Source organism: Amia ocellicauda, chromosome 1, assembly GCF_036373705.1.
Source record: "Amia ocellicauda isolate fAmiCal2 chromosome 1, fAmiCal2.hap1, whole genome shotgun sequence".
In the NCBI taxonomy this organism is placed as follows: Eukaryota; Metazoa; Chordata; class Actinopteri; order Amiiformes; family Amiidae; genus Amia; species Amia ocellicauda.
Window position 1 is genome coordinate 58,900,398 of NC_089850.1, and position 71,283 is coordinate 58,971,680.

At 43.4% G+C, this 71,283-nt stretch overlaps 5 protein-coding genes and 1 non-coding gene across 8 annotated transcripts in view; 5 read left to right on the forward strand and 1 right to left on the reverse strand.

Annotated features, from left to right (window-relative positions):
* Window positions 1-8,326: 8,326 nt before the first annotated feature.
* Window positions 8,327-17,975, forward strand: tmem25 (transmembrane protein 25). The gene is given in 8 exon segments (XM_066714343.1): window positions 8,327-8,399; window positions 9,361-9,714; window positions 11,383-11,673; window positions 11,806-11,937; window positions 13,293-13,341; window positions 13,502-13,602; window positions 13,843-13,944; window positions 14,065-17,975. Coding segments are annotated over 8 exon segments (1,176 nt in total). The 3' UTR covers window positions 14,139-17,975.
* Window positions 17,976-19,621: 1,646 nt separating this feature from the next.
* On the forward strand, window positions 19,622-28,401 carry LOC136754916 (T-cell surface glycoprotein CD3 gamma chain). Of its 2 annotated transcripts, none has more exons than XM_066711181.1 (7): window positions 19,622-19,761; window positions 22,685-22,782; window positions 23,461-23,478; window positions 23,975-24,199; window positions 24,664-24,804; window positions 25,238-25,281; window positions 26,472-28,401. In XM_066711181.1, exons 2-7 carry the CDS (start codon window positions 22,725-22,727, stop codon window positions 26,532-26,534), a joined length of 549 nt encoding a protein of 182 aa, XP_066567278.1. In that variant the 5' UTR covers window positions 19,622-19,761; window positions 22,685-22,724; the 3' UTR covers window positions 26,535-28,401. The 2 variants fall into 2 exon arrangements, with proteins under 2 accessions (XP_066567278.1, XP_066567269.1); XM_066711172.1 differs by having other exon boundaries at window positions 19,631-19,832.
* A 6,316-nt stretch (window positions 28,402-34,717) lies between these two features.
* Window positions 34,718-42,479, reverse strand: LOC136754928 (T-cell surface glycoprotein CD3 epsilon chain). Its single transcript, XM_066711195.1, has 5 exons — window positions 42,084-42,479; window positions 39,866-40,066; window positions 39,199-39,336; window positions 37,145-37,200; window positions 34,718-36,705 (listed from the first exon to the last, which is right to left on the reverse strand). Exons 1-5 carry the CDS (start codon window positions 42,148-42,150, stop codon window positions 36,655-36,657), a joined length of 513 nt encoding a protein of 170 aa, XP_066567292.1. The 5' UTR covers window positions 42,151-42,479; the 3' UTR covers window positions 34,718-36,654.
* Window positions 42,480-49,211: 6,732 nt separating this feature from the next.
* Window positions 49,212-59,777, forward strand: LOC136754944 (myelin protein zero-like protein 2). Its single transcript, XM_066711229.1, has 4 exons — window positions 49,212-49,757; window positions 56,909-57,078; window positions 57,810-58,020; window positions 58,497-59,777. The coding sequence occupies exons 1-4, from the start codon at window positions 49,703-49,705 to the stop codon at window positions 58,649-58,651; spliced, it is 591 nt and encodes a 196-aa protein (XP_066567326.1). The 5' UTR covers window positions 49,212-49,702; the 3' UTR covers window positions 58,652-59,777.
* A 2,714-nt stretch (window positions 59,778-62,491) lies between these two features.
* mpzl3 (myelin protein zero-like 3) overlaps window positions 62,492-71,283 on the forward strand; it is a 12,694-nt gene continuing 3,902 nt past the window's right edge. The window contains exons 1-4 of one of the 2 annotated variants that reach the window (XM_066711216.1): window positions 62,492-62,700; window positions 64,730-64,893; window positions 69,996-70,206; window positions 71,061-71,223. In XM_066711216.1, the coding sequence (XP_066567313.1) occupies window positions 62,646-62,700; window positions 64,730-64,893; window positions 69,996-70,206; window positions 71,061-71,223 (593 nt within the window). In that variant the 5' untranslated portion in view covers window positions 62,492-62,645. Of the gene's footprint in view, window positions 62,701-64,726; window positions 64,894-69,995; window positions 70,207-71,060; window positions 71,224-71,283 lie in introns of both variants that reach the window. The other variant, XM_066711208.1, reaches the window with a different exon arrangement.
* On the forward strand, window positions 67,133-67,250 carry LOC136760100 (U5 spliceosomal RNA). Its single transcript, XR_010820150.1, has one exon. It is a non-coding gene; the product is annotated as a U5 spliceosomal RNA (small nuclear RNA).

Below are 71,283 nucleotides of genomic sequence, written 5' to 3' on the forward strand. Positions count from 1 at the left end.
CAAATTAAGATGTCCATAGGATGAACTGTCTCTTAGTGTCTTATAGACATTACATAAATACAAATTCCATAATTAACACCATGGTTTTACTCACCAACCATGAGAAATAATATGAATTGAAATACTTTAAAGCGTGGCAGAGTAGAGTGTAACTCCCAACCTACCCCAGGCAGTACGACAGCAATTGCATAACATTAGTTCACTAGAGCAGCAGTGATGCCCAGCCCGTGCCATCGATTGGAGCCATGTAGCATTCTGGGAAACATAGTTTTTGCAAGATTCAGCCATTTCTTTATGGGACACAGCCTAGCCTAGCAACATAGCAAAGAATACAAAATTATATAATTTAATGGATACATTCAAAAACAACACCTTTCCCTTCTAGCCTTAAAATATGTAATGAATGGAAATACCAAAATTAGTAATTTTTATGATCTTTTTTACATAAACTGGGTTCGAGGCTGTTTGAATTGATGGAAGATTAAGAATAGGTCATCCTGATCAATAGAAGCATATGCCTGAGGACTACATGTTGTGATGTACAGCAGTGTTGTATTCATGTAAAATGTGAGGCAAAGCAGTGCGATATTAGAGTTTAAACAGATCCAATAAACTTACTGTCCTGGGAAAAATGTAAAACCTTAAGGCTAGTGTTGTTGAAATACACATTTTAGAAGACTAAGACTAAGAACACATACATGACATGCAAGGAGATCTTATGATCTTAAGAAAGGGATCAGGAAAGTAAAGAGGCAAATAGAAACATAGCTCTTGGAGCTAATATAATGCAAAGACCTTTTTTCAATATTACAACAGCAAGAGGTCATTAAAGGAGGAAGTGAAACAGATAAAGCGCAAAAATTGAAGTACACTGCATCCGGAAAGTATTCATAGCGCTTCACTTTTTCCACATTTTGTTATGTTACAGCCTTATTCCAAAATTGATTAAATTCATTATTTTCCTCAAAAACATAATGACAACGTGAAAGAAGTTTGTTTGAAATTTTTGCAAATTTATTAAAAATAAATAAAAAAAGCACATGTACATAAGTATTCACAGCCTTTACTCAATACTTTGTTGAAGCACCTTTGGCACCAATTACAGCGTCAAGTCTTTTTGAGTATGATGCTACAAGCTTGGCACACCTATTGTTGGGCAGTTTCTTCCATTCTTCTTTGAAGGACCTCTCAAGCTGCATCAGGTTGGATGGGGAGCGTCGGTGATCTCTCCAGAGATGTTCAAATCGGGTTCAAGTCTGGGCTCTGGCTGGGCCACTCAAGGACATTCACAGAGTTGTCCTGTAGCCACTCCTTTGTTATCTTGGCTGTGTGCTTAGGGTCGTTGTCCTAAGACTGATCCTCAAATTGGAAGCTGTAGGCATTCAGGGTAGTGTAAGTAGATGGATTATGAACTGGTTGATGTATATGAAACAGAGGGTGTCGATTAGAGGAGTCGCTTCTAACTGCAGTGAGGTTGTTAGTGGAGTTCCACAGGGATCAGTACTAGGGCCTTTGCTGTTTCTAATCTATATTAATGATCTGGACTCTGGGATAGTTAGCAAACTTGACAAATTTGCAGATGATACTAAAATAGGCAGCACAGGCTATTCAAAGGGACTTAGATAATATTCAGTTGTGGGCCGACACCTGGCAGATGAAATTCAATATGGACAAGTGCAAGGTAATACATGCAGATAACAAAAATGTCCACTATAATTACACTGTGGGAGGAATAGAACTTGATGAAGTATCGCATGAGAAAGACCTAGGAGTCAACAAGGACAGTAATGTTCAGACTGTACAATGCACTAGTTAGAGCTCATCTGGATACTGTGGACAGTTCTGGGCTCCACACTTCAAGAAAGATATCGCTGCTCTAGAGGCAGTTCAGAGGAGAGCAACCAGACTTATTCCAGGTCTGAAGGGAAAGTCCTACTGAGAGACTGAGGAACTGAACCTTTTCACCCTGGGACAGAGGAGACTACGTGGGGACTTGATTCTTTCATGAAGAAACCAGGTGTCCATTGATCTTAAAGTGTGTTTTCCTCATTATTTTTTCATCTGCAGAGAAGTCTGCAGTGAGACTCAGTGGAGGGAAAGCATTCTCATTACAACAGGAAGGACTAAGTTGTAAATGGAAAGTGATTAGAAAGACTAATTTTCATATGACTGCTAAACTAAGACATAAAACAGACATAAAAATGTCATGGCTTTTACTATATATTGATTATTTGTTTTAAACCTTTGAAACTAATTGACAATAGATCAGTCTTCACTTTTCTGTTAACCTCGCACAATCTAAGCCACATTCGGGCATCATGCAAGGTACATATGAGTACAGACTCGTGCTAGTGATATTCAAAAATCATCATGTGTGAAAAAGAAAGAAATAAAAACATAATCCTGAAACTAAAAGCTTAAAATCCTTCATTTTATTTCTCCAGAAAACTGTCAATTATATGATGGGAGTCATATACTGAACAAAAATACAAATGCAACATGAAACAATTTAAAATATTTGACTGAGTTACAGCTCATATAAGGAAATCAGTCAATTGAAATAAATTCATTAGGCCCTAATCTATGGATTGAAGTCTCAAGTTTTGAGGTGGTGTGGAATTGGACTGCTGCCTGCTGGACTGTCCACCGGAGCCGCAGTCAGGTCACCCTGGTGAGGAAGACGAGCCACAGATGAGCTCCCCTGAGACGCTTCCTGGCGGTTTGTGCAGAAGTTCTTCAGTTGGGCAAACCCACAGTTTCATCAGCCATCCGGGCGGCCGGTCTCAGACGATCCTGCAGGTGATGAAGCATAAAATGGCGGTTCTGGTCTGACATGATATGCCTAAACTGATGAATTGCCAGAATAAAGGCTTATAACAATACAATACAATACAATACAATACAATCTATCTTTCCCTCCATGTAACTTGTGCCCTGTTTGGGAGTTGTTTTCATCTTAATTGATATGTTCAACCTTTTTAACTTCCTAAGAAAAATATGCACACTTTATTAATTCAGAAAATACTTTCGTACCTCAAACTGAGTTACTTATCAGATACTTCTTTTGTAAGACAATTAAGATCTTGTGGGTTTTTAGATTTCAATACAATTAGCTCTACATATGAAATTAAAGTTTCTGTAATATATGTACATTCAGTGAGGGAAAAAAGTATTTGATCCCCTGCTGATTTTGTATGTTTGCCCACTGACAAAGAAATGATCAGTCTATAATTTTAATGGTAGGTGTATTTTAAAAGTGAGAGACAGAATAACAACAAAAAAATCCAGAAAAACGCATTTCAAAAAAGTTATAAATTGATTTGCATGTTAATGAGGGAAATAAGTATTTGATCCCCTATCAATCAGCAAGATTTCTGGCTCACAGGTGTCTTTTATACAGGTAACGAGCTGAGATTAGGAGCTCTCTCTTAAAGGGAGTGCTCCTAATCTCAGCTTGTTACCTGTATAAAAGACACCCGTCCACAGAAGCAATCAATCAATTAGATTCCAAACTCTCCACCATGGCCAAGACCAAAGAGCTGTCCAAGGATGTCAGGGACAAGATTGTAGACCTACACAAGGCTGGAATGGGCTACAAGACCATCGCCAAGCAGCTTGGTGAGAAGGTGACAACAGTTGGTGCGATTATTCGCAAATGGAAGAAACACAAAATAACTGTCAGTCTCCCTCAGTCTGGGGCTCCATGCAAGATCTCACCTCGTGGAGTTTCAGTGATCATGAGAACGGTGAGGAATCAGCCCAGAACTACACGGGAGGATCTTGTTAATGATCTCAAGGCAGCTGGGACCATAGTCACCAAGAAAACAATTGGTAACGCACTACGCCGTGAAGGACTGAAATCCTGCAGCGCCCGCAAGGCCCCCTGCTCAAGAAAGCACATGTACAGGCCCGGCTGAAGTTTGCCAATGAACATCTGAATGATTCAGAGGAGAACTGGGTGAAAGTGTTGTGGTCAGATGAGACCAAAATCAAGCTCTTTGGCATCAACTCAACTCGCCGTATTTGGAGAAGGAGGAATGACCCCAAGAACACCATCTCCACCGTCAAACATGGAGGTGGAAACATTATGCTTTGGGGGTGTTTTTCTGCTAAGGGGACAGGACAACTGCACCGCATCAAAGGGACGATGGACGGGGCCATGTACCGTCAAATCTTAGGTGAGAACCTCCTTCCCTCAGCCAGGGCATTGAAAATGGGTCGTGGATGGGTATTCCAGCATGACAATGACCCAAAACACACAGCCACGGCAACAAAGGAGTGGCTCAAGAAGAAGCACATTAAGGTCCTGGAATGGCCTAGCCAGTCTCCAGACCTTAATCCCATAGAAAATCTGTGGAGGGAGCTGAAGGTTCGAGTTGCCAAACGTCAGCCTCGAAACCTTAATGACTTGCAGAGGATCTGCAAAGAGGAGTGGGACAAAATCCCTCCTGAGATGTGTGCAAACCTGGTGGCCAACTACAAGAAACGTCTGACCTCTGTGATTGCCAACAAGGGTTTTGCCACCAAGTACTGAGTCGAAGGGATCAAATACTTATTTCCCTCATTAACATGCAAATCAATGTATAACTTTTTTGAAATGCGTTTTTCTGGATTATTTTGTTGTTATTCTGTCTCTCACTGTTAAAATACACCTACCATTAAAATTATAGACTGATCATTTCTTTGTCAGTGGGCAAACGTACAAAATCAGCAGGGGATCAAATACTTTTTTCCCTCACTGTAGATATTTTATTCAGTGTTCGAATTGGGTTAGAGTTTATGGGGGGTCCCCTTATCCTTGGGGGGAGGGGAGGTTTTGCCCAAAAAAAAAAAAAGTTGTATCTTCTTCCTAATGACATTTTCCTTCAAGAAATAACTATGGGCATAGATACATTAATAATTCTCTTATAATCTGTCTTTAAAATAACAACCATTACAATGATAACCATACATCAACAAAACAACCTATGTTTTTGTGTTTAATGTTCCTAGATCTCACAGTGATAAAATAAGGCAGATATGGTTTAGCTGACAATAACAAAAAATAGTTGGTAAAACATTTATTCGCAAACAGATGACATGCAAATAGGCTTTAAATTTGACTTTAAATTAAACATTAGTGTATACGCATCATTTTCTCTTCAATCATAATGAGGAGAAATTAATAACTTAATAATTTCATTCAGAAGTTTGCTCCATGTCATTTTTCAGAGTAACGTTAGCACTGCTACCTACAATTGTCTGATAGATAAGAGTTTAATAATCAGCTAGTGGCTACGTTAAAACGAGCTTCTGTGCAGCAAGAGGGTGATAATGCGACAGTTCTAGTAACTAAAGTGAAATCAATCCTCAATCAGAGAAGAGTCTGATGTTCACACTTACTCAGCTGGTGAAAACCCGAGGATGTCTGAGGCCCGGACCACAGCGACCTCTGAACAGTGCTCCTGACCTCGGAAACTGTATGCCTATGAACACTTCAATACTTTTTGATTTTGTTTTTCTGTTTTTTATTTTTATTTTATAAGACATAACTATATAGGCTACTTAGTGGTTAACATACTTAATCCCTTCGCCGTATTGTACAGAATAATAACAGTAAACACATTATTATTATTATTATTATTATTATTATTATTATTATTATTATTATTATTATTATTATTATAGCAGTAGGGTTAATATTAATTATAATACTAATATTATATGTTTATGGTTATTATGATAGTAGTTTGAATATCAACTACATATTTTACAGTAAACGGATTTTAGATGGTGTGTCCAAGAAAACAAAACATAAAAACTAAAAACTCATCCCAGTTTGCGCTGTGTGATCTGCACCACTCCGTGGACCACAGTGCCGAGGTCCGGACCTCAGACCACAAAATGCTACAACCCCTCCTGCTCCACTGTGTCAGTTATGCTTCATAAAACTGCACGCGGGTCCATGACGGGGACGAATTGACGCGCTCCCCACGTGCGCGTGTTTACAACGTCACTGAAGAAAAAGAAATCGAATCTGTAACACTGACGGAAATTGAAAGAAGCCGACAAAGTCGTCTCGTGTCAGGCATTCATTTCGACAAAAAAAAAAAAAAAAAGTTTTCTTTCTTTTTCTCTTCTGCCTCCTCTGTACTCCCCTTCCTCCAGAGCCGCTCCTTCTCATCTCTGGCCCCTGGTGGAACGGTTTCCCACTGAAGTCAAAACAGTCCTTGACCTCCTTCCGGCGCTTACTCAAGACACATCTTTTCAGACAATACTTGTAATTTTGTCATTTACTCTCCTGTAAGACTGCACTTATACAATGTTGTCATACTCTTGCCTTTGCATTAATAGCACTTGTATTGTGTATTTTGATTTCCCCTATGCTCCCTCTCCCTTAGCTCTTAACTTTCATTTAACATCTTGTCTGCACTCATCAGCTTTTACAATCTAGGATGTAAGACCTCACATATTGTTACTGTATATCTTGTATACACTTGTGTAAATTGGAATTTGTAAAATGGATTTTGCCTTGAATTGCACTGTATTTTTGCACTTTGTATTGCTCTTGTGTTTCGTATGTCGCCCTGGACAAGGGCGTCTGCTAAGAAAGAAATAATAATAATAATAATAATAATCTCTCTCATCACTGAAAAAAATACAACTTTTATTTAAGATCTCATTACCACTATACAGAAGGGGTTGTTTCTGTTCTCTGTGCAGGGTCGTGTATTTCATAGGGACAGTTTGGCACACTGTCTTTAACGTGACTGTTCATGCACCAGCTGAAAGGCAGGGAAATGCCATTCCTTTATGATCACCACTGGAGAAGTGATGTACTGTATTGAGGTACTGTGAAGGTATTGAATGGATGTTGACATGTGACCACATCCAGACTCATACTCTGAGCCCCATAGTCACACACACGACATATGATGACTGCAGGGCTCTGGGATCATCTGCTTTGGTCTGCCAATACTTAGCTGGGCTCACCTGCACTGCAGAGGAAATTCAGGCCAGAGCAGCTGAGTCTAGAATTTGGAAAATAAAGAAAGAAAGAAAGAAACAGGAAAAAGTGGAGGGGGAGTGGAAGCAGGGGAATTCAGGCTCCTGGTTCTTGTAGACTGATAGATCAAAACTCCTCTGTTTCTCTCTCTCGTCTCAGTGCTGAACGGGGCACAGCAGTGTGGAGGGGTGTAGAGGTGGGGACCAGAGAGGGGCAGGGAGAATTTGAGTTCAGATCCCTCTCTCTCTCTCTCTCTCTCTCTCTCTCTCTCTCTCTCTCTCTCTCTCTCTCTCTCTCTTTCACTCTCACACTCCCTCTCTGGTGTCAGTATGCCTGCCTGCGTCAGACACTAAATCTGAGTAGCTGCAGCACCACACTGGGTACAGATCTGTGTGAAAATGCACAGTGCGCAGGAATGCATGCACTGTTACTACCCTCTCCCCCAGGCCTGCAGTACATAGGTAATGTCCTCTTATGTGCAGCATATGCATGTCATTTAAGAGTGCATGTTTGCATCCCAGCTTGGGCTGCAGCCAAGTATGCGTGCTTTGCGTGGAATGTTTTCTGCATGTATGTGTGGAGGTATGGAGGTTTGCACAAGGTGCTGTGTAACAGATACGCTGTTTACCTGGTGGTGTGCATTTCTCCAGTCATTTGTGCACATGTGTGTATGCATACAGGAATGGATGGGAATTATTCAAGCGTAGTTTGCCTGGGATTTGACTGCTTCCGGGAATCGGACCGTCTGTATGTCGGAGTCCCAGGCTGTCCGTGTCTCTGTCTGTCTGTCTGATCCCCAGAATTAAATTGTTTTTCATTTGTAAGAATCAGAGCAGAAGTAGAATTTCAAGGTTAGATCAGATAGATAGAAAGAGAGAGATTGAGATAGATAGATAGATTGTTTATTTTAGTGCTTCTAGTCTTTCCATCTGAATCCCTGTCTGTAAGGGAATTAAATCTCTTTTGTTTTGTGAAAATCAAGGTGGTGTCAGAAAAATGTATAAAGATGGATTGAAACAGAATCTTACTGATCCATCATTTTTTAACCATTGTCATCAGAATCAGTTTAACCCGGTCGCTGTGATGTAGCAGTCAGAGAGACGAATGCAGTTCAGTGTCAGTCTGGCACTCCAGCAGGCTGGTCTCTGCTCCCTGGGGACGTCTCTCACTGGGACTTGCTCTGACCAGGACTGGCTCTGGGACTGGTTATCACTGCTACTGTCTCTCACCAGGACTGTCTCTCACCGGGACTGGCTTTTACTGGGACTGGCTCTCACTGCTCTTGTTATGAACTTTCTGTCTCCTCTAGATCACAGAGACTGGTTGGGTCTGCCTGTCAGCATGCAGTGTGCCAAGTGGAACAGTGGGCAGTGGGCGGTGCTGATGCTGTATGTCTGGGCCTGGATCCAGTCCGGTAAGACACTGTACTTATTATCCTGTAAGATAGTGACTCAGACGGCAAGGTCTTTAGGTATGTTACTGACTTCAGCAGAGATGCTGCACTCTATACACACAGTAGACATGCACTCTATACACACAGTACACACGCACTCTATACACACGGCAGACGCACTCTATACACACGGCAGACACGCACTCTATACACACAGTACACACGCACTCTATACACACAGCAAACACGCACTCTATACACACAGCAGACACAGACTCTATACACACAGTACACACACACTCTATACACACGGCAGACACGCACTCTATACACACAGTACACACGCACTCTATACACACAGCAAACACCCACTCTATACACACAGCAGACACAGACACTATACACACAGTACACACGCACTCTATACACACGGCAGACACGCACTCTATACACACAGTACACACGCACTCTATACACACAGTACACACGCACTCTATACACACGGCAGACACGCACTCTATACACACACTGAGATCTCACACAGTCAGGATCCCCAGCTGTGGCTTTACTAAAGTCTCTAGAAAAACAGGACAGATGTGACCCTTTAAACAGCTTCTTTCGTAGCAGTTTTTCTCAGCCCCATGGGAAACACACACAGATGCATCCATCTAGTTCACAGTGCCGCAGTACCGTACCTCCCACCCCCTCCTCCCTGAGGGACACAGAAACAGGGGATGAGCTGCAAACTTCACCCTGAGCAACGTGCACCCCTTATTCTTGCTTTGAAATAGTCATGTGGGCTCGATCCTAAACCACAGAGGGAGACCATAGTGAAGGTGAAATGGGCTTAAGGGAGAGATACATATAGATACACACCTACTGAGTCTTTACAAAGATCTCACAACTACAGATTGGAAGATGCATTGTAAAGATAGGCAATCACACAAATGACTTGCCTATTCCCTCCTCTCCCGGTTGGCAGGCACAGGGGAGCCAGTGCCCAAGATTGATGGACACCGGCGCTCTGCCGTCACGCTGAAGGAGAACACCACCCACCAGTTCAACTGCCAATCGGAGGGCTGGAACCCGCTGGCCCCGCCTCTGCTGGCCTGGTACCTCAACGGTCAGCTACAGACAGGGCCGGCCAACGGCACAGGGCCGCTGCTGCTGTCCTCGTCCCTGTCCCCGCTGCCAGAGGACATGTTGAACAGGAGCTCCGCCCACAACAGCACGTTCACCCTGAGAGCCAGGAAACTGGACCGGGAGCTCGTGTGCGCGGCGTCCGACCCCCAGAGCGGAGAGAGCTACAACGCCACCGTCACCCTCGACGTGCAGTGTGAGTGACTCCGAGTGGGAGGGATCAGTACTAGGGCCTGTGCTTTTAATAATCTATATTAATGATCTGGACTCTGGGATAGTTAGCAAAAGTTTCAAAATTGCAGATGATACTAGAATAGGCAGCTCAGAAGATACAATCTCGGCAGCACAGGCTATTCAAAGGGACTCAGATAATATTCAGTTTTGGGCCAACACCTGGCAGATGAAATTCAATGTGGACAAGTGCAAGGTATTACATGCAGGTAACAAAAATGTCCACTATAATTACACTATGAGAGGAATAGAACTAGATGAAGTAATGCATGAGAAAGACCTAGGAGTCTATGTGGACTCCTCACTTTCTCCATCCAAACAATGTGGGGAAGCAATAAAAAAGGCAAACAGGATGTTAGGGTATATTGTCAAAAGTGTAGAGTTGAGAACAAGGGCAGTGATGTTCAGATTGTACAATGCACTAGTTAGAGCTCATCTGGATACTGTGGACAGTTCTGGGCTCCACACTTCAAGAAAGATATTGCTGCTCTAGAGGCAGTTCAGAGGAGAGCAACCAGACCAAGTGTTCAAAATCAAGAAGGGCATCGACCACATCAAACCAGAGGAGCTTTTCCAGATCAGCAGGGACACACACACCCGGGGACACAAATGGAAATTGGGCTTCAAGGCATTCAAGTCAGAAAACAGGAGACACTTCTTCACACAGAGAGGCGTCACAATCTGAACAAACTCCCCAGCGATGTGACTGAAGAGACAATTAGGGAACATTCAAAAACAGACTGGATAGGATCCTTGGATCACTCAGTTATTAATGGACACGAAACGAGCACGATGGGGCGAATGGCCTCCTCTGGAAACTGGAAATTGGAAGCTTTCTTATGTTCTTAAGATGAATTGAAGAGCCACAGTAGAGGGTCTTGGGGTTTTCTTTCCAGACCAGCTCTCAGTTACATAATCTACCCAGTTATTGGCTCAACGAGTCAAGATACACGATGTTTAGCCACTGACTGAAGATGCCTATGAATCCTGGTGGTTTGTGGGTCTCTCTAGGACCAGAGCTTGAGATCTCAGCAATAAAGTGACCCTGACACAGGAGAACACCTGTCCGTTTCAGGCTAGTCTTTAAAACCCCTGTGGTCTTCAAGGAATCCCATAAAGGAGTCGTCCACAGCCTCCCTAAGCTATCGAGGGGAGTGTGGGACTGTGAGGGCAGGCAGTGGTTAGAGCCGGTCAGGTCTCTGTCAGTCACTGTGATGGAGTGCTTAACCTCATACAGAGACCAACGCCAAACTGATGGACTGAGCCTTACATTCTCAGCATTAGGTTGAATCCCCTTAACAATCAATCAATCAATCAATCAATCACTTTTTAATTGTATAGCTCCCTTCGCAGGGTAGCCACAGAGCGCTTTACAGATCGATAAACAGACAACAAAATAAAGAAATGAATAAACAAATAAACAAACCATCAACTAATCTAAAATAAACCAAGGAACAATATATATGAAGCCAAACAAATCAGAGAGCAACTCTATTTCAAATGAAGGGTGTAAAAACTACAACGTTATATTGGGACTCTACTGTACACCCTCCATTTCCAGTGTATTTCAGCTTCTTTACCTCTTTCACAGCAGACAACTGTTTCTCCCCCCCCAACCTCTGCTCCCACCTAGTTCAGCCTGAGATCGTCCGAGTGAACGCCCACTACAGCGAGAGTGCCGAGCCAGGCCTCTCCCTCATCCTGTTCGTCTTGGTGCGCTCCAACCCCCCTGCCACCATCACCTGGGTGGACCAGTCCGGCCAGCTCGTCACCAATACCTCGGACTTCCTCATCCTGGACTCGCGCAGCTACCCCTGGCTGACCAATCACACGCTGAGGGTGACCCTGAGCAGCCTGGCGAGCAACGTGTCTGTCAATGCCAACAACAGCCTGGGGGCATCGCACTCCTCCGTCACGCTCACAGGTATATCCCCCGCACCTCTCCTCTTTCCCTCCCTTCCTCTCTCTCTCTCTCTCTCTCTCTTTCATAAGGCACCCTTAAAAAGAGAATCTTCACTCACAATGCCTGCACTCACCTCCTGCCCCTCTTGTCCAGACTTCCTGCAGTCCCGTGTGGAGGTGCCCATGCTGGGGATCCTGGGGGGGGGCACTGTGGCCGTCCTCACCCTCCTCCTCCTCAGCCTGCTGCTGCTATGTGTGCTCTTCAAGAACCGGAGGCGGGAGAAAGGTGGGTGGGACGCTGCAGACAGAGACACACACAGCGCACTGTCGGGCAGAGGGAGATAGGGACCGGACCGGACCGGACAGGACAGGACAGGACAGTACTGCCGTCTTGTCATACAGTGCAGTGTTTTGGCTGCAAAGCAGGGAGAGATGGACTCCATATAGCTGAGTTGCAGATGAGAGAGGGAGCCGTCTGCACTCACACTCACCCAGACCACAGTTGTGGGATTCACTTAGACCCGGACACCACACACAATGGAAGAAGGGTATTCCCAGATCCAAAACAACACGGCCATTCAAGTCATTTTGATCACAGTCCACTGTGATAGTTCAGATTGAAGTCAGCACTGTGGACTATATGGCCCAGACTGGAGTGGCGCAGTGGGGACTATATATTTTTATGTAAACATAATTCCTGCATCTGTTTGTGTTTCACTGTCCTGTTCTCGTTTTTCATGTTCACAGAGAAGCCAGAGGAGAGCTCAGTGGCCAAGAGGTAAGCCCTGATCGAGGGGGGGGTCCTGTGTGTTTATTTCCATTGGACAGAGGTTGTGGCAGATACCCAGCATTGACCTGATACGTGAATGCAGAGGTCCAGTCCGTCCTGTAGGCTGTGAAAAAGATGAGCAGAAATTGTGGATAGAACCGTTGACAGATAAATCTATTTCCTAATGGATTTGACCTGACTGTTTCACTGGTTAGTGTTAAAGGGCTCCTTCTTCCCAGCTGCAGTATTGATGTTGGTGTTTAAACCCGGCAGCATTGATTTACTGGCTCTCAGTTTTGGAGCCCAATCTTTAAAGAGTGAGACACCTGTGAGTCGTGCTGGATCTGCAGAGCTGCTGGAAACTCACATTTCAGGCCTTCTCAAGTGAGATCAGGAGGTACCGTAACTAACCTATCAAAAGCACCCTCAAAAAACACATCGACTGCATTTCATTAAAGGCAAAACAAAGTAAAGCCAATAACATCCTTATAATGACGAACTTCAGCACAACAATTCTGCAGTCAACTTATAGTCCATGTATAGGACATGTTTTTAAACAGTTCACAAGAAGAAGGGGAAGTGTTTATTTTTGTGAAGGGTGCTTTTACACAGCTGGCAACTGTACTGCTGTCGCTGGGAAAACCTTCCAGGCAAGTCTCCGGTCCCTGGAGACCCCTGCTTTAATATCACCCAGGAAATTGAGGTTGATGATGATATTTAAATGCCCATTGGTCAGGAGCTTATTTAGGGTGCTGTTCTCTCTGTGTGCTCGTATCTGTGTAAGATTATTTTTGTTATTATTGAGGGCAACAAAAATCCATACAGTGTATCATTAATTTAAAATATTACAGTTCATAGTCTACATACAATAGATAATCCAATAAAAATAGTATTATTACTATAAAGCATGAATAAAAAAAGGCAATAAGTAAAAAAATGTGTCCGTGTGTGTGTGTGTGTGTGTCCGTGTCCGTGTGTGTGTGTCCTTGTCCGTGTGTGTGTGTGTGTCTGTGTCCGTGTCCGTGTGTGTGTGTGCGTGTGTGTCCGTGTCCGTGTGTGTGTGTGTGTGTTCCCTTCTCAGCGAGTCCTCGTGTGTGCGCTTCGATGCCGTCTACCTCCCCCGAGAGAACATGTCTCTGCCCTGCAACCTGCGGCTCAACGACCTGAGCGCTCTGTGTAAAGGTGAGGCCCCCCCGCCTCTTCACCCACCCTCACTGGCACTGCCAGTGTCTGCATGACCCACTGCCCCCCACCGGGATGCTCTGCCCTGTCGCTCCTTATCTCCTCTGTGCTGATATAATGCTGTAGCAGATTAATGTTAGCTATAAGTGTGTCTGTATCTGTGTGGCCAATCCCTGACCCAATCCTTTCTCTCTCTCTGTCTCTGTCCCCGTCTGTGTGTCTGTCCTGTGGGGGCTGCAGGGCGGGAGGCAAGCAGACACAACCCTTGGGAGACGAATGAGGGCGAGGAGGAGGAGGGGGAGCGGTCGGAACAGGACTTGTCTGCTGCCTACGCTGCCCGAGGTCTCTGTCCCTCTCTGTGCTTCAATATCCTGCGTCTCTCTCGGGGGAAATGTCTGATTAATGACGATCCCATTCAAATACGCTGATCCGTGTGTGTGTGTGTCTCTGTTGCGGCTGCAGGCTTCTCCAAGTTCCCCATGGTGGGCTACATCTACAAGGTCTCCAGCATGAGCAGCGACGAGATCTGGCTCTGACTGCGGCCCGGCCGCCGGGGGGGGGACCTCGTCCACTGGGCTGTCGATTCATCAGTCAGGGGAACGATCCATCGCTTCGATCGGCCGGCGACGTCAGATGGGCTTGTCTGAAACACCCCACCCGACGGACAGAGAGAGAGAGAGGGAGAGAGAGAGAGAGGGGGACAGTGAGGCAGTGATGGTCAGTCCTGGTCCTCGAGACTCGCAGTGCTGTAGATCTGTAGGCGTCTCGATGGCTTTGCAGCTGGACACCGGCGCGGTTGAGTGAGTTCTCTCCACTACTGTAAATCCCTTTCTACAAGCACATCGGACATTTTAATGTTTATCCTATTTAATAGGTAATTATAGGCAGAAGACAGAGATTTTTCAACTTGTTCCCACGTAGTCCCTGTCCGCCCACATCCTCTCCAGCCTGAGACACCCTGAGGGGGTTTGAAGCAGAGCAAGTCCTCGTAGAAGCAATAGAAGTCATTATTACTGCCATTCTCAGTCAGTGCGGGGTGAAGGCAGCTAATACACACACAGACACACGCCTGTCCTCTGACACGCGCTCTGCCGAGGCCGCCCGCTTCTCCACACTGCCAGGCCCACAGCGCATGGAGCAGGGAGCACCGATACGATCCCGCTCTCACTGAGACCTCCGCGGGGTTCATAGGCGTCTGGTTACTACTACTACTACTACTACTACTACTACTACTAATAATAATAATAATAATAATAATAATAATAATAATAATAATCGGAACAGATTACTGAAGCCATGCTTTTCTTAGCATTGGGGTTGTTGTTTCTTTACATAGATAGATCACCAAAATGATGGGGATTTACAGGAGGGAAGAGATCCGGGTTGAAACACGAGAGCGGAAGAATGGAAATTGACCTGGGGGTCTGACTGCTGTCATGAGTCTCGAACCAACAGAAGGTCCTGCATTCACAGTAACAGAGAGAATGAGAAAGAACAGCGTCCGGGTACAACAGCCTGGTGTCCAAGGGGATGTGAGGACAACCTTGACTAGAGGGATGGAGGGAAAGGACTTTTTCTAAACCCTATTTGATTTCGACTCATCACACTATTTTGTGTTGCTCCGGGAAGGTGGCTCTGTCCTCAATTGAAGACAGTTTTCTCCCTTGAAGACCAGCGAACTGACTCCTGTAGAGCGACAATCACACACGGATTCTGGAGTCTCGGTTCACTGACGTTGATCGGATTCTGGGATCTCAAGCCTGACGCGGGCGCTAGTGGACATGCCTTGACCGATCAGTCTTTATCTATCAGAGCCCCCTTCGCATGGGACTGAGCACTGAGGGCTACAGAGAATGTGTGCATGAGGTACAAGTCCATATTGGCACGAGGGGCATCCATTAGCATATGAATGTCACAATTGTAATCGACCCCAGGTCTGTCTGCTGCCACGGAAAGCAGTTCTGTGTGTGTTTTCTTTCTCAATTATATAACCACGTGGATCTCAGTGAAGTACACCAGTAAAGGGACACAAACAACCCTCCCATTGCAGAGCGCGGTTCCAGTTATGCCTGCTGCACTCTCTCACACACCCTGAACTCCCTGCTTCCCCGTATGTCAAGTCTGCGACCTGATGTCTGGGATCTTTGCTCTGTCAGGCCGGATCGCTTCTCTTCGGGGTCTGTTTTGCCTACAGCTTTTCAAGGGGAGGCGACTTTGTTTTCCTGCTCATTTCAATGCTGATCTTTGGAAAAATAATAATAGTATATGGGAATGCTGTGTCTTTTCCACAGACAAGCCTCCAGTTCCGCTTGTTCCGTGAAAAGCCCACAACTTCTCCATGAGATGGTCTGGGACGACCACGACTGCCTTTTTGTTTTGCCGATTATTCTCGTCAGTGTCTTGACCTGATCTGTGGGGGAAAAAAGCCCAAACTGTCTTTTTTGTGTGTGTTATTATGATGTAAATCTATGTCTTTCTATGTTCTTCCTTCCTCTCTTCCTCTCCCTTGCACCTGATGCGCTTCCTCCAGCCTTGTCTATGCATGAAGATTATATAGCAATATGACTGTGTCTTAGTGCTACAGCCGGCCGACAGCCGACCCGCAGATCGCGAAGAACGAATCTGTACCCTTAGCAAAGCTCAATGAATGATTAGGAGCCTCCTTCTACTGTTTATAAACCCCATCGCCATGAATTACAACTTCACAAAGTGCGAGTCGTGGGCGGGTCAAAGTTTAGATAGATCTGTGCCTGGCATTAAAGCCGCTGCCCGTGGAGGCTGGCAGAGCAGTGAAGCACAACCCCCACTGCGCTGTCATGGTGCATTCTGGGAGAAGTATACGGTGAACCCGAATGTGGTGATTGACACTGAAACAGTCCTGTCCACTGATCCACACATACACCTTATAATAAAACAGCCATCGAGGGAAACATAGTAACCTACTGTTGCACTTAATTATATCCAGTGTATTTGATTTGGGTCAGAACGCTAAATTGTTTGGTGTAAATTATAAAAAGTGAAAATACTGGTACCACTTTATCCCCGAGTGTCTGTTGTTCCGGTATAACTATACCATAAGTGTGACGTGACTTCCTGTTGAACGCATACTAAATGCATCTAGAGTAAGCATGTATTCACAACATATTCCACGTGTGTTCATGTCAATTCGTCTGACTACACTGTGAACTGAGATCCTGACATGCTTGGTCTGTTATGATCTTACTTGAATTTTCAAATTGCTTCCTGATATTAGAGGATTTCTTTGTCATTAATAACAATCACTTCATCAGCTCTCTGTCTCTCAGAGGTGAGGCCCGCGGTCCTGGGGGGCCACAGTGCTGTCGGTCCCTCACCCCCCCCCGCCCGCTCCACCTGGAGTCACTGCTTACATGGTTCAGTCGAGCACAATAAGAGTGGGATGGCCAGGGCTCCCCAGCTCTGCAGTAAATAGTGAAATGTAGCAGCCCTAACAGTTGAGATTGAGTCTGCCTGACTGCTGACAGTATTGAATGTAGTTTGGAAGCTTAGTGCTGCAGCACTGTGGGTTGTAAAGGACAAATCTGTACCCTGTGATGGTTTAATCTATCTTCAGTCACTTTCTGCTCCTTTTGAATCAAAAGGCGCTACAGGTTTGTAACTTGCGATTAACAGGTAAGTCAGAGTTGCAGTTTGGTCTCGGTCCTGGTTGTCTCTGATGTATTTGTTTCTTAGCAGGTGAATAAATGACTCTAACAGAGCACTTTAAAGTGAATTGTTGTGCTGGAGCCCAGTCTTTGTAAATAGCTGATTTAGGGGTGATTTTTAAAACTGGATAGAGTGGGGTTGGATCGGATACCCCTAATGTAACACTTTTTAAAATTATATTTTTAAATTGGAAGAAGGAGAATCCTATCAAGACGCATGCCGAACTGTATCAAAATCCCTAGATTCCCAAATTCTGAGTCATTTTTTTAAAATAGGTACAGGACTAACTGTATTGGGAATGTTGTAGTGATTCTTTTGGAGCAAACAAGCTGCCGATATGCCGAGTTGTGTGCAGACAAGAACGATGCTTTCATGTGGAATGTTTTCATTCATTTCCTCAATATTAACAAGAATGCAAATGAAAATGTATGTCTCACATTCAAGTCTATATATGTATATATGCTGTATATCATACCGATAGATACAGATACAACCAGAAGATACTCTAATAAATGTGTCCAAGTGAACGGCGGCCACTGTCTTAGTGTTGCTCTGCTTTTGCTCGTACATTACAGTACACTAGCCAGAGTGCAAGTCTGTTGTGCTCAAGGGTATAAAGATGTTCTTAATTGGAGCCTGAGTTGTGTGTTTGTTTGTGTTTTAACTGTTTGTTTCATCTTATTAAACAATACGAGCCCAAATGGAACAAGAGCTGAACAATGTCGCGTTTTTCCTCATTTGAACTCTTCCAGCAAAATTCCACCAAGGGGCGACAAAAGCACACACTGGTCTACACAATCATTCCCAATTTGCACAAAAAATTAACCTAATACATATACGCATATATTATTATTGTTAATTATAATAGAACAAGTCCTGCTTAAATGTGTGATCGTTTAAACCTGACATTAAAATACATCAATGCAGTAACTTTATGCCAATTTGTAATGCTGTGGTTAGTTATAAAGACTACTACTACTACTAAAAGTTGTACAGGGCTGTAACACAAGTTTTTGTCTACAATATGTAATCCAAGGTGATGTACAGATAAATTAATATACAAATGACCTTTTAAACACAGTCAGGGGTGGACTTGATGGTGGGGTTCACTGAGACAGAACTACAGTCCTCTGTTCGCACCTGCTGAATGGGAGAACAAGGGCGAAGTCAAATACATACATTAATCCATTCATAACAACAACAATAATAATAATAATAATAATAATAATAATAATAATAATAATAATAATAATAATAATAATAATAATTTGCAGGACCAAATTAGTATAGCAAGAGGTGTGTGTGGCAGCGGGGGTGTTTGTGGAACTGTCTCTCACACAGGTGCTGTTTTAGGTCACAGGGTGCCGTTAAGCACGCCGTTGCCTGACAGGAAGTAGCTTGTGGCAGCTTTCGTTGTTTCTCTTTCTCTTCTTTACTTTTTGCTCTTTTTTCTTGGAAGTATTCAAGTGGGGACAGATTGGAAATGTTTCATTGACAAGTAACTCCGAAACACCGGCCCTCCAGTGTATTGTGTGTCTGAGTGTTTGTGTACACACACATGTATATATTTGTGTGCGTGTCAGTTAGTACATACGTGTGTGGGAGTATGTAAATCTGTTTGTGTGTATGTAGTGATGTGTGAGCGTATGCATGTTTGTGTGAGTACATGTGTGGGATTGTCTGTCTGATTATACAAGTGTGTGTGAGGGAGTTAATAGATCTGTGGCTTCATACGCTGTGCAGGGGTGTTTGTGTGTAAGTGTGCACACAATCTGTTCTGTCTCCTTGTCTCCCAGCATTACAGACCTGAAATGAGTCTCAGCTTAAGGTAACTTAGACAGATCTTCCTACTGGGACGTCTCCAAAGGAAAGATTGTCACATGGGCTGACGGGGCTCAAGTGAGTGACTGGGCTTCTCGCTGTTACGGCCCTAAACTCGGGAACACAGTTCCGCTAGAATTCAGGGATTCGGTTACCTTGAGTGCTTTTAACTATCAAGAAAGACATTTTCGTAATTTGTTCCTTCTCTTATATGCACTCTCCTTTATATGTACTGTTAATTGTGTTGTTGTCTTTTTACTTGTGAAGCACTTTGAGATCATTTTGCTTGTAAAGGCGCTATATAAAATGCAATTTATAATTATGAACGCATGACACAGGACTCCTAGTACACCATCATCTCTAAAACACCTCGTATTAAGATGTTAACAATATGGAGTAAGGGCAGGGTAATTCATATTGAAATAGGGTCCCCTCTTGTGAAATGAGAGGCGACACTCACCGTCACAGCACTGATGTCACAGGAAGACAACGTTAGACTTCAACCCAACCCCAACTTCCGCTGCAGAGGGATGGGCTGCCAGGCAGACAGACAGACGGACAGACTGACGCACGGCCCGGAGACGGAGCCCCTGACAGTTGTGAGAGATCAGATCCTTCACCTTGACGCCAAGCAGGGTCCTGGGGCAGAGAGAGGTAAAGGAGCACTATATTCGAGCCTTCTCTGCCACCCCTTCTTTCTGAACGACTGCTAATTGTTTCCACAGGTATGTCTGTTGTTGTGGTTGTAGTTTTTAAATTATACTGGCAGCTGTGTGATCTCTTACGTTGAAACAGTTTTTGCATTTGTAACAGACTGAAATGGGCAGCAAATTTCACAAAAGCCTTATGAATCTGTCATATTGTTATTATTATAATTATTATTAATTATTATTATTATTATTATTATTATTATTATTATTATTATCATTATTATTATTATTATTATTATTATTATTAATACATCAAAAAGGAAAGGGAAGACTTGCACAGTCAAAAAAGGACCCAAACAATTCCAATTAAATTGCAATTTATTCCAGGTTTACTAGTGATTTCTCTTCTGTTCAATTGTATTGGGTATCTTGAGTCTTTTTCACCTATACTGAGGAAATTAAAGACATCTAAAATGTGAGTTCAATTAAGATAGGTTTGTATTAGTTAAAATTGTAGAGAAATCTAATCTAATCTAATTTATTCATTGTGATTGTATATAATAAGGACAGGATTTTTTAAAAAGAACCAAACACATTTTGAAACACACTTAAATAGATTTTTAAAACAACTCAATTTGGCGTTCAAATGTTCAATCGACAGAAAATGTGTGTGGTAAAATCAACAAAAATAACAACACGATCGTGTATTTTGTGAACTGCAAACTGAGCAAGAGAAACAGTTATTGCTGTTGATTTTCACACAAAATTGTGGCGTCTTTTTTAACATCACAACGCTGTGTGGAATATAAACAAAGCTAATAATTAATTGCATAACAAAGGACACAAAACCCTCTCCGTATCAACAGTAATAAGAATAACACGATTATTGAGAGACAGGAGTTGCAGGTCGGGACATAATTTACACAGAATCCAAATATACAGAGATGAATGATAGTGAGAGGAAATGTGCAGCACAGCGAAGGTGCTCTCAAATGGAGACGGAGCCTGAAAATGGCTGCCCCAGTCTGCCGTGCAGCTGCACCCCTCGCACACGGGTCACACAGCACACGCCTGCAGCGCTGCAGCAGGAAAAGACACACGCAACTGAACAACATACACCTTACATGTTAAGTCACAATTGGAAGTTAAAATTGCCTTGCTTAACTCATTAAAGCTCCAGGTGCAGTGCTTATGCAAGATTGTGTGAGTTTTAAAACATACACACACACACACACACACACACAGAGTTTTCTCATTTCTTTGTGTCTCTTTTTAACCCTCATAAGAAAACCCTGCATGGCAAGTTTATGAAATACACGATGGGCTGTGAAAGGACGCTTGGTGGAGGTATATTCAATATGTGTGACAACAGGGAGCCCTGTTTTGTACTCTAGTGTGGCTTAATGTTTGGACCAGTGGTGCAGGGGGGGTGAACGCAGTGGGCCCTTCAAGAAACAATAATGTATGTAGCATTGTATATATATATATATATATATATATATATACTGTATGTTTATAGATTAACCATTCTGCGACAATGCCATGGACTGCCCTATACACACTTGATTATAGTTTAACCGAAAAATAACATAGAAATAAGGACGAGTGCCTATTTATATTTTTCCTAAAAGACCAAGTTCCAGGTGCGTGACTTGTTGCGTACTGTAATAAATGTTGCCTGTTTTATGCGTCTAAAACCAGGATCATAATTGGGCCAGCTGACATTAAAATAATCCAGCTACCTGTGCAAAATATATATATATTGCAAAAGACAGCAAGAGGTGTCAGAGATGCAGTCAAGACCAGGTGTCTCGAGACCGATACCAAGAGCAAGCCTGTCGAGACCGAGACCAAGTCCAATATATTTTTATGCGAACAGCCTTATAAATTAAATAATAATTTAGAATACAAAGTAGTGTTTTCAATGATAATAATGATAAGTTTCCTTTTTAAAACTTTTTTTAAACAAACGCAAAAATCTGAAGAGAAAAATGTGTTTTCAACTGTTGGTGTCTTTAAACAAGACTGTACTGGAGCAGAGGCCAAACGTGTCACTGCGTTGAAATGTGAAGATGGGAGAGTGGTCTGTATCTCACTTATACACCCTAACAACATGCAAACTTGCAGAAAACAGGGATTTCAGGAATGGCGCTAGTTACACTTTAAGTGTCCCTCAACAATATTTGTATTACTGATCTATATAGACAGGTGACAAATTAAAGGAAAAACCCACATAAAGTGTCTCAGTGAGGTGTTGGGCACCACGAGCCACCAGAACAGCTTCAATGCTCTTGGCACAGATCCTAGAGTCTCTGGACTCTACTGGAGGGATGAACACCATTCTTTCAAAAGATATTCCCTCACTTGGGGTTTTGATGATGGTGGTGGAGAGCGCTGTCTAACACGTCGGTCCAAAATCTCCCATAGGTGTTCAATTGGGTTGAGATCTGGTGACTGTGAAGGCCATAGCATATGAGTCACATCATTTTCACACTCATCACACCATTCAGTGACCCTCATGCCCTGTGGATGGGCATTGTCATCCTGGAAGAGACCACTCCAATCAGGAGAGAAATGTGTCACCATAGGATAAAGGTGATCACTCAGAATAACTGTGTAATGGTTTGCAGTGACCCTTCCCTCTAAGGGGAATTAAGTGGACCCAAACCATGCCAGGAAAATGCCCCCCACAGCATAACAGAGCCTCCGGACCCCCTCACTGTAGGGGTCCAGCAGTCAGGTTTGGAGGCATCTGCATTCGTTATGTTCCTCCACTCATTCATTCAGGCTTTTCCTTTAATTTGTCACCCATCTGTACATCCAAATATCCTGAATGTCAAATGTGTGCCCTATGTATGTATTTTTTTGTAACTTTTAGTTCCACTTTGAAGATAAAAGTTGCCTACTTTTTTTTTTATTTGTTTTAGGTGATCAAGAAATACAGAGATCGAGAGCGAAAAAGTGACAATGATGGGAGGTCTGAACTTGCAGATTGTGCTGTTCATAGCTGTTTCCATGCTTGCTGGTACGACCGGGCCCCTCGCCGCTCCTCTGTGCCTTTCAGACGCACACGATTGGCAGAACTGCCTTATTAACACACACGGCAATCAGTCCTGCGCTGTCGGCAACTCAAGTCTATGTAATAGGGTGTGGTTTCCACTGCAGTGAAAGATTGTCTATTCCAGTCCCTCCCAGAGGTGTTATCAGAGGGAGGTCAGGACTCTGAGCCGGGCTGTTCTCCCTGAGCCTGCTGAGCTCCACTCCCAGCTCTGGGACAGGGTGCATTGTGGGTAGATGTACAGGGATCCCTCACTGTAAAACCCCCTCAGTGCTGGCAGGGCCCTGTGGTCCCCAATATCACAACACTGCACTGGCTGGGCTTGGGGCCCTTCACACACGCCAGCCTCTATACAACACTGTCTCTTGTAATATCCTGTAATAGTAGAGGGCAGCCTGTCTTATTATTATGGTAATATCTGTCTGTCTACCTACTTATCTTTATATTTAAGTAAGCTAGTGAAGAGACTGTCCCTTTCTTTCTCTCTCTCTTTCTCTCTTTCCTCCTTCACTCTGATCAGTCTGTGTACCCCGTCTCTATCGTTTTTCTCTCTCTGTCTCTCTCACAGCCCCCGTAAAGCTCCGAACAGGACAATGACAACTGTAGACAATTCATTAATATTTTATTTTACTTTTCTTTTCTCAGGCCTTACGACCAGTCAAGGTATGTGCCTATATTTATGTATCTATGTTTATCTGTGAGTTAATACAGAATAGATTTAATAACAACAATAACAATAATAATGGCATCGTTTTATAAGAATGGCTGTAAACTCAAAACCAATCCTCACAGAATCTCGGCCAGTTCTTCTCTGTTCTTTTTTGGTTCTAATGATGTTGATCTGTTAGTTAATGCCAGCCCCCATGTGCAGAACAACACTGACATAAATAGCCAATTTACACAAAGCTTTTACAGTAATAAAGTGATATCCCCAACTCTGGTAGGACGAGTGAATTCCCAGTGAGCATACCAGTATACTTTTCAAAGTGCCCTTTGTCGGGGGAGACACTCCGTGAAGGGTCCTGAAAAGGAAGGAAATTAGTGAGAGAGAGGGAGAGAGGAAAATAAGAGGTAGAGATGGAAAGAGAAGGTGGACACAGTGAGAGAAAAGAGGAAGAGAAGGAGGGAATGTTGAGGCTCCTGCTCTTCCCTTCCACAGATGAAATAGCGAACCCACTAAACGTGAGCATCACAGTGGAGATGTCAGATGATGAAACGATCTTGAAGTGTCTGGAAAAACAGGATGTTAAATGGAGGAGATATGGAGAAATGCAGTTTCCAAATTACACCAGGGTCAATAAATTGCCATATGTAGATGCAAGCAGTGACACGTATGAGTGCAAGATTAACAATGGATATGGCAGAATTGTGGTGAAAGTGCGCAGTAAGTAAATCATTTATGCATTTGTCTGCTTTGCTCTGCTTTTGATCAAGCTGCCCTGCTGTCACGCATTTGACTAATGGCTTCTGATCTCAAACAGCCGACAGCTGGCGCAGAGCTTTGCAGAAACGGTTGCTTTCACAGCGCAGTGCAGCGTGACGATGCAACAGTGCGCAATGAAATTCAGACAGAGCTAACATAAACATTCGAATGATCACAACAATGATTTGATTTCATTATTTTTAATGTGACTGTCATCTGTTCATAACATGTAATACTGATCCCCCCACCAATCAGACCGAGTAAGCAGTGTTACTTTTCTCTGTGTTATGTTTTTTAATTGCTTTAATGTTATAATATACTATTCGGCCATCACTACTATCCCTACTGCTGCTCCTGTGGCTCTGTGTACCCGTTCGCTGTGCCTTATGTTGTGCCTTGTGCTGATTAAGTGTGTCTGTCCCCAGCGTGTCATAACTGTGTGGAGCTGGACACGGCCACGGTGGTGGGGATTGTGATGGGGGACCTGGTGGCCACGTTCCTGATTGGGGTGGCCGTGTACTGCATCTCCTCCCAGCCCAAGGGAAGGACCTACAGCACCAGTAAAGGTAACGAGGACAGTACAGCTCCTCGGCTCCCTGTGCCGCTGCATCCTCACTGAAGTGTAGCGCTGTGGTAGCAGTGAGGGAAAGCATGGACTGAAAACAATGACTTAGACGCTGACTGGATGACTGACAAGATGGCCGACTGACTGACTGGTTCACTGCCACTCATCCTGGCTTACTGGTTGACTGACACACGGAACAACCGAGGCACTGACTGACTGACTTTCTGACTGTCTGACTGACTGACTGACTGACTGTCTGACAGACTATCTGACTGACTGACCGCCACTCTGGTCAGCTGGCTACTGTGATCTGAGACGAGATGCCAAATTGACTGTCATTATGACCTCAGAGACGCAGAATTCCACAGTGGAGTAAAGCGATGCAGCGTCGGAGTAACAATGTACTGATACTGAAACCCCTCTTGCCTCAACAGCCTCGGACCGGGTGAACCTGATCCCAGGAGACGGCTTGTACCAGGTATGACACTCATCCCTCCTTCATTACAGAACCAAGAATTGTGGAGAAAAGTGAAGCTTCATAAATACATTCCAACTGACAGCATCATTATATATGTAGCAGACCTAGTGATTCATTATAATATTGTTTCACATTATAGTCTTATAGTCAAAGTCATAATCTAAAGATCTAATAATGTGATCAATATATTTATATACTCACACATCTGAGCATTTGAACAAATGAACATATTCATCAATCACTTGTGTTTGCACGCAATCCTAACTAGCATTTTTACTGTTGCTGGACAAAATCCATCAGATATGTTGATACAGGACAGGTTTCATGCCATGCAATTATTATTATTATTATTATTATTATTATTATTATTATTATTATTATTATTATTTCTTGGCAGACGCCCTTATCCAGGGTGACTTACAACATAAGTGCAAAACAAAGTGCAAAAATACAGTTCAGTAGAGGCATCAATCATTACAAATTCAATTTACATAAACATAGCTATTCAAAATATAATACATTTTACAACTTCCAATTTACAATTTACACAGGCAAGTACAGTAAGTGAGGTCCTACACCCTGGACGGTGAAAGCTAAGTGCTGTCAAGATATAGAGTCACAGTCAAGGGCTACGGGAAAGGGAGCAAGTAGGAAAACAAAATCGAAAACACAAGAAGCATAATAAAACTGAGAAGTGCAATCTAACGGGGATAAAAGGACTAATATTATAAGTACTGTCTAGCTTCTGTTTACCTCGTATCATTGCTTTATTGCTTAATTGCTTGGTGCACTTTTTAAACCTAAAAGGTATCACTTAACCAGCTATTCTTTATACAATCACCTCTCACTTTGACAATCAAAACCATCGCAATTTGACCATCGATCAGGCCTTGCAACCAGCTATCAGGATTACCTCGCTGATCGGGGGGAGCTTGTGCAAGTTAATAAGGATTAGAAGCCGTGGAAATAAATTAAAACAACAAGATTAAAAGCACGTCATGCTACTTCACAATCGCCCGTAGCACTGTAGTGCTGCCTCGCGGTGTTGACAGCACCTAATCAGTCAAGGTCTGAGCCTCCCATTAGGTCTCCAGTCTAGGGGCACCCGTCCTGGCTCACAAGGGCGTGCAATGATTTGTACACTGAGACTAGTGGCAGCGACAGTGATCCCTGTTATTCTCTCCTATCAGCCTCTGTCTGCCAACCACGACTCCGAGTACAGTAAACTGGACCGCAGACCCCGCAGGAAATAGGACCGCTGCTCTCCTGCCCCCTCTCACTGCGGACCGCCTGGCAGCCACCGACAACACGCACCCAGACCATGGTCCTCCCTCTGTTACTTGGCATTTGTTTTTTTTTTATTATACCTTTGTGTGTGTGTGTGTGTGTGCGTGCGTGTGTGTGTGTGTGTGTGTTCAGAGTTTTGTTTCCCCTGTTCACCCCTGAGCCACACTGTAACTGACTGTAAATGACTGAGCGGATATATACACTCACCTAAAGGATTATTAGGAACACCTGTTCAATTTCTCATTAATGCAATTATCTAACCAACCAATCACATGGCAGTTGCTTCAATGCATTTAGGGGTGTGGTCCTGGTCAAGACAATCTCCTGAACTCCAAACTGAATGTCTGAATGGGAAAGAAAGGTGATTTAAGCAATTTTGAGCGTGGCATGGTTGTTGGTGCCAGACGGGCCGGTCTGAGTATTTCACAATCTGCTCAGTTACTGGGATTTTACCATTTCTAGGGTTTACAAAGAATGGTGTGAAAAGGGAAAAACATCCAGTATGCGGCAGTCCTGTGGGCGAAAATGCCTTGTTGATGCTAGAGGTCAGAGGAGAATGGGCCGACTGATTCAAGCTGATAGAAGAGCAACTTTGACTGAAATAACCACTCGTTACAACCGAGGTATGCAGCAAAGCATTTGTGAAGCCACAACACGTACAACCTTGAGGCGGATGGGCTACAACAGCAGAAGACCCCACCGGGTACCACTCATCTCCACTACAAATAGGAAAAAGAGGCTACAATTTGCACAAGCTCACCAAAATTGGACAGTTGAAGACTGGAAAAATGTTGCCTGGTCTGATGAGTCTCGATTTCTGTGGAGACATTCAGATGGTAGAGTCAGAATTTGGCGTAAACAGAATGAGAACATGGATCCATCATGCCTTGTTACCACTGTGCAGGCTGGTGGTGGTGGTGTAATGGTGTGGGGGATGTTTTCTTGGCACACTTTAGGCCCCTTAGTGCCAATTGGTCATCGTTTAAATGCCACGGCCTACCTGAGCATTGTTTCTGACCATGTCCATCCCTTTATGACCACCATGTACCCATCCTCTGATGGCTACTTCCAGCAGGATAATGCACCATGTCACAAAGGTCGAATCATTTCAAATTGGTTTCTTGAACATGACAATGAGTTCACTGTACTAAACTGGCCCCCACAGTCACCAGATCTCAACCCAATAGAGCATCTTTGGGATGTGGTGGAACGGGAGCTTCGTGCCCTGGATGTGCATCCCACAAATCTCCATCAACTGCAAGATGCTATCCTATCAATATGGGCCAACATTTCTAAAGAATGCTTTCAGCACCTTGTTGAATCAATGCCACGTAGAATTAAGGCAGTTCTGAAGGCAAAAGGGGGTCAAACACAGTGTTCCTAATAATCCTTTAGGTGAGTGTATATATATATATATATATATATATCATCTTGATTTAATCATGGGCAGTCCAAAAGTGCACCAATCAGGTGGCTTGTGAGTACAATTTTCTGCTTGTACAGGCTGCTGCTGGTGTTCTATAAATATTAGTCACTATATTATTGTACATTAACCAAAATTGGAGGGATAGAATCAGTAAGAACAATTATTTTATATGTATTATATGTTTTTATTTAGTTTTTTTTTAAATATAGTGCATGGACTTGACTGGGCTGTAGAAAGGGGCAGGTGGGGTGGTTTGTTATAATATTATCAGTACTGTTTGATCTAGTATGAGTGAATCCCTCCCCAGTCTACATGCTCCTCGACAGCAAAGTCCCACCTGGCAAGTAAATGCGTTTCCTACTTTGCAAAGATTCTGCCCTAATAAAACTCCAGCTCTTTCAAAAACAGCGATTCCTCTTCAGTTCTTCATTGGAGCCTGTAAACTCCCTCGACACTTCACAGTGCACTGTCTGTTGTTCTGTCTCCTGCTGAAAGCTATTGGTGTCGCCATGATGGGTTGAGACTTTCTATTTAAGACACATAGTTATTAGAAAAGGCCAGGTCATGTTGAGCCGATGTCTCCCCTTTGTGCTGCAACACTGGCGCACAACAGAAACACTCAGCGGACGTGTCTATCCCCAGATTACACTACAGCAAGTGATACACGTACCTCAGCAGAAAGCATCAAGACCAAGGACTGGAGCTTCTCATAACTTTGACCTACCCACGAAACACACATTACAACAGGATACAGACTCATACTTTGCAATTCGCAGATAGGTCAGAGTTTTGATGTGGTCTAGCCCCAAATTCTTTTAAAGTCATGATATGTAGTTAACAGTTAACAGGTGTCAAGACAATTCACTTTCAAAGATTTTGGTTCCATTTATTTCTGCCCTTCTGAAAATATCTATATATATTGAAATGGATCAGGCCTAATAGTAACATTTCATGCTGTTAAGTGTCTGAATGTTTTTTGGGGAAAGTGGGACATTCATTACAACTTATTTATGTATTGGTATACGTAAAAAAGTAGTCTAATTAAGTATACCTCAGACTCGAACGGTCTCAAACTTTCTGTTTGGATTCGCTGACCTATAAGGGGAGTTAATGGACAATGAGAAACAGAATCAGAGCTCCTATTCCTGGCTAATCAAGATGCAGCATTTCTCATAATACTGCATGGTGAAAGAAACACTACATTTAAACTATTGTTTCAGCAAAGGTTCTGTCTTACCACAGTAAATGTTTTTTGTGAAAATAATTCACTGTTGAATTATCCAGTTAATATACTATTACCCAATTTCTTAGCAGACACCCATATCCAGGGTGATTTACAATTGTTACAACATATACATTTTACCCATTTATACAGCAGGGCATTTACTGCAGCAATCCAGGTAAGGTAAGGTTGCTATAAGGGTACAACAGCAGTGCCCCCCACCTGGGGATTGAGCCCACGATATCTCCACTCCAGAGCCCTAACCACTGCTCCACACGGCTGACCGTATATGTTCTATCTGTCACAGAAACCAGAGTAAAAATATGAGCTATGACTGCTGCAAAGACTGCATTGTATGTCAGTTTAAACACAAACGCAGTCCCATGGCACTAATACTGCTGACTGTAGCTTTTAAAACTGCACTTACAGAGCGGTTAACAATGCTGTTTGAATGCTACACATACATGACGAAGTTTTGGAAGACTTTAGGTTCATATTAGGACAAAATGTTCAACTCCAATCCACACATAGTTCATCATTGGAGAGAAGCAATAAAGAAGAGGTTGTAATTCATCTCAACTGAAGCTTTGCAAGCTCTAATGTGGCATTTCATTATTGGCCTTTGATGTATTTCACAAAGAGAAAGGCGTGGGGGAACATGTTTGGCATTGAGGCGGTGTTTCCCATGTGAACTGGCACTTCAATAAACAGTGAGGCATGTACCGGTTGTTTTCATTTTATGAATTACTGAAATTGTTCCATGATTCAAAAATCCCCTGTATTTTTATTATTAATAATAATAATAATGGCATCACTTTATAACACAGAATTGTTCCACTTCCCCTCTGTTCAATCTTGACTCTCATAATGCTGATCTGTTAATTAAAACTCCCCCGTGCGGAGGAATTCGGGGAAAACAGCCCTTTTATATGAATGTTTAATAATAATAATGCGATATTACCGACTCCAGAAGGGACAAAGAGGCAAGAATCAAAGCAACCATTTGACACTAGGGATTTCATTGTGATTCTGTTTCAAGTAAAAAGACAAAGAAAAGAAAAAGGTAAACATTTTAAATGTAGAAAAAACAAAAAACAAGAAAGGGACTGAAATAGCACTGTGGGAGTTTGGTGCAGCCCTGAGAGCCACACAGGAAGTTATTGACATCGCATAGGAAGCTGTTGTTCACCAAAGCAAGAAGGCTGCCCCTCTCTCTGTGTTTTTGATTTCTCTGTCTCCCTCACACACACATCTTCACTACACACTGCAGCATCTACGCAAGCACAGCAGATTGTGAAACATTGCTACCAAAGGCTACCCACAGAGTTAAAACTACAGGCCTGTGTGTATAAGATGTCTCTTGTGCAAGTGTTTCCAGTGCGAGAGAGAGCAGTCCTCCTGTGCCCTTTGACCCCAAGGAACTCCTTTCTGCCTCTGTGGATCACTTGGGTTCACCCAGCCTTAACTGAAGGGACTCAAGGTCTCCCAGAAACGTAGGGCCCTCCTTCCTAACCTTATTTTGGTCTGTGTGGGTATGCACTTAACGCTTAGTTTATTAGCTTTATTTATTAGGCGATTAGTCTTTAAAATAGACTGTAGAGTAACTATTTGGAATTTAAAATAGATGTACTTAAACAGCCATAGCTACACATTCAGGCTGTAGTTCCCCACTGCTTGCTCTTGGAATCTGTTCTAAAGGCTTTTGGAAGGAATCAATAGCTGGCCAGCTCCCAATGAACACACATGCACTACCTGTGTGTGTTAACTAGACTAGCTGGGGCTTCATTACTGACCTACAGAGCTTCCTCTCTCCTTGCTTTCTTGATTGTATTTTTGCAATGGTTTGGTGGTCTGAGCACAAGACAGCATGGCACTCATCTAGAGTTGATCTGCAGGAATCCCCACATCGCATGTTCTACCTTGTTTATTATTGTCACTGAGCCATTTTGCAGATGCATGAATCCCATGAGAGGAAACTAGTTGCAGAACATACTGAGGGGTTGTTCACATCAGCACAATAGACTGGAAAACATACATCCTTGTGGCACTTAGATGACATTTTTATGACGCACTTTCATATCGCGCGGGTTCAGCTTTTGCCGCGTGAAAAACATCAAAAACGTTTTTTCTGGACATGATGATGTCTACACATTCCCCGCCATAGTAAGTAATGTGTTTACCTCATTAAAACAACAATATTGTTGTAGATTGTATTAGGTTTGTGGAAATTTAATTTGAATACATTTATTTTTCAGTGGGTGTTCCCATACCAACATTACATAACAAGCACGTCATAATTATGCCTCTAGTCAGAACTACATTCATAATCTGTTATTTAAAATAAATACAGAATGTTTTTTTTACTAATTTTTACTGTCCCACCACACATATTGTAGCATATTGCCATAGTGCATTCCCACAAATTATTTAGTTGTTATTGAGGAATTGATGACAAAAAACATGAATAACTAATGCCATAGTAAAACGCATATATACACAACAGTTTTGACCATAGCTGCATGTGGTAAATGTTGCTTTATACACTTGTATAGTGTTTATACTGTTCTATTGCACTTTGTATATGTTTACATGCATGAAAATCAAGCATGTCTATATGAATTACTTTACATTTTGGACTCTTATACCTTACTGAAGAATTTAGATCATGTTTTCTTTTATACCGTTAAGCAACTATCCCCGGCCAGAAGGAAAACCTGGGCTATTGAGCTGTGATGGAAAATGTCTTGTATTTTGATGTTTATGAATATTGTCAACATCTTCCCGGTTCAGACTGCAAATGTTATTGCTGTCCCTGTTTTGAGAAACCTGCTGGTTAGCTCAGCACCCACGTTATATACCAACAATCATTTAGACCATAGTTCCCATGATGTGTCAGAGACAGCTTGATACAGTTCAGCGTGGTCTTCCTCTTTCAAAAACAGATGCTTAATGTAAATATGATACAGTATGTCTGGCGTAATTGTGCATGTTTTGTGTAGGTTGTGTAATGTCACGTTATTGAACTCATGTACGATCTCAGTGTTTCTAATCTAAATAACTGTATTTGTGAACCTGATCCTTGCTGCTGCCTCCATGAGTATGTATTGTCACAGACACGGAGGCCATTTTATATGAAGATGAAAATGTGGGCTACCATAAAAAGTGATCCAAAACGAGGGATTGTGCGCCAGAACAATCACATTTCATTAATTCACTGCATCAACTATGTTTAGCTGTTAGCCACTTCCAAGACCCTCCACCGTGCTCTGTGAATGAATTCTTCAGAAGAGCTTCCTTTTAAGTGTGGGACACAGTTCAGAGTTCTGAGGTGACAGAACTTGATTACGACTGCAGCCACCAGTCAGCTTTGCTGTATTATGGCATTCAGTGGCCAGTCTCAATCTTAAAATCTATAACTATCTGATAATTGATAAAAAGGTTGCATGAGTTACAGTGGAGTTGGGCAGCTGTCTTTGTTTCTTGAGCTAGTGTTTTTGTGCGCTGGTGCAGTGTCCCACAGTGGGAAGGTTTTGTCTTTTAACAATCTTAAAACTAGTTCGTTTTGTGGGACCATGATGGAGCAAGGAGCCTAGGTTTTTGTGAGTGATCTGGGCTTTCTGAGGAGGGTCACGTAGATAATGTCACAGCGGGAGGATGAGGAGTCTGGGGGAGTTGTCAACAAGCTTCAGCCATGGCATCAGGGACGGTTCAGCACCTCTAACTGTAAATAAATTACCAGATTGTTCTGTAACTCTCCAAGAAGCAAGAGCGCTTGGGGGTGGTGGGGTGTCCAGGGGACTTGTAAATGTCTGATTGGTCGACTTTGGGACCCAGGCAGAGTTAAGAGTGTATTTTAACATGGTGTTGTATTTCTGTGCTCTTGCTGCCTCTATATGAACTGTAATCAATTCAGATTGTGCCTGAATGTGCCTGAAGACCCTGCTGTCTCTTACACACTGGGATATCAGACTAAGGAGATGGAGGGTGAGGGAGTCGTAACAATAGCTCTGCGGCCCAAAGGCCCCGGCCCCCTTCCCTGGCTGGCTGCTCCCTGCACTGTCGAGGTGTCAGCTCTGCTCTGCGATGCTGTAAAAAAATAAAACAAACAAAACCAAAACCCAAAATTGTGCGGTTGCTGTGTAACGCGAGGAGCTGAGCCCTATGAGCCTTGTGCGCCTACACTGCCTGAGACCTGCGCTGCAAACCACAGCACAGCAGCGTATAGCACCCCCCGCTCGCTACTCACACACACACATACACACACACACACACACACTCACACACAGCTGGAAGGCCTGCACCCTCCCCCACAACCCACCCCCGAGCGGCGCATCTGTGTTCTGTTTAGCTGCAACACTCGAGGACTGCAACCGTTTTCACCTGCTGCCTCCAAAACGTGTGAAAAGCCAGGAGAGAGACACCTGGCTCAGTGTTGCGTCCATTCCTTGATTACGGTGTCCCAAAGGCTGTCCGAGTCTTTCATAATGTCAGTACGTGGTCTTTCCGTGACTGGAGCGTCTTGACATTGCTGCAGAGAGGGCAGTGTGTCGGTGGCCCAGGGGGACTGTACAGGGCCTAGTTGTTGGTGTTACGGGGGTTATTCTGCGTCTCAGTACGTCAGTGTTGAGGGGACATGTCGATATGTCTGTGTCAATAACTGACAATGCCAGTGAGTGCTCGGGGAGGTGTGGGGGTAAGAGTTCCCGAAACTCAGAAAGGGCTATTTCAGATCAGCCTACAGACGCGAGGCTAGAAATCCAAACAGAGCGACTGACTCATCCGAAAGGGTGAAAATACACACGTCATTTTATTAACATTTATTTAGATTTCTTTAAAATAAATTATAATCTTTCCAGAAAAAGCAGCTCTGTTTACAAAGGAGCCCAGTAGGCCAAAGCAGAACAAACCGCCTTGTTTTTCTCACAGTTTCAGTCAGAGACAGACACGCTTGTTTCCATTAAGCCCTGAAAAGGCAAAAACAAAACCGGCGGTGATCTGCGATGAGCCTCGCGGCTGACAATGTTTCCATTCTCCGCAGGTTCACTCAGATCATTCAGCCTGATAAACAGACACTAGCCCTCCGACAGGCGGCTCGTTGCACAACCGGGAGCCACAAGAAGAGACGGTTGCTGGAACAAACGCAAAATTAAACCCGAAGCAGCGGCAGCCGCTCAGAAATCATCACTGACAGATAAGGGGAGCCTAATAGCAGTCTATTTTGAAACCAGAAAGCTTCCATGATGTATTTTCTAATTATAATCTAAATATATCCAGCTATACAATTCAGTATTTATTGATAACTATTTCCATTTGATGTGCTCAAGCAATTGTTTTATACCAAGTATTCAAAGTGCGTATTTTGTGTATTGCATGTGCCAATTAAAAACAATTAAATCATATATGTTTACTTTGACTTATCCCTGAGTGCCCCTGTAGTAAAACAATTAGAAAGCAAATATTAATGTTTTCTATGGACACCCTCATGAGCCGATACCAAAATGTTCCTTCTCCTGTTTTTATTTGGTCACTAAAACATTTCTGAGGCGTATTTTGGTACCTTTTCATCAATTGAATACATGCATCTACTAAACAAGTGTCCAAAACCAAAGAAAATGAAAGATTTGTTCACAAAACCAGAACCGGAACACTTCAATAAGAACAAGCGGAGAGCGTTTTGCCAAGCAACAATCACTTGAACAGTTTAATCACAGTATTACAAATTTCAGACATATTATTTGCAAGTTCAGGTTAGCATTAAATGGCTCTCAACAAAAGAACTACAGGTATAAATTAAAAAGTGGCTAAAAATCGTAATTGTACATTTATTTCTGTATAAACCTTTTCCCATTTCTTCTGTGCCGGTGTAGCTCTTCTCATCACTCAGTAAATCCCTAAGACTGACACAGACACTATATGGGAAGTGTTTCACTGAGTGGAACGAAGGAGCCACAATCAAATCACATAAATAGTTCAATCCAGTTGAGGAACAAGCATCAATGAGAGAGAAATGTTCTGAGAGGCACAAACAGTAGAAACGCTCCACCGCTTCTTCCAAATTATTGTCCCCGATTCACCACCTGTCTGTCTCTTGTGTAAATTACAGACGCATAGTTGGGCCGATTGTTTTTTACATCAATCTGAAATATACCATTATTGTATCTCCTGTCTGAGCAACACACCGTCATGTGACAGCCATGGCCGCCGTTACTACCCTGGCCGGATAACATCACTGGCATTCTACAAACAGCTCGGTTGTGTGACCAGAAATTAGAAAATAAATTGTGCTAAACAGCGTGATTTCAGGCCAATGCTTACAATAAAAATACCCTTTTCATCACTGAGGCTTTTTAATCTATGCAAAAAGGACTTGGTTTGAAAATACTTTTTATAAAAATATGTACAATTTCTACTTTTCTCCCAAAAATATATATAATACAAATATCATCACTTGCAGCCCTGGTGGGTGCTGAATATATTTCTTCCACCCATTGGGTTTGCTGTAAATGATGCCTGATTATTAAAAACACATCAGATTTAAATCTATTTCAATTTTGAGAAGAAAAAGAGGATCACAATGGTATCTGTTTTTTCGGTGTCAAAGATGTTGTAGTACTCGGCTATATAGGGTGTATCAAACCTTGCCTGTAAAAATTAAACTAATCATACTAGTTTTCTAAATCATTATCAATCAATTAGTATACTCCGACGAAGTCTAAAAATGAAAATATTTTTTACAATATACAAAAAAAACTGTACATAAAAAGTCTTGTACTTTACAGATCTACTCGTATCAGATTGTGAAAACTAGCGCCGCTGTCTAGCGAATAAGAGCTCTTGAAAAACAAGCGCAGATTAATTTATCTTCAGAACGGCTGACCCTTCCATTCCGAGAGAATCCCGCCGAGTTCCGGAATATAATCGTAAAGTTTACAGAAAAGGCCGGCGACGTGACTGCGCAGTCTTACACATATTGACAAAGTGATGAGTGGAAAAAACACAGACACACACACTGATGATGTTTCACTGAGATAATTTTACACTGACACGGTTGGCGACATTAGTCAGCTTTACTTTTTAACACAATACTGTTGACGTGGGCTTTCATTTACCGTAGACAATCCAGGTGTTTACAAAACATGTTGCACTATTTACAGGCTTCCCACGCGATCAGCTATGGGACAATTAAATGAGTTGTCCTTTTAATGAATTAAGCAAGGAAACGATTCAGTGGACTTGGATAGACTATGGAGTGCAGAGAGAACTGGCATCCCCCAAAGTAGGGAGTTCGGCTTCTATTATATACCTGTAACTGATCACATAACTAGATTAATGAAGTAATTTGAGCATTTTTTTGTGCTTGAGGAAGAGGAGGAAGGTAGGAGCCCAACAGACTGGGAGAACTGGGTTGGAAACAGACTGGAAAGGCCAAGGACAGATCCTAGTTCTTATGGAGTCCGCTGTACAGGTCATGGGTCCCAGTGCGAAGGGGCTGCGATAGAGGAGAGGAAAGGACGGGGTTAGTCAGATCGATCAGTTCTTTCAGGAGTCGGCCAGGCTGATTCTAGAGCAGCCAGTTCTCCAGCCACTTGTTTCTGGACATTAAATCCTCATCCCCATGATGCCTCCCTCAATTCAAAACAGACTTAAGCTTAAAATCAATGTAAAAATGGCGGGGTCATAGGAGGAAGACTAGGAGATTTGCATATTTAAAAAAAACAATAAGGGGGTTAAAGGTTAGCACTTAATTCGGAGTCCTAACGTGGGGCAAGGTTTCATAATTAGGACTTAGAAATCAGATATTATGATTAGATATTACATTATGTGTAATATCTACAAGAATATCTACTAATTGATTGACGAGAATGGGGAATATACAGGGCAGATCTCACGGGTGGGAGACCCTAAGTGTGACTGACAGACAGAGGTACCTCGTAGTCAGGGTTGGGCACCGGGGGGGCGCGGTCATTGCGTCCAGGACGGGAGGCTGAGGGGAAAGAGAGAAACGCACCCGTTACACAGATCTGAAAGACCTCAGATCTCCTGTCAATTTTACACCTGACGTCTGACACACAAAAACACATTTGGAAGAGCAAGGCATTTTTTGGGTGGAATTCTAATTATAGATTTATAATTCTCCCCAACATAATGGGATGGTTGGTACAGTACTTTACTCTTTGCTGTCATCGGTTGCCGATTTTCCTCCACAAACATTCCGTTGGTTCAGGTTCTGGTTGAATTACTTTCCAAATTGGTTCAACCTTTCCCACCAAAAAAGAAGTTTGAGAAACACTAGAATAAAACATCTATTATAGTTGCTTAGCATTACTTTTACGTACTAACGTTTAATACTTTTACATATTAATATAATACTTATTAAGCATGAATGATAACTCTAAATAATTGGCTATTTAGCCTATTTTATTACATTGTTAATGCTAATACAACCACGTAATCACAGATATTAGACAGTAAAACTGGGAGTGAGAGACGCATCTTCTTTACTAGGTTTTCTGTGTTTTCATTCGTTTTATTACATTTGGGACCTCAGCACATAACGGCCTATCAATGCGTTTCCCTTTGCCGACACGCACACCAGGCTTGGAGTCAGAATCAGTGTTTGCATTTCCATTTTAATTAATTTGAATGCTTCAAAAATATCTAAAATGCATTTGAAAAGTTTGTGTGTCACCTATTCTTCAAGATGACTACTATTCTTGTAATTGAAATGCATTTAACTCAGGGGTGGGCAACCTAAATTAATCAGTGGGCTGCAAGTCTGGGTGTCAAATAAGTGCCTGGGCCGGAAGACCCAATTTACCACCATTACAAGCCACAAAGCTACATTTTAATGTAAAAATATCAGCAATGTAATGGAGGAGTAACACATTGATACAAAATAAGCAGTTGTCATAACTATACTACTTTATTGTTATTTTTGATAATATTTTGGGGGGTGGGGGCAGTGGTCGTGGGCCACTGGTAGCGCACCCCTGGTTTAACTCAATCAAGTGAACTTATTTCTCAATCTGAACCCGTCTAAAGTATTAAGGTAGGACAGAGTTGGGCAAGTAATTTAATCGTTGCATGATCCGCTCTGCCAATTTAATGATCATAAAACAAATACTGTGCGAATCGATGTCTGTTGCCTAGAAAATACTTTGCAAATGTTATATATAAATATTTAAAAAAAGAATTGCAGAAATATTGTATGTATATGTGTATATATATATATATATATATATATATATATATATATATATATATATATTTTTTTTTTATTATTATTATTATTATTTTTTATTATTATTTTTTTTTTTTTTCTGCAAAAATACAGGGAATCCAGGTCATAGTGTTTCTTTGGGCCGCCCACTATCAATTAAATATGAAAACATTCAAATAATTTGCCACTTATGTTTTCTGCTATTTTAAATGGTGTGAATCCTAAAATCAACACATAGTCCCATTTGCTGATAGTGGAACTTTTCATGTTGTGTTAGTGTAGTACAAATCACTATTATTATTATTTATTTCTTAGCAGACATTTTCTTATCCAGGGCGAGTTACGAAATGTAACAAAGTGGGAAATTATCTCTAAATCTGACCTGACATTATTTTAAAACCTGTCTGTATGCGTGAAATGATAGAACCTATGCATATTTAATTGAGCGCTTCTGGTTGTAGTACACTTTGGTAATATAATCTATTACTATCATACACTTAATTAGTGCAAATACAAGCTGCTTTTATTAACTCAGTCAGTCTACAATCTGCACCCTGTAAATCACAGCTTTCTATAGACTGGAATCCCCAAATAATGGTTTATCTATTAAGCTGCGGCACTGAATCACTTTTCCAATCAGGGGAACCCTGACCCTTGTGGAGCAAAGGGACTTCAGGTGATCCGTAAACACTGACAAGTCTCCAGGATGTGCTGGAGGAAGTCAATGGGCGTCTGTCGGTGAGGGGCGGCCCTTTTCCTTACCTGGGGCAAGAGGCGAGGCGCCACCCTTCTTCTGGGAGCAGTAGTAGACCAGGATCACGACCCCCATTGTCACCAGCAGGTCGATCACGATCACACCGGCCAGCATCGGTATCTCCACCTCGTAGCAGTTCTCACACACTGCAAAAGGACCAGGGAAGAGACGGAGACACACACTCGCCACGGTCAACACCTTCTCCCCACATACACTACACTACACTAAACTACACACTGGCTTCATTCTGTTTCACTATAAACTAAGATCTCTGGTAGATCGAAACATTGTTAAAAAACCTGAGAAGCATGGGCTAAATAAATACTTTTTATGATTTATGATTTGGAGCTATAAGTGAGTGTGCAGGTATTCTTTTCTTTGTATTTGATATGATTGTTTTTGATATCCAGCACCTTCTAAGGTATTCAGATGTGTGTGTGTATAATCTATAAACTATTCCCACATTGAAAAATCTCTCTTGTCACAGACACACAGAAGGATTGTTCCTCTGAAGAGCCAGACAGTTCCTCCCTGTGTCATACAGACAGACATGGACGGATCCCATGCCACGAAGGACAGACAGAAATGCACACAGTAAGCCTTCAGTCACAGAATGACAGGTATTTCTCAAAGCCTCGTGCTTATGATGCTTGCAGGTTTTTTTTTTCTACTCACCTTTTCCCTTGAAGTAAAAATAGGTTTTTCTATCTTCATGCTCATAACAATAATACAATACAGATTCGTCGCTGTAATTTGAAATTGATAAGAATTTTGATGTGGTGTGTTTTGGGTCGAACTCCCCTTTTACTTTGCCCCATTGTGGTGTGTCATAGTCACAGTTCAGGGTGACCGTGGTTCCAGAGACTTCGATGGATCCTGGAATACAAGGATGTTTAAACACAGGTTAATGCCGCAGCTCTTTCTCAGTCACAAGTCTCTACAGCAGGGGTGGCCAACCCTAATCCCGGAGAACCACGGGGCCTACAGGGCTTTGATTTATCCACATCGTTAACTGCTTAATTGAACCAGTTGTGGGTGGGTCTTAATTAGGCCAACTGTCCCAAGGTATCCAGTGACTCGTTATTTAGAGAGACCTGTAAAACCTGCAGGATTGCGGCTAAAAACAAAACAAAACGACGGGAACCAATTAACTTATGGATATAGTCATGGAATCCTTTTCTTTTCCGCAATAAAATTGTGCTGCTTATTATTACTACTATTACTATTATTATTACTATTATTATTATTATTATTTGTATTATTGTAGAGTTGCATGGGTTCGTACCATAGTCCAACAGAACAAACTGAGTTAATGTGCCGTCTTCAAAATGACTGCACTGTTAGAAAAACATTAATATGCACTTGCTGATCGAAAGTTTAACATTTTCAACAAGTTTAAGGAGAAACGCTAATCAATGATTGTACAACACTCTGGACTGAACTCACAAACTGTTGTGTTTCACTGGGTTACTTGTCAAGTCATTTTGTGTTCAATCGCTTGGCAGCTATAGAACGAAATGTTTTCTACATGGAACTGTACGCAGTCTTTTTAATGTTAGCCACCTACAGATATGTAATTAATTGTGCTAATGTTGCAGTTATTTCCCTGTAACATTAGGATCATATTTCAATACATAGTTTCAAATAATTGTCCATAACTAGTTATAGCATTGTTATAATAATGTGTGTTGTTTATAGATGTTGTATTAAACCAAATGGTAGGATTAAAGTACACATATTGTATTGATACAGTCTTAATTACCTAGAAAATATACAATTTTTTAATATGTTTAAAATGAATAGAATCTACTCTCTACTCTAATATTACCAGTGTGTACCTAATGTGTATTATTATTATTTCAAAATATGCTTTTAATAGGTTATTATAGATTATTCCACTTATTTATCTAATACTAGTTTGGGCTGAAATACCATGTTTATTTTATTATAATGTGAGAATGTCTGTATTCGCGTATCAGAGTTTGTGAATCCACTGCAGGAGAGAAAAGCATCTTGGCTGCCATTTTGTTTGCTCTTCTGACAGCACTGCTGAGACAGTGAGGCCTGAGATGAATGTTTCTACTCACAGAACTGGAGCTGTTTTATAGAAAGTTATTGATTGTGAAGGGAAAATTCGTATCCGTAAATAAAGTCTGGACAGACATTGTGCTATCCAGAAGGAAGACCGTTCAGGACGAAGAAACAACACAAAACAAAACAGTAGTGCATGAAACCTAGTGAGTTTCACTGTTTCTGCCATTTCTGTTTCACATGCTTGCATTCTCCCAACATACATTTACAACTATTTGTCTATATCTGACTTATGAATTATATAAAATAGTACATTATTACATATAAATCATTATAATAATTATGCAAATTATTAAGTTTCTGATAATGAATTTAACAATATTTGTTAAGCCACATTTAATTGAGCTTGTAAGATAAGAGTAATTATAAGGATTCAGAAAAAGGCATATTTAATATGTCCTTATGATCAGTTTATTATTATCAGTGTTGTTTTTAATATTAATATTTTAAATACTGCAGACATTTGAGTCTTATTAAGAATAACGTTTGAGGAAGGGTGTAGTTCATCAAGTAGCATAATCATAATCAACACGCACTTACATATATATACTGTATATATAATGTAAAAATTATATATTTAATGTACACAATTTAAATGTTTTGTTCCTTATTATGTTACTGATATTTGCACAAAACAAATTAAGCACTCAAGCGAACAATCAAATATATTTTTGCAAAACTTTGAGAACCAGAGATTAGATCACACTTATAACTCTGGATATAATCCTAGAATATATCAAAAGGTTACAATAATTATACAAATAATCATAATATGACTTGTATTAAAACAGTTACATCTTACCCACAGTATCTGAAACACAGTGATCTACAGTTATGGTGAGGAAGAGGCAGAGGATGACTTTGTTCATCTTGGCTCTAGACGTCGCTCACGGCGGCGATCTCCTTACTCTGGCGACGGTTGACTTGGAGGCCTGTGACTGGGTCGGACCCGATCAGAACCTGGCGCCTTACGCGGCTCGCGTTTACTGGAGACAACAGGCAGCGCTTTCCTCAACGCAAGGGAGGACTCTCTCTCCGTGTCTGTCTCTCTGTGTCTCTGTGTGTCTCTGTCTCGGGGCAGGAAGTGCAGTGGTTGGGGGCGAGGGCGTCGCTCAGCGCCAGCCGCAAGATCGCGAACTGGATTGTTCCGCAGACTCGCAACCCCCCCGAGCGGCAGTGACACCCCAGTAGTTATCAGTGGAGGACAATCTCGGCCATCAGACCTTTAGGGTCGCACCCCCCGAGCAGAGGTTGTAACCATCATCAGAGCACCTCCCTGGAGTTGGTGCTGAAACCACCTCAAACATTAAACTGGCGAATGCAAACGTACACACGGTGCAGGAAAGGAAATGTATTTTGTAGACACGAGCTGTAGAGGCCTCTCCTGTAAAGACTCGGCACACAGAGATCTCCGTCTTCCCTACAACTATTCTGCGCCTTAGCGTTGAAAAACTGAATGTTTGAGCCTGCTCTGTTCTGTGCTTGGTGCTGTGTCCCCCTGGCCTGCATTGTTTGTGCGTCTTGACTCTTCCCTTCTTCAGCCTCTATGATGTTTTTCTGGTTTTATCTCTCTGATTTTCACTCAACTGGAACAGAAGACGGCATATGAAAGACCGGCCCCCATGTGATTCACAGATACAGGCCCAACACGGCCTCAATGGTTGTTATGCTGCAATGCTTTAGATCAGGGCTTCTCCCACACTTTGGGCCCACGTACCCCTCAGCTAGTGCAAACATCTCCAATGACACCACCCAACCCCACCCCTGGTGAAAATACGCATTCAAAGTTATTCGTATTATTGGAATATAACCGTTATTGCCATTAGATTTGTTTTTAGTAGGGGGCCATTCAGATCTTATCCCAGCATTCACATCAGCCTGCGGACAACCTGGAGACCCGCGGTGGAGCACTGGTGGTCTGGGGACCTCTGAGGTCTCTCCTCATTCACAGGTTCCAGTTCGTCCCAGAGGTGTTTTATCTACAGGACTAAGGTCAGCTAAGAAAGCCGCTGTATACACGCAACATATGATACAGACAACATACTGTTTCTGAAGACTCTGACTGTGCACTACAGTCAGTCATCGCCCTCTGTTGGCAAAGATCAGCAAGTGTGGGCTGTCAACTGCACAGCTGGGCAATTCCGCACATCTGGTCAGTTAAAGGAACAACCGTCTTCTTCCTATCGTTTAATTTTTACTGTATATACCCTGCTGTGTTGGCATCTTGCATTTTTCTATTCTGAGGCGATAGGAGACTAAAACCTTGTGTTGGATGCGAATAAACCTTCATGAAAACGAGCATCTAATTCAAATAACTACAATTATACCCAATATAAACTAATATAAGAGTGAGTATATCCACCCTTTCCCAAATAATTTGTAACACACTCTTCACTCTCGTGGAATGGTGAGCTGCTTCAGACATCACACCTGGAAAATTAGGTGATTTGGGCTTTTTCACTCAATGCGTTTCCTTCTTATGCAGTTAAACTATTTTATAGCAACCGTACTGCTGTTTTAGGTGTTATATTTTAAGAATGAATGCTGATAAATCTGTATTGATGTGGAACAAAAGTGGGCTTTTAGCTTCATGGATTTGTAGAGAGGAACACCTAACACTGAGTCATCAATCAGATTAGATTGGTGAATGTGATTGATTAGGCACTTCACTTCATATTAGCTGTAGCTTACTCTGAGCTGTAATAAAAGTACAAAAAGTCAAGTCTGGCGGGGCAGGTGGGGTGTTACCTGGTTCAGAGGATGAGTCGAGTGGGAGGGGGTGATCTGTGATGGGTGATAGAAAAACCTTACAAAACTCATCTTTACCTTACATAAAAGTAATTAGAAAAAAGTACTTCTAGAAAATCCTGAGGAAGGATTCAAAACCCAAAGTAATATAACTCCAGCATGCAGGGGAAATGCTCATAATCTCAGCAGCTGGAATAACAAATATTGGGGAAGAAACGGCCTGGGTAATACAAAAGGAAAGGGGACAAACAGAACTAGTCCTATTCATTCTTTAGATGGTGCAGTAACCTGAGTCACCTGTGCCGGCTCTGGGGTTCACATAAGGCTAAATATGATTTAAAGCATTGTACAGTCCATTTAATAACGTGGGAGGGGGTGGTGGGGGGTCAGTCATTGTCGTGCCGGAGGGGGGGGTCTTCTGGTGTATTGGACAGGAAGTTAACACCCCCAGCGGTCACTGATTGTGTACTGTCTCTTTAAACACCTTAGGGATAAAGAAGTGATTTAAAGAATGTGAACCTCTATATGTATTAAATTCTGTGCACCATTGACATTGACAATTTAAGCAATTTGTTTAATCAAAGGTATTCTAATAAAACCCGATTACACACTTCTAAGCAAGGCTAACGGCATCTAGTGTGGTTACATTGGAGTGTGGGTTTGCTTTTGTGTCTTCGTTTTATTTACCTGAACTGACTGGGGACTCAAACCCAAACCTTTTAAACCATTAATAAAAAAAAACGACTTGGAAATATGGATGAACAAAATTCCAAAGGGTCTGGTTGCTTCATACATACACAACTATAGGAAAATAAGTCACTGTTTTCCTGGAAAGTGCAGACAGCTGGTGTAGCTACAACAATGAGCGCCTGAGAGGGGGGAATGGGGACTGATTACTGTAGCAGACTTTGCAGGCAATGTCATTTGGGGGCTGGCAAGGAAAAAGGAAGTGTAATCACAGCCATTACTCTTCCCTCCCTGAAGGTTTCGGGGGCGCAGCGCAGATAAGGTCAGGGAGAGGGAGAGAGAGAGAGAGCAGGAATGGTGAGCCAGACACAACCCGCTGACCCCAGTTCCTCACGGCGCACATGCACCTCGATGTAAATGACGTGAGCTCTCAATAACACGACTGAAACAGTTAAACTTTTCTCTGCATATTCTGTCAAAATGAGCCTGGAGCTGGAGTCCAATTTCCCAGGCGCAGATTTGACCCCTTCACTCTGCTGACTCGGATCGATGCATTTATATGAGTGACAGGAAGTAAGAATCTGAAAGAGATGTAGCCAAACGACTGCTTTGGTTTTAGACGTTGTGAAAGTTGATCACAGGAGACCTCTAGTGTAATTGGAAGAACTCCCAGCCTGACAGTGTGATGAAAGTGCTTTCAAAATCCCTGCAATAGTTCAATCAGATGAATACAATAAAAGTGACAAATCACAACCCGATGAGGCACTGTCACATTGCAGTGCTCTGTGCAAAAAGCATCCATTAGTCACCGACACAACTTAGGAAACAACCTGTTTCATCACATCGTCCTCAGTGATGACACACAAAAGAACTTGTTCCTCTAAACCGGTCCTTCTCAAACTTTTCTGGGTCACAGACCACTCAGCTGATGTGAACTTTTTCCACGAACCACCCAGCCTCTCCTCTGGTGACGAAACACATTCACTTATGTCTAAATGCCACTAATACAGAATTATTCAGATTATGATTTATTAGGATATCAATTATTCATGAAGACAAAAATAAACACAGCTAAACGTTGTTGGGGGATAACTAGACGTGTGTTTAATACAGAGGAGAACACACTGGCTCTGAGATTGTGTAGTAAAAGCATGCACATTGACTGGCGCATTAGGGCACACCGGGCAGAGAGAGACAGAAACACTGGGCATTAAAAGTATGATATGAGCTCGAAGGACAGGTTGTGTTTCTGCAGTGCAGTGTGTGTAGAGTTGCGAGGGAACTATAGGTGTCAATCATCACATCAGCCCCTCACAGAAAGCTCAGTTGTGGTGTAGGTGGGGCTTAATTAAACGCACTCCTTGTGGTCATTAAAGATCTGACTGTAGGGTTGGTGTCTCTGTCAATTTGAGTCCAGCCTATTTAAATGTTCCCCTCCAGTTTAAATTGGATCAATGACTTATCTCTTCTGCACCCCGCGGGCCAGGGATCTCCACCCCCAGCACAGATACAGACAGAAACAGGGTCTGCAGATTTCCCATTCCAACCCAGATCTCCACTATATAAGTGAACCATTTTTTGGGGCTTTAAAAGTAAAGATTAACCTGATCCTGAGGATGTCTATAAACGATGACTGATGGGGGCTGCCCAGGGCCAGATCAGTGTTGTAGACTGTGAAGAGAATTCAGTTTCTGGCACAAAATATGACTTTTGTGTGCTACTTGAGTGGGTGCTATACCGTAGGTTGGGCCATGTAGTCCCCACAGCGCCACTCCAGTCTGGGCCCTACAGTCCCCACAGCTCCAGTCTGGGCCCTATAGTCCCCACGGCGCCGCTCCATTCTAAAAACTACAGACTGGAAGGAATTGTAGTAAAACTGCTGGTCTTACTGATGACTAAATGACTGATGACTTTAGAAAATCTGGATTTAGTGTGTGCGTGTGCGTGTGCGTGTGCGTGTGCGTGTGTGTGTGTTATACAGGTGACCGGTTGATTCTAAATTGGGAGGGTAGAAAGAACAAAAATGTCTCCCATGATCAAGTTTCTCAAAAGTTAGAAAAGCTAGAGGATTAATGAAACGTGAGGAGAGGCCGCCCCACTAGGCGTGGATTTGCGCTTTCTGGCTGCAGCGTTCCTAAATATCACCGTTCAGTGGAACAGCTGGAAGCCGCATCAGAGCAAACAAACAGGCTCTGCAGCCAGAAGGGCTTTGTTCTGAGATTATCTTTGCTCTTTGTTGCCAGATATCTCTCACGCCACTAAATCATTACCTATTGTTCAACTTCCAAATTCAAAACCGCTTCAGTGCTGACGAGACGAGACGTTTTCCGTCAGTCTACAGTGAGGGCACCGTGACTCAGAGCACTACAAGATGGGAATCATAATCAAACATAATAAAATAGTGCATTAACATACAGGACCTTTGCACACATTTACAGAAAACACATATATTAATAATCAAAAGGTGAGCAGCGAGATGGATCCATTTCCATGTTGCCCAGCTGCTTTACCCCAGAGTCTCATCCACACATTACTGCAGGAACCCAGAGAGTCACACAGATACAGGACTGGAGAGCTTGTTCCACACACCCAGCACCCTTTGTGTGAAGAATCCTGCTTTCAGTCTTCATCACCACTGGTCTTTATTTTAGTGAAGTGTGCAGTAGTCAGTGCCATTCCTCCCGGCAGCACAGTTTGTAAAGAAGTTGCCTTCCGGTTCATCCCAGAATTGTTCTTTCCATGGAACTGACATCAGTCCTCTGAGCGGGACGGTCCCGTTCTCGCTGAACCTCCCTGTGCTGCAGCCCCGGCGCGGTGCGGGCGTGTTATGGTGGTAGAAGCGTGTCAGTGCTGGCAGAGCGCTGTGGTCCACGCTGCACTGGCTGGGCACGGGCTCTTCACACACAGCAGCCTCTACACAACACACCGCCTCGAGCCACGAGAGGTGGAGATAGGTCTGTCCCAGTACTATCCATGGTACCTTCACTCTGGAAAACAAAGCAGTTTGCTGTTTAAGGCGATAGCAGACATTTTATCAAGTAAATGTGATAGACAGTATTTTTATCCCCCTTTACTTCCAAATTATAATGTTGGAAAAAAGACCAAGAACATCCAAATCTGGCGGGTAAAAATGACAAAAAACTGAAAAGAAAAACAAGCAAAAGAGAAAGGTATTGCAATATTATTTGGTGATGCTGCGTCTGTAACTAAATTACATTAAATTTGTAGTTAAACCAAATGGCTGTGTTTGTGTTTTTTCTCTTGTTACTTTAACTGGACAGTCAAAACAGCATTTTATTATAGCATTGTGGCTGTGTATTTGCATCTATAGCGAGTTTTACCTTGAATAGGATCTGCAAGAGGATTGTTCAATTTTTTCCAGTAACAATATATGCTATAACACTGTTAACTAGTTCTGCAGCATCAATGATCAAGTTAGCTAATTAGCTATACAGTTAAAATCAGCAAATGGGATTTGGATAGATAGACTTATTTAATCCTGCAAAGTGTATAATAAATATCAGTCAGGACGTGTGTTATTTCACAAAATAATTAATTTAGGCTAACGAACAGGTAGATTAGTATTGTAATAATGTGAGAACTATAGATCACATAGGTGAACAAAATAGTTCTAGTTCACAACATGCTGTGCACATAAAGTTTAATATATTTTAAACTTTTAAACTATTAAGCTTCTAATAGGTTTTTTGATACCTCGTCAGTTCTTACGGTCAGTGTTTGTATTGTGGCTAAATATCATAATGCAATTGTGCTGCTCCATCAGTGTTCCAGACTTTTGCTGATGATGTTGCTGCTAACAGGTCTGTTTTTAGTCTTTACATGTATATTTGTACATTGTATGTTTGTTCATATATATGTATATATATGCTCCCTTTCCAGTAGCCCTTGACTGTGACTCTACATCTTGACAGCACTTAGCTTTTACTGTCCAGGATGTAGGACCTCACTTACTGTACTTGCCTGTGTAAATTTGAAGTTGTAAAATGTATTATATTTTGAATTGCTGTTTAATGTAAATTTGAATTTGTAATGATTGATGCCTTTGCTGAACTGTATTCTTGCACTTATGTTGTAAGTTGCTCTGGATAAGGGCGTCTGCCAAGAATAAATAAATAAATAAATAAATAATGTGTGCTTATACAAACGTTTACAAGACGGTTGGCTTATGTCTATTTTAGTTTGATGTTGTGGCAAGTGGGCTACAGTGAGGGGGCCCCCAAATCAGATTCTGCCTGGGGCCCCCAAAGGGCTACAAGCGGCCCTTATATTATATTTTGAATTGCAGCAGGCAGCGCACACGCTGACCCGGGATCCTGCCTCCAGAGCCGCGCTGAGGGTCTCATTCTGCGCTGGAGCAGCGGCCGTGCTGGCGCCTGGTTATCAGTCTTACTGCCAGGGAGGGACGAACTGATAAGGAAGCGGCTGCACTCCGTCTGCAGCTGGATTTGCGTTGCAGTCGAAAACGACGGAACAAAATCTGAATAAACCAGCCAACCAACCAAACAACAGCCTGGTCTCCGCCCGCAGTGGGAGGCAGCAGCTGGAGGAGTGAGACCTGCGCTGCGCAGAGGTGCGGCTGTGCTGGGCTGAGCTGGACGGAGCTGGACTGCGCTGTGTTGGGCTGAGCTGGACTGAGCTGGACGGAGCTGGACGGAGCTGTGTTGGGTTGGGCTGGACGGAGCTGGACTGCGCTGTGTTGGGCTGAGCTGGACTGAGCTGGACTGCGCTGTGTTGGGCTGAGCTGGACTGAGCTGGACGGAGCTGGACGGAGCTGTGTTGGGTTGGGCTGGACGGAGCTGGACTGCGCTGTGTTGGGCTGAGCTGGACTGAGCTGGACTGAGCTGTGGGGAATTTGCCTGCAGTTGTCTGGATCCTCCGTCCAGTTGTTGGGTTGCCGTGTCTCGCAGGACTTTTGCCCTCGTCTTGCCCAGCCTGGAGAGCCGGTCCCCGGGTCGACGCCACCTGATGTCCGGGACAGGAGCGCAGCTTCTCCCCCTCCTCGCCGGCCTGGCGGTCTCAGGTAAAGGAGAGAGATGAGCTCCGTGTGCCGCTGCTTCTGCCTGCTGTCTCCGGGACATCTTTGATCTTTTGAAGTGTCTCTGTCTCTCCACTCATCACTCGTCACACTTGAGCTGCAGCTGAGCGGCCGGTACAGTGAACCTGTTGCAGGACGATGCGTCTCGTCTGATTTTTGAACCTCCGTGTTATATAAAGTCGAGTTTAAAAAGCCGAACTCTGATTTGACCCAGGTTGCGTTCCACTAGCGCAGATGTCCGCAGCTCTGCACGGCTCCACCAATGGGATCGGTGGGATTGTGCAGATCTGCGGAACCTGAGGGCAGCAGTGCGCCTGCGCAGCTCTGCGCTGACCTGTATAGCCGTGTTAGAAAGTGCTAAAGAAAACGAGATCGTATACCTCCGTTTAACACTTTGATGTTTTATTTCATTTTATTTAATTCATGTTTTAATTTTGAAATCTTAACTCCGGAAAAAATGATCAAATAAACTGACCTAGAGCCGAAACGGATTTCTAAAGCAAACAATTTAAGCAAACAAAAACTAGTTTAAAGGATCTGCATTGATTTAAGTTGCAATTTTTCGAGTGTAATATGAAGATGTTGAGGGATTACGTGACGTGTTGAGGAATAAACACGAACACCATTTATGAAGTAAACTTCATAAGTTTACCTCCCCCGTGCTGGGCAGGAGCTAATCAATCAATCAATCAATCAATCAATCAATCAATCAATCAGTGTTTGTGTAGTATAGCGCCCTTCACTGATTGGCCACAGAGCGCTTAACAAATTGATAAACAGAAAAACACAAAATAAACCATGAATAATTCACAAACGAAAGCCAAGCGCAGAGGACTGGTTGGGCTCTTATTTAAGCAAGTGGGTGGGAACGGGCCATGGGCAGCTTTCACAAGAGCGTTCAACCTCGCCTGCTATCTCTTCACCATATATAGACGAATATGTATTGACAAGTGAGGCCAGAGGGCCAGTCCTGCTGCAGGGCGGCAGCTTCGCAATGTGATTCAACAGGTGTGAGGACTATAGTCATTTCTTAGGAAAGTTACACCCCCACACTTTGCAGTAGTTTAATCTCCTGTTTACAACACGTCTCAACAAAACCCTTCTGTCTCCTGTATGTGTGCAGTATTTACCCACAGCTCTGCAGTACAGTTGCATTTTTCTTGGTTACAATGCTTACGTGTTTTAAATGTTCTGTTTTGCACATGGTGTAGTGTGAAGTGTCTTGTATTTTAGCCTCAGATTACTGCAGTAATAGATTACATATAACTTTGTTTTGTATGAAATGCATATTTAAATTAAATTATTTTTCTAGTAGGTTCTATGTAGAGGCTGGTGTGTGTGAAGGGCCCCATGCCCAGCCAGTGCAGTGTTGTGATATTGGGGACCACAGGGCCCTGCCAGCACTGATGGGGTTTTGCAGTGAGGGGTCCCTGTACATCTACCCACAATGCACCCTGTCCCAGAGCTGGGAGTGGAGACAGCCGGTTCAGGGAGAAGAGCCCGAGATTGCATGCAAACAACCCTAGAAAGCTCTGGAATGGCTATCGATGTGATCCCATGGCTTTGACGGAGGAATGGTAGTGTTTACCCACTGGCAGCCTTTGAAATGATTAATTAAGACCAAGGGTGGGCCTGGACTACACCCTATTACACAGCTGTGAACACGGATTTATCTTTGTACTTCGTACTTTTATTAGGATCAGTACTGCGCCTGTGGGATTGATAAACTTGTCCACTAGTGTAGGAATGTACTGGTCTGTCTTATAACATCCTGTGATATGAATGAAAGTAACAACCGATCAATCCTTATTTCAGGTGTCATTATTTCTATTGCTCATCTGTGTGTGTTTTCAGGTTACAATAAGGATGACGCATCCAGAAAAATAAAGTTTAAAACCAAATACAAGTCTCCACTGGGGCAGAGAGCTGTAGCTAAAGAACTCTTCTCAGTGTAGTTAAGCAGCAGTAGAAGAGATGTAGGAGTGATCATATGACATATGACATAGTGGGTATAGCGCCTTCCACACTGGTACACCATGCTGGGATCAGACCCACTGTTAAGCAACCCTGGGTTTTGATTTTCTGAAAATGTGCATTCTGTACGTAAGCATCGTAGGTCATGACCTTGTGACCTCCACCTCAACCTGGCTGGTCTGAATCCACACCCTGAACTCTGACACCGCACCGCAGAGCAACACAGCATCCAGGTCTGCACACCGCCGGAGCACAGCAATAAGGAACCGGCTCTGTTGGCACAACAATTACCCAGAGCCGATCAATGCCAAAAAACACCAAACTCAATTCAGACCTGTGCCATTCAGAAGTGACGGGCGCTTATGTGCATTTATAAATAGTTTCAAAAGACCCTCCAGAAAATGTATTTGGAAAATGATCGAAGCCTATTGATCATTTTGCGATCCTGATTTCATATTATACTGGCAGGTTTACAGGAACCCTGAAGTTAAAAGAAAACTTGTGGAATTGAATCAATAAATGCTCAGTACTTCAACTTTTCAAGGTGTAGATAATGTTAAAAATGCAGAACACATGCTCAACATATGATTAAAGAGGGGATGATTGAGATGGTTACCGCAAGATATGCATTATTTAAAAGTGCTGAATATTTACTGACACTGAAACGTTTTTTCTCACCATTTGTGCAGCCCAGAACTGTGAGGCGAAAGAGACCCCTTTCACATGACCGTACTTGTAATATTACATCCTGCATGATGTCATACTGTGGGAGGAAAGTTTAGTTCCTTTAGGTTTGATTAAGCTCATGAAAAAGTTAATTTAAGTAAACTCTGCTTACTCTGTGGTATGTTTGGAGTGTACTTATACTGCAGTATATATAACGTGTACTAATGTGTACATCGGGGGTATGTCTCTATGCAGAATAGCACAAAATGCACTGTAAACAGGTTCTTTTGGTCTTCTGATGACCTTATTTTCCTTCAGTTCTGGTGTGCCGAGCCTGTCTGCCTGCTTTCCTGTGCCTGTGGCCGAGTTGTGAGCTGCTCCTGCAGTGTCTGGCTGAGGGTTTCAGCAGACGGCAGGTGTCGGCTTGTTCAGACATTCCTCCTCGGAAAAGAGGCTTTTCAGGTTGCCCATATGAAGCACCGCCCAGCAACACACTAGAGATGTATTTGTCGTTAATCTACAAAGCTCTTGTCACCAAATCCAAGTGTACCCGTGTTTAGTGTCATCTGACAACATCGTGAATGGAATGGGTCTTTAAAGATCCACTCCCACCAGCTGTGACTTTGCACTGGTTTCCAGATACATATTAGTTTATGCTGATGAACTGCAGCTTTTGTGGTCCTTCGGATAGGGGTCTATACGTGCTCCAGCACCGCCACGTCCTGAAAGCACAGTGCTCAACACAGAGAGAGACTAGCCCTCACCCCAGCCTGGTCCTCCCAGCCCTTTCCTATAAATGCATCACAGGGAAAATAGAAACTCAAAAGACAGGTGTGGGAGTTAAACAGGTGTAGCCACACAGTAGGAAGTGTAAAGTTTTGGGTTCTCATGATTTTCATTTGCCTGGGGCGAGTCTCGATCAAACACTAACCACGAAGGAATGCTATGGTAGTGCATTTTGTAGATCTAAGTAAATGATATAGAATAGAGCACAACATATACATCAGAGTGGTGCAGAATGATAAGTATGGGAATATATGTAGAAAATAAGCTGGATCATGTGCTGGATTACGGAGCATTTAGAGCCTCGGAGTTATGGGTGTTTGGGTCTGGGTTTGGGTCTGCGGACAGTGAGAAAATCTTATCTGATCTTCTGTAGTGCAGTGCTGTGGGTAACAGGTCTTAGGGTGCAAGGCAGAGAGCTGGAAGGCAGGGTTTACAGGAGCAGTGTGAATACAGAAGAGTCTCGCTCTATACACTGTAAATGAGCCACTTCTTTATCTACCATACAAGGCCGGGTCATAGCTGTGAGTTTGTACATAAAGGACTAGTTACTCTTGATATCACTGACTGGAAATAGAAAGTCAAGGCTAACCTCTGAGAACGACCATGTGTAGTGAAAACACTGTAGACTCTTAGTGGGAGGACACGGACACACACACAAACGACTTCCAGATGACTCGCCGCTCCTGTGATACAGGGCTGGAATGCATTGTGTTGTAATACCAGCTCAAGGGAAGTGAGACAAACAAAAGAGATGTAAATAAAAAACAAGGACTTGACACACACCCAATTTTGCAACGAGTTTATGTGCACTGCAAAACACTACACAGAACTTCTGCACAGGGCAACCGTGGGGCCGAGTGGGCAGTTTCGCTGAAATACAGGCGGGGAATGCATCAATGCCTACGCTACTGATTTATTGGAAAATGCTTTGACTTTCTCCTTAGTCATTTCTTTTGCGGTTTATGTAAGATTGACTGTCTGTGATTATCCAGTTAAAGATGATCCCAGCGATGTTCTATCTATAGGGTTGTATTTAAGACTCGGAGTGGGACTGTGATATGTTTTCTGAGTGAACTATAAAATCTAATTGTCACAGAAAGTTGGCACCTGCTTATATTAAGCTTTAGGCAGTGTGTGAAGCACCCCCACCCCACCTCTGACCCAATCAAAACTGGCGGAAGGAAGACGGTCCCATTATGTTTGCTAGTACAGTGTGTAGTCACTGCGGCAGACACGCACACAAGCCCCTTCACATGCAGGTGTGTGTGGGAGTGAACTTGCTTTTTCTCTTTTTACTTCTCCCCCTTTTTAACAAGATTCCTTCCTCTAGTCAGTGAAACCTTTTCAGTGTTGAGTCTCTGCCTGTTAAAACACAGACAGAGAACAAGTTTTGTAATCTCTCTCAGAAGGGATTGAGTAATCGGATCAGCCGAGTGTGGAGGGTAATGTTTGCCTACTTTTAGCTGTTCTACACAAAAACAATTAAGGGCCTGTTTGTCAGAAAGCTATAGAGTAAATGCCCAAACAGAGCTGCACCACTGGGGTCTAGGGTTTCAGATCCTTCCACTGAATATCAGCTCTTTCTACTGAAGTCCACACCGTCAGATTGAATTCCACTAGATTCCCTTCTGTTTTAAGTAATACTATATTATACTTTCTTGCTCTTGCTGTACTATTTCTTGAAGTGTGTATATATTGTGACCGCTGTAAGTCACATTAGGTAATGAGTAAATAATGATTAATATAATAATAGAGAGGCTCAGATGTTCTCTATTTCCTGAATATTACCATTTCATTTCCTCATAAAACTTTAAGAACCTGAGCTGTCTTGTGAAACCACTAAGGACCAAATCTGGAAAAAATGGCAGCTTTTCTCATTCTGTGAAAACTGTTTACTATCAAATCCGTAATTCCCCATTTAATAGGAAATGCATAGTTCATTATGTATTTCTTAGCAGATACCCTTATCCAGTTCATAGCAGGAAAGAGATGGTCCGTGTGTTGCCATATAACTGAACGAGAACCATCTTTAATTAATGAAGGAGACGTAGCAGGGCCTATATTGAGAATGGGAAATGTCTCTTTTGACCACAAACATAAACCTCCCTGTCGTCTTGGGCTCCAACCCACTGTCTCTTGTTGTCCGGTTACTTTTACCGCCAGAGTGCAGCACAATCTTTCCACTGTGCAGATCCCACTCCGAGGGGAAAGGTCACACACACAACACCACTGCCAACAACTGTGCGGTCACCCGGCGTGAACCCAACTCTGTCCCTTTGCCAAAACATAGCGGAGACCATGAGAGCACAGTGAAGGGGACTGCTTTACTTCACACAGTGCTTCCAAACTACACAAACCACCCCCTGGTAGCCATGTTTGATACACGTTAATAATAGTGACCCTGTTTCAAGCCCGATTTAATGATTTGTGACACAGATAAAGATGATGCCAATCTACTCGGGCAGATGTGGCGTGGGTGCTGTGAAGTCATAGCCTGGGGTGCGTGAGTGTAGGCGAACCCCACGAAACAACGCTTTTCCCCTTGCTTTCACCTCATTGAATTTTGTTTGTGTCCCACAGTAATTAAAGGAATCTGAAGAGGTAAATGATGCGGTAGGGGTAAGAGTAGGTTGTCGTGTATGAATCACCGCAGGCAGATTTCCTGCATTTGTTTGAGAATAATTCAGCCGGTGACACGGACTCTGAAGGAGATGTTTCTCAGACAGAAGCTTTTGATAAATGCCTGCACGTCCGCACGACCTTTCACAGGAGAAACTATAGACTTATTTAGAAACCTGTCTACTCTTGAACTGGTTTGTTTTATCTTGATTGTGACCAGTCAGTAGACTCCCATTTAGACTTTGTAACACTGTGTGGAAGCAGGTTAGTCACTATTTATCTGGAATAAACACTGGTGTCAGCGAGGGCACGTTTCTGGGAGGCTGCTGGGGTCGGGTTCTCATTGCTGGTTGAGCAATAGTATGTGGGAATCTTTCATTTGCTTAAACTGAATGTGAATGAAGGTAACATACTGCAAAGTGTTAATAGAAAATGTAATTGCAAAATAGCAAAGGAAGTGCAGGGATTTAGTGCACTAGAATAGCAAGCAAGTGAGAATTGTACAAGAATGTGATCTTCTGTAGTGGAAGCTGTGCTGTGCTGTGCTGGTGGTAGCAGTTCAAAGGCTGTAAAGCAGAGAGTAGGGGAATGAACCCCCACCCCCCCCCCCATCAGCTGTCCCACTTCTGTCCACCGATCAGTGTTAATCACAATTAAATATCAATTAACCCTCTGCACCTAATAAATCACTCTTTCAAACTGTGCTTCACTTTCTTTTGCGCTGGTTATCCTCCTGTTACAGTAGGAGAGAGCTGTTTTGAATTTACATGAGGGGGAGAAAGGCACAACAATTGAAAACCATCCAAAGAGGACAGCGTATAAAATATCAGAAACACAAAGCTGGACTCGGCCTCTATTCAATGATCAGACTTCTCTTATACCTGGGAGATGTCATTCTTTATCTGGGTGTTGGTACTTGGCAAGTCTTTGAGCAGCCCAGTTAAACTGATTACACTCGTTCAATTGTCACGTGACAGGGGAGGGCTCAGTCTGTCCTGCTCATGTGATGGCTAATAGATGATGATTTTATCAATCAATCAATCAATCCGCCTTATTTGATATACTGCCCTTCCCTCTATGTCCCACCCAAGGCGTGCTGCGAGTGTCGGCCATGGAGGTGTTCACCTCGGGGGAGCTGGAGGCAGTCAACGGGACGGACGCCAAACTCAAGTGCACCTTCGACTCCACCAACAAGGTCTCCTTAGCAACCACGTCCGTCTCCTGGAACTTCAAGCCCGTGGGTCGCGGCGCCGAGGAGTCGGTGAGTCTCCCGCAGGGCGAGGCCGGGTGCCCACTCCCGTGCTTCACACAGCCAGACACCGCCGGTCCCCTAGTGGCGTGGCGTGCTTATAGGAGGGTGTGAAGAAACGCACAACATGCTGGGAAGGTTGGGTTTCGATTCTGCAAAGTGAGACATCATGAAAGTGCTGCTGAAGCATCACACACCATTTAGACATACAGACTGGAGTGGCGCTGTGTGGACTATAGGGCCCAGACTGGAGCGGCACTGTGGGGACTATAGGGCCCAGACTGGAGCGGCGCTGTGGGGACTATAGGGCCCAGACTGGAGCGGCGTTGTGGGGACTATAGGGTCCAGACTGGAGCGGCGCTGTGGGGACTATAGGGCCCAGACTGGAGCGGCACTGTGTGGACTATAGGGCCCAGACTGGAGCGGCGCTGTGGGGACTATAGGGCCCAGACTGGAGCGGCACTGTGTGGACTATAGGGCCCAGACTGGAGCGGCGCTGTGGGGACTATAGGGCCCAGACTGGAGCGGCGCTGTGGGGACTATAGGGCCCAGACTGGAGCGGCATTGTGGGGACTATAGGGCCCAGACTGTGTTGTCTTGATGCTTAAGAGCAGTTCATGCCAACCACTGCGGGGGGTTGTAGAATAAACTCTAGAGAGCATCCTTTTGTTCCTGTATTGCAATGGGGGTGTACAATTTGATTGTCTTCCAATCTGAGAGTTTGACCTTGTTTACCCCCCCAGGTGTTCTATTACCAGGAAGAACCATACCCCCCCACGAATGGCCGGTTTAAGGGCAGAGCGGTGTGGGCGGGGAATATCGAGCGGTACGACGCGTCCATCATCTTGCGGGACGTGCAGTTTTCTGACAACGGCACCTACACCTGCCAGGTCAAGAACCCGCCCGACGTGCACGGGACGGCCGGGGAGGTGCGGCTCAGAGTGGTCCTCACAGGTCAGTGCCCTCCTCGCCTTGGACCACACTGGTACACTAAACACCGACTGGTCACGTCAGCGCCACTGACTCGCACAGCACAGACCAGTCAGCTCGGTCACACGGGCACAGTGGTCATCAGCGCTGGCCTTGGCAACAGTCATGCTGGGCTTTTGTTTTAAATGATCATCGGTTCTTAAGCCACTGAAATTGGTCAGTCGGCGATCACTTTGAGTAACTGGAAAAAAATAAAATGAACGAAAGCCAGGCTTACTCCAAGACCAGGGCTGAGAGCCACAGTGATCTAGGTCCCTGTTAATCACCAGCACCTGGAGGAACTGGGAAGGCCAAAGTGCTGCCGTTGCTCCAGTACAGCCGAGCATGTGTTTCAAATGGCCCAATGGAGAGGCGATCAGCCCTCCTGCGGTGACCTCACTCCCACGTGGGCTGGTTTTCCATTGTTGCGTTGTTTTATACCGTGTGTTTTTCTCCCGCAGCCTCCCACTCCGAGATCATGATCCTGGCTGCCGCCGTAGGGGGCACGACCCTCGTGGTCCTGCTGCTCGTCTCCATCACCGTCATCGTCAAGTTCTACCTCAAGAGACGCCGGCAGAGGGACCCGACGGAGAGTAAGGAGGCCTCCGTCTTGTGAGCAGGAAGAGATGCTCTCTGCTCCCACAGGGCCTTACAGGACAACCCCCCCCCCCCGCTCTCCAGACAAAGAGGAGGGTCTTTTGCTATCCAACACTTTTTTGAAAGCCCCTTGGCCATCTCTGTATATATCTTTGTGGCTATAATTGCCCTCCACCCGTCCAACCCAGCCCCATTGCCGGCCAACCCTTGGAGGTCCCAGGACTCTGCCACCAGGCGTGCCCTGCTCCTTAACCACTGCCTGGCCTGGCCCAGGAGAGATGCCAGCGAAGGCTTTTAACACCTCAGTTTACTTGTTTTTGTTTTTTACATACATTTGTTTCACAGTAAATCGAACAATTAAGTCCACATTTGTTTTAAAGACATATTTGTATATATACTAGATTTAATTGGTTATTTCTAGGTCATGGTTCCTTTGAATCTCGTTTTGGAGACAATGGGTGCCAGCAGTGTCAGGTTTTATTGGTTTAAATTAGTTGTATTACCCAGTACACTGATTCATATAGAATGTACTGCCTAGAAGAAAAACTCAATCTATTTGTTCTACAGTCCTAGTTTCACAATTCAAAAAGGGAATCTAAGAATGGATGGTATAGTATTTTATAATTAGTATTCCTTCTGTGCTGCAGATCACCTCAAGCCTGCACCACTGGTGTCACTTGGTGGCATTGTACGGTTTCACTCCAATAATATCTTCATCAGTAAAGAGGAGTCTTCTTTAGTTAGCACTACATACCACCACGTCATGTTCCTGTGTGTGTCGAGGATTATGGCCAGGTGGTAGCTTCACACTGCTGTGTCTGCTTCACAAAGCGTTGACTTGAGATTGTGCTGTCATTGTTTTATGCACGGTTACAGATCCTATCCGGCTCAGAGGAAGTTTCACACCGGAGTGACCCCACAGCTGTACAATTTCCCTTTATAACCACTGCCTTTATTTCCTGATGTGTGTACAGTACAGGAGACTCTTTTTGTAGCTGTTGTAAAGACAGAAAATGTATTTTTTGTAATTAAATGATCGTTCTCATCGGGTTTGATTTTCTACGAATGTGAGGAGTGTTCGAAGTTTTGTATATAGTTGTGCTCCGAGATTTGTTTAAATAAAATGAATGAGACGTTTCAAATTGTTTTAGTTTTCTTTCGTTTTATTTGCTGAAGTTTGGTTTTAGGCAATCGGAGAAGTGAACATTTAGACAGAGCTTAGAAACCTCACCGGTTATAATTCACAATGCATTAATGCATTAACAAATTCCTCTGTTTAATAAACAAGTCGGTCTGTTATCGTTCGCGATGTCAACATAGTTTCCCGAAACCCCGTGGAGATCTTCAGACTGTGAGTTTGCAGGAGAAATTCCAGATTGTTTTCTTAGAGCATTTTAATTGTGGTCAACATCCACCTGCAAGTTTACAGGGGGTTCCAGCAGGTCTTTAACGGGATGGTGAGGGGAAACACAAAGTGCTATTTTTTTTGCCAATCATGCTTGCCGATTCGGTTTCCCAAACATGAGAGCCCTGTTGTCTTGCTTTGTGTGCAGACTTCACTTCAGACCCCTGTGACCTGTCAGACTGCGGTGGTCAAGAGTCCAACCCGGCGCGTTCTCTTATAGCACGGGGTCACAGTCCACAGAGCGAGAGGTGGGAGTCTGTCAATGATTCTCCATTAGGCAATGTCTCGGCTGAACCAAAGCTGCTGCTCACAGGTTGTTTGTCTAAGTGCTGAGCAAGCATTTCTGTGAATAATAAACCTGTCAAAATATCCAGAGGCCACACCTACACCGTTTGAATGCCCTGGCCAATATGCAAATCAAGGTTCAATATATGAATTATTTTAAGAGCAGACTGGATTGGACCTGTTTTTCCCCTTTGAATAAAACATCTGTAATCTTGGCTCTATATTATTATTACTATTATTTTCTGTCCGCACAGCCATTCAGGCAGGAAGTCAGAGGAATGTTCCATTTGCTGCGGCCAGTGTGTCATCGGCTGTGATGTCACAGAGATGCTGTGATTGGTCCAGACTCCTCTACTCCTGGGGTGTGGCGTAGGGAGACTTCAATAACAAAAGACTCACAAGTAGTTGGGAAAGTCAGGTGATTACAACACACTGCCAACACCCTCTTCATGTCCTGTGGTTTTCTCCCCCCACAAAAGGTTCAGTTCTTAGGCTAATAGCATAGTCATTGTAGACGTTGCACCAAAACAAATGCTACAGTTGCCCTGGGTTAGAACCAATTCTGAAAACAAGAGAGATGCTGTAACTTCTGAAACAAACAAAGATCACACTGCACTTTTAATAAACAGAAGATTAAACTATTTGATCTCCGTTTTTTTTATTGGAATAGTTACTGGGGAACTTTTTTCTGTTCCCTTCTCTGTTTGAAAGTTTAGATAAACTAATTTGGTGCATTAATTTTAATCAGATAAGCAAACTGCCTTTTATACAGGACGCCAATGTTCTGACCGCTGTGTTTATGCACACAGAGAGTGGAGTACACTATAAACCCAGAGAAGAAACAATAATGACAAATAATGCACTGAAAACTCACAGTTTGCCTCTATGTCAATTTTTCAGTGGCACGGTTTTCCTGTCATCTTATTAACATGATTTGGGAATAACATCAGAGAAGATACAAAGATAGGACAGCAAGGTTTGGAGCTCATCTGGCCCAGGATATCACCCAGCCATAAAGGCATCCAGGGAGTATGTTTTAGCTACAGGGTTGGGCAGCCTGTTCACACCCCCACCACTCTTAGTGTAAAGTAGTGACTCCAAAATGGCACATAATCGCACACAAAATGACATCCAGTATGATTTTGAAAAGGGGGGAGAGGACGACAAACTCAAAATTGTTACAGTAAACAGGATGACTGGAGACAAGCGCTGTGATTCCACTCGAGATCAGGCTCAGTTCTGTGGGTCTGTTCACTGTCTGTGTCCCACTGAGTCACTGTACTGGCAGTGAATCGGGTCTGTTCTGTCTCTGCAACTGGAGAACACTGTCTGAAGCACTAGAGGGAATGGGGACAAGAGTCCCTGTGTCTGAGAAGCAGGCAGCTCTCCACATTTCAAACACAGTGAAGAAAAGATGGTTTAGGGTGTCCAAAGTGCCACTCCCCCTGGCCGTACACAGACAGAAGCCCCTCTGTGTTCAGTCCACAGGCACCGCACACTGAACGCTAGGGCAGAGTTGGCTGTAGAGCCGAGCCTCTCCCTTGTCCTTTGTGAGAAGATGAGCCCGTGAGCTCTTTGCAGCGAACTGGGAAGCTGGGATCTCCGATGGCCAGTTACAGCAGACAGGGGAAGACCGTCCTCCGATTCCCCTTCTGTGTGCCCGAGTTCAAGAGGGCGACACACAAAGAGGCTTTACTGAAGACGTTGGGCTCGATAATCGAAGAGCTACTTTGATTACTGACTGCCACCTACCCCTATGTTAGACAAATGTCTTCAAAAAAGGGCTTTGTTTTTGTTTTTAAACCAGAACCAGAAACAACAACAGTGTGAGTTTGTGAATACAGAAGAAGTACTATATATATATATATATATATGTCTCTGTTTATACACTATATACACTCTGTTTATACACTATAGACCTTGAAATACATGCTGCATGGCTTGTTATTATTATTGTGAGTTGATTCTTCGGGACTTTCAGTGTATTCAAAATGGTCACACCTATATCTGCTACAAAACAATCCAGTTGTAGAATTGACATTGCTCAAAGTTTTAAACACAACCTCCACAAACCTTCATCTTTGACACTGATTAAAATACCGAAAGTAACATGTTCTGGGGTGCGGCTTATGTAATATGTTATGACATGAAAGAGAGAGAGGGGCAGAGACGGAGACACAGGTGACGTGCATTTCCTGAAACACCTGTGTGTCAGGTGTGCAGTAACAACATGGAGGCCCGCACGGCGCCGCTGCGCCCCTGACTCGGCGCCTCAGTGCTGCTGTGTCCGGCTCTTCGTCCGGCTCTTCGTCCGGCTCCGCGGATGTGGCGGCCAGGCCGGGTGGGCTCGCTGTCCCGCTGTGTTTTCCTCGTTGTCGGTGAGTTAAAACCAGTTTCTCTCCTGTTCGTCCGCGTCGACGTTTGTCTCTTCATACCCTGCGCAGTCGAACGTTGATGGCGTTCTTGTAGCGCAGATTCCCGCAGGCCTGCGCAGATCTGCAGAATCCCACCGATCCCATAGGCGGAGCCGCGCAGAGCTGCGACAATCTGCGCAACACGAACGCGACCAGACTAAATCCAAGAGCTATATTGTTTCTGATTGATTTACCTCGGAGATATCTCTCGTCAGGCGTGTTTATTTGTGTGTTTGTTGATTTATGTTTGACAATTGAACGAGCTGTTTAGCCACCTGGGAGGCGTCAGAATTAGTTTACGATGTTGAACTTGTTTGCTTTTGTTGAATTACTGCACAAACAGCGAGATTTACAACCCGGCCATTTTTATGAGTTTACACACGAATTAATGGGCTATAAATAATAATAATAATAATAATAATAATAATAATAATAATAATGTTCTTATCTGTCCGTGGATATTGGACGACAGATGTTAATCTGTCCCGAAACTGCCCGAGTCAACAGTGCCAACCCAGTACATCCACACAGCCGACATCAGAGCTGGTCTCTGCGCACTCCAACAAAACGATGATGATGATGATGATGATTATTATTATTATTATTCAGGTCAAGTCAGGTTTTGTTGTTAATAAACATTCAAATAATTGTTATAATTTAAATTCTTGACGGAAAATAATTTTAACGCACGCATTTACTTATAACAACACATTTGCTTACATCTTACTACGAAGTACTATTATTTACTTTCCATTACTGCAGATTGACTTGGATTTATATGTTCCATTAGGATTATTAAACCAAGTAACTGGAAGTAACTGGATAATTAAAATTACTTTTATTCTTTTTTAAGTAACTTAACTTATTATATTAAACAATTACAAGTATGTCTGTTTACTGAACATAGTACATAGTTTTACTGACAATTTACATTACTAGCAAGTGCCATCAAATATTGTACATTACTTAGAATCAGTACATTCATCTTAGCAGGATGGGTGGAATGGCCTCCTCTCATTTGTAAACTTGTAGAAGGGACACGTTTTTACTACTTTGAGTATTTTTATATATTAATTTAAGAACAATTATCATAATTATTTTGAGTGCAGCTTCTGAACCCCACTGATTCCCTATTAGCTGCATGTCTGTTATTCACTGATGTCGTCATTTGATTGATTATTGATTTAAAAGCCTGTGTGAGAATCCAATAATCAATACGTTGTTAGCAATTAAACAAACCTGCTGCTGTCCGTCGGGTTAATAGAGCAGCTAGGGGCAGGTCTGCATTGTGTTTGCTTGTGAAGTGCTGATAGTGAAACTGAAGGCTGATGGACCTTGTGTGTCTGCTAATATTAATTACTAAACCGGGCCCTGAAGAGCTGCTGTACAGTGTCCACTCCAACACATCTGCAGTCTGTACTGAGAGAATACTTTTGATTAGCTACCATTCTGAGCTTGTAATCAATTTTCCTTTTTATTCTTTTTTAAAGTACAAATTAAAGTAGAAATAAAGAACTAAAATCCACATCCTCTTTGTTTGTGAATGATCACCCTCCCCACAGCGAGTCGTACTAGAAGTGGAACCAGATGATTAATTGACACACACTGGTCCACCATACTCACAATAGGGAGCTCCACAATGCAGGGGACCACAGGAAGTGGGTGTGTGGCCCCTGAGGGGATTCCATTGTGCTTGAACAAGAGGAAGCTGCTCTGAAATCTGAGATTAGTTCACACTTAGAGCAAAATGTGGAGCAACAGCAAGTTCACACATAAATGCATGTTTTTAAGTTATTATAATGCTATTAATGGTTGTTGGTATTTTGGATAAAGGTATTTGGGTAGCAAGAAAAAACAAAACCTTTGATATGTTGAATTGCCTGAGCACTTTTGTGGAAGTGCAGAACTGCTCCCATAAATGTGACTGTATATAGTGACTGTGTATATATATAGCTGCATCTCCCCTCCTAACTCTCCCCGTCTCTCCCAGCAGTGAGTCTGGGGGCTGCCATGTACGTCCGGGCCCCCGCAGAGCTGGCAGGCTTCCAGGGCGAGGACATCACCCTCAAGTGCACTTTCCGCTCCGATTACAGCGACACACACCGGCTGTCAGCCAACTGGGCCTTCCGCCCCAAGACTGGGGGTCCGTTGGAGAGTGTGAGTCACTGCGCTGCTCTCGCTCAACAGGGAGAGATGGAAGTTTTAGTATTGTCCTGAGCACTCCACCAGATTCCCGTCAGTCTTTCTCCATGCAGCATCCAAACTCTGCAGCAGGGCCTGTGGAGAAGATCCACACAATGACATCATGGCCGGAGGGTGACATTCGATGCGTGTGCTCAGGCTTCATCTTGCTTCCCTCTATCTGCCTCTTCTGGTTTTTCTGGTAGTGACAGCTTTGTGGCAGCTTTTTCTGGTAGTGAGAGAGCTGTGCTGGGGAGGGCCAGCAGAGCGCAGCAGTGTGCTGAACAAGCCAACATTTCATAGCTAAACTGAGCTCTCCCTCCCTCCCTCCCTCCCTCCCGTGATGGTGCTGGAATTCCCCTAAAACAACGTCTTTAGTCACAATTCTGTAAAACCAGTCGTGGGCGAAAATGTAATGAGCTGTCAGGCGCCATCGAAGTTGGATGTTTTATGATTGACCATTTATAAATGATAAGTCAGAATAGACTCTCTTCTGAGTCGGCACTGACCGGCAGACAAGATCTGTGCCCCCCCACACATTGAGACCCATCATTGAGTATTGCTCTGCAAAACATGGGAGCTGGAGTCTCTGATTTAATGAGTGTCATCCCAGCAGGACCACTTCAACCACTTAGGGACCGCTGGGCGAAGGAGATACTGATTGTCCCCACACGAGTTATACTTCTTGCAATATTTGATTAGAAACCTCATTAGTAATTTAGTTTTAATAATGCTCTGAAAGTAAGTTTGTGAAATGCCCAAGTCTTTGTATTGTAGCCTCTGCCTTGTCCATTTTAAGTCTTTTAACTTTGTATTTATGTATTTGTTACAAATTATTAACACTGATCAGCTGCAACCTACTTCAATGCTGTTATCTAAACGAGTAATACAGACGACCTATTGATGAATTAGACTGTTTAAAAGAATAGAAAGCAATGGCAGCCACACTACAGGTAAGACAGAGAAACTGGACACATCCTTAAACTGGGGTTCAGTTTCTATGCACAAGCACACCAGACCCACAAACAGATGTATTGTGTTAAATGGCATTGAATCTTTAATCCAGAGAAAGTTTGTAGGCTGTGTTGTGGGCGTGGCCTAAATAGAGACCGCCATCCTTGGCTTCTGTCCCAAATTAACACTTCTGAGCAGCATCCCATTGAAGGCCCTGACAGTAATTGTATTGCAGTGTTTGCGGAGCTGGGATTTATAGTGACCTGTTATCAGCAATTTGTGGTTGTAGATAACGGAGCCATAAAGCTATAATCCTGGATTGCACAGCAGGGACTGAATATCTGATAGATCTACCACAGAGGAAAGCAAGACTTAAGAGTTCCTAAGGAGGGACTATAGTTTTTATCCCTGGTTCCATTTACAGCTGATCAATACTCTTAATATGTGTCCCTTATAAAGACAATGCCTTATTTTTCCACACAGGGTTTGCTGTTGAGTTTAGCACAAAATGTGAGGCTTTAGCAAATGGATTAAACGTATAATAATGTGTTTTGAGAGTATTGCTGCTGTGTGTGAATACCCTTAATGTGGGTTAATTACACCTCCCCATTCAGTCACGAAGTGTACAGATGAAGCTTTTCATGTGATGCTCTGTTATGAATATCATTCAACTATAAATATGATAATATCATTGCACACTACATCCCAATGTGTCCGCTACTTCAGTGATCGCTACTCTCGGGATCTGTCCAGTATGTGTTGTGAATAGGAAATGCAAAAAGCAGGGGCAGACTGGGACCAAAATACATGTTCGTTGAATATAGTCAAGTGCAGTATCCATACTCACACATACGGTTATATATGGAATAAGATCGCTGTTAAAACATTGGTCCTCCCCAAGAGGTTTCCACTTGTTCAGATGGACAGCATCTCTTTTCCAGGTCACACCACCTTATTCATCTTCCCTTCTTTTACGTGGTCCTCTTTTCATTCTCTATAGGAGAGCCCTTAGTGACGTATGTTCAGTATTTGCATATTTGTCCCAGACTGCACCACTGCCAACATTAAATAAGTTAATTTGCAAAACGAAATATGTTAAAAGATCGACTTTAGGCAAATGGAGTCTACACAAAAACACCCCAATGGTGTGTCTTAAACAGCGGGAGGAAACCAGCATTTCCTCGTTACTCTGAGAGTGAAACCATGAGTCTAAACGTTGACGCCGCGGACCCGGGCCCTGGTCCTGTGTGTCAGCACTCACCAGCTCTGGCTTCTCTTCAGCGCGCACAAGCCTTTCGCCTTTTACTAAAGACTTCCGTGGAGAGGAGCGTCCATGAGTTCCTACTAATTTTTTGCTCGCCCTGCCTCACGGCGGGGCTCATCGGCCGGTTAATAACAGACGAACTCGTGTTGACATCACTACGACTATGTCACAGTGGTCTACGTCACAGTGGTCTACGTCACAGGCGTCAGTTGCTGAATAGTGACGTGTATGCGAATCCGCTGAACTATATTTATAATACCGTTATAAGTTTGGACATGATTGGTAATTCAATTATATGAAAAACAAATGGCACTATTCTGTATTTTATAATACATTTATACCAAATTATCGTTTAAAATCCATCTGTAAATTATAGTTAATTTACTACTCTATTTTTACCTATTGCAATATAATATAAGGACATTAACTGCCAATAGTCTAAATTCAATTAAAATCTGCACATGAAAAGCATTTAGGAACAGGATATAAATCAGGTGTTGCAGTTAAACGACATTTCGGTTTAAAAATGATGAATCCCGATTTATAAAGTCCCATATAATTACAAAAGTACAAAACGCATAATAGCAACCCCACGTAATAAAATGCGTATTTGTTACGTCTGTCATGTGTTCTCCGAATCCGAATTAGCCCGCTGTCAGTGCACCGGGCTGCCTGTGTCCCACGGTGGAGACGATGTGAAGTGCGGCGCCGCAGTGCCCGTCACCTCGCGAAACAGCGACGGAAAATAACGGACCGTCTCTCGTGTGATTCGTCCTTGTGGTTTATACTCTGCGTCCATAAGGGGGCAGTGTCGCATTAACATCACAATCTAGAGAAACGAAACTCGATTTCTATGGTGCACCTACGATTGTATGGATGTACATTAACACACTGTTAATGACTTGTTACAGAAACTACACGCACACACACACATACAAATTGCGTCCTGTATGTGCAGATCTCTATTGTCTTGCTATAGTTGGCTGGACACGTAACACTAGAACATACATACACATATCTCTGCGTATGTGCATTTCTCCTGCATATCTGTTCTTATATGTTATTAAATATTGGAATTAAATACATATATGGCGTTTCTGCTGTTAACTCCTCAAAATGAATGAGCTGTAAATACGTCCAGCTCCAAATAAAGGCATTGCCTTTATAAAGTATTTATTAATCCAGCAAATCAGGTTGGACAACTCGATGTAAATAGTCTATTTAAATAAATACAATCCATTTTGTGAAATCATGACAACCTGCACATATTTTCACCAGAGTTTCACGCATGCGCACAGCGCAGCACATTCAGGATGTGTCTCTCTTTCAGTTCACCTAAGAACTGGAGACTTTTTGGGTCTTTCAGTTCTTTCAGTTCACAGACTGGGAATACACGGTTCTGCTATTTGATTCATTCATTTGGGGCGTGCACTTGCACCTTTGCTAGGCTGATAGGGGTTGACTGAGGCATACTCTAATTTGAGTCCGCTCTTAAAGAGTTGGTAACGTAAACGTTAGGCGAAGGCGAAACAGCCGTGCAACCATAATGGGGTAGCTCCGTCCAACACCAGGTTTAAAATCTTTACTCAGTAAATGCAACATGCAGTTAGTGGTGTTGCTGCATTTACGGAGACAACATGAATTCAGCCAACCGGAAGTACTGAACGAATCAAAGAGTCAAAAGAACCAGACCTTCGTACTGAACTGAATTGAAAGAACCAGTTCTCTGAAAATAACCGTAATTCCCGTCACTAGTTCTCCCTCCCCAGCCCATCCTTGATGACACTACTGCGCAGCAGCAGCTGAACCAGAACAGTCCCCACAGCGCCGCTCCAGTCTGGGCCCTATAGTCCCCACAGCGCCGCTCCAGTCTGGGCCCTATAGTCCCCACAGCGCCGCTCCAGTCTGGGCCCTATAGTCCCCACAGCGCCGCTCCAGTCTGGGCCCTATAGTCCCCACAGCGCCGCTCCAGTCTGGGCCCTATAGTCCCCACAGCACCGCTCCAGTCTGGGCTGTGTCATAGTCAAATGCTACCCGTGTTCATATTTTAAGCAATAATATATGTTACCCCTCATGGCCCATTTCCTGCGCAGCGTTTCCTGGACAGGTGGTCTGTGGGATCAGACAGCCATGCCTGTAGCCCTCAATGGGCCAAGGCTCTCAGACATCTGTCCTCTCAGGGTTAGGCACAATTATGAACCACAGATTAACCCAATTTCTCTGTGGTTATATTGGTAAAGTGCGCTCCATTCAGTGTGTGCGGGGAATTCTATTTTTACTTTCCAGCTTAAAGCTCTCGTGCCTGTCACCCATTTTCATACACATTAGCAGGTGTTGCTCCGGGTCACGGCTCGGTCGTCTCCATTATTAGCTGGTGAAAGGCAAGAGGAAGACCGCTTGAGAGGTTTACTGTGCAGTGTCAGGTGGGGTGGTGTGGACTTCTACATGTTTTTCCTGTTGTGTGAGACCTGTTGTGTGAGACCTGTTGTGTGAGACCTGTTGTACAAGACTCTTATCTTTGTCTTTCTTTTTATTATCAGTTTATTTCCTTGCCCTCGTTCTTTCTTAATTGAATTTTTTCCCTTTTCCCCATGGAAATGCACAACCGGGGTCCTAACACGCGTCGAGCCGAACTCTTCGTCGAGCCTAAACGAAACTGTGGAACGGGTCCGTCTCTACACGTATAGCTAAAAAGACACGAGGCAAAACAGCGAGCAGTTTCAAAGCAATGAGCGATGGACACCAGTTGTTAGAATGGTGGCCAATGGTCTTCTGCGTATCTGTGTGGAGTAGCAGATGTTTCCTCCAGGCCCAGTGAGTGACTGTCCCCTCTGTCTCTCTGTCTCTCGCTCTCTCCCAGGTCTTCCACTATCAGTCGGCGCCGTACCCTGCCACCGAGGGCCGCTTCAAGGACCGGGTGTCCTGGGCGGGGGACATCTCGTGGCGCGATGTCTCCATCCTCATCCGGAACCTCTCGCTCAGCGACAACGGCACCTTCACCTGCGCCGTCAAGAACCCCCCCGACGTCCACGGCCCCCTGGCCCAGACTGAGCTCTCTGTCACTCGCAGACGTGAGGCACCGGGGCGGGAGGGGGAGGGTCCTGGCCAAATGCAGCTGTGTTTGTGACGAATGAGTTGACATTCCAGTCTTATCTGTTATGTGTGCATGTCTTGGTGCATAGACTTCTTGAACTTGATATATTATGCAGGGCTTTTCATTTATATATATATATATATATATATATATATATATATATAACAGAGATAAATTAAAATGCTGAAAGGAAATCTACCCACTTGCCGCAAGAGAAAAGTATTTGATCAATGCATACGACCAGCTCGCTGAAGGGTTTGCTCACTTAATGCAAATATGATACAGAACTGCTGCGGACAACACAAAGGAACATGGAGAGATTACTGCTTGAAATAACTAATGAGAAGAGAGAGAGACAAAGAAATGAATGGATCCAAGAACAAACCAAAATATGTGACAATTGAAAGAGTGAAAATGTTAAAATGGCAATGGGCCGGACACACTGCAAGAACAGATCCGAGATGGACAAAGGAAGTTATTTAATGGATCCCAAGAGATGAAAAAAGACCTAGAAGATGATCTCATTGAAGATGGAAGATGAAATCATAAACCTGCAGACTTTACCTGGAAAAGAGAAGCTGTAGACAGACGCCAGTGGAAACATCTTGGGGAGCCTTCATCCAGCAGGGGACCTGTATAGTGATGGTGATGAATGTATGTTTAAAGCTGAGACTTGACTGACTGACTGGTTGATCACATTCTTGTCCTTTAAATGAAATGTTTTTGCATTCGATGTTTGTTTATTTGTGCTGAATGATTGTTGACGGTGCGGTGATAGAGTCTGCGGTCTCGTCCCCTCGCGCCGGGCTGACGGGTGTTGTCTCCCTACAGCGCCCTCACTTCGCTTCACGGGCTTCGCGGTACTGGTGCTGCTGGTGCTCCTGCCCTCCGCCCTGATCCTGCTGGTCCTGCTAGGGAGAGTGTGCTGCCGCTGCAGTTCCACGGAGACCCACAGTGGAGACTACAAGAAGTCTCCCATCGAAGTGCTGGAGGGGTAAGGGTAGCTCGCCTGTAGGATGGCTTCTAATCCAGTCAGAGGATTTGATCTCTTCCT

Bases quoted from the DNA above. Each gene is read 5' to 3' on its own strand.
- LOC136754944 (XM_066711229.1), top strand. From the start codon at position 49,703: ATGTCCGGGACAGGAGCGCAGCTTCTCCCCCTCCTCGCCGGCCTGGCG. The intron at 49,758-56,908 runs GTAAAGGAGAGA...GTCCCACCCAAG, and splicing joins CGCCGGCCTGGCGGTCTCAG to GCGTGCTGCGAGTGTCGGCC. The intron at 58,021-58,496 runs GTCAGTGCCCTC...TTTCTCCCGCAG, and splicing joins GCTCAGAGTGGTCCTCACAG to CCTCCCACTCCGAGATCATG.
- LOC136754928 (XM_066711195.1), bottom strand. From the start codon at position 42,150: ATGAACAAAGTCATCCTCTGCCTCTTCCTCACCATAACTGTAGATCAC. The intron at 40,067-42,083 runs GTAAGATGTAAC...CTTGTATTCCAG, and splicing joins CTGTGTTTCAGATACTGTGG to GATCCATCGAAGTCTCTGGA. The intron at 39,337-39,865 runs GTGAGTAGAAAA...GTCCTTTTGCAG, and splicing joins TTTTTACTTCAAGGGAAAAG to TGTGTGAGAACTGCTACGAG.
- LOC136754916 (XM_066711181.1), top strand. From the start codon at position 22,725: ATGATGGGAGGTCTGAACTTGCAGATTGTGCTGTTCATAGCTGTTTCC. The intron at 24,200-24,663 runs GTAAGTAAATCA...GTCTGTCCCCAG, and splicing joins AATTGTGGTGAAAGTGCGCA to CGTGTCATAACTGTGTGGAG. The intron at 25,282-26,471 runs GTATGACACTCA...CTCTCCTATCAG, and splicing joins CAGGAGACGGCTTGTACCAG to CCTCTGTCTGCCAACCACGA.